The sequence below is a fragment of the Spermophilus citellus genome (assembly GCF_964194105.1).
Source record: "Spermophilus citellus genome assembly, chromosome: 2".
Taxonomy (NCBI): domain Eukaryota; kingdom Metazoa; phylum Chordata; class Mammalia; order Rodentia; family Sciuridae; genus Spermophilus; species Spermophilus citellus.
Window position 1 is genome coordinate 38,192,106 of NC_138183.1, and position 71,744 is coordinate 38,263,849.

The 71,744-nt window shown below is 42.1% G+C and overlaps 2 protein-coding genes across 4 annotated transcripts; both read right to left on the reverse strand.

Moving 5' to 3' along the window:
• Positions 1-4,849: 4,849 nt before the first annotated feature.
• Positions 4,850-13,554, reverse strand: DNAJB5 (DnaJ heat shock protein family (Hsp40) member B5). 2 transcript variants are annotated; one of them, XM_081260667.1, is made up of 4 exons: positions 13,406-13,554; positions 9,848-10,092; positions 6,430-7,031; positions 4,850-6,244 (listed from the first exon to the last, which is right to left on the reverse strand). In XM_081260667.1, exons 2-4 carry the CDS (start codon positions 10,056-10,058, stop codon positions 6,011-6,013), a joined length of 1,047 nt encoding a protein of 348 aa, XP_081116793.1. In that variant the 5' UTR covers positions 10,059-10,092; positions 13,406-13,554; the 3' UTR covers positions 4,850-6,010. The 2 variants fall into 2 exon arrangements, with proteins under 2 accessions (XP_081116793.1, XP_081116794.1); XM_081260668.1 differs by lacking the exon at positions 13,406-13,554 and adding an exon at positions 12,625-12,740.
• An 8,407-nt stretch (positions 13,555-21,961) lies between these two features.
• PHF24 (PHD finger protein 24) lies at positions 21,962-46,835 on the reverse strand. Of its 2 annotated transcripts, XM_081262497.1 has the most exons (9): positions 46,777-46,835; positions 45,701-46,105; positions 31,688-32,069; positions 30,927-31,112; positions 27,340-27,418; positions 26,618-26,823; positions 26,109-26,269; positions 25,717-25,815; positions 21,962-25,386 (listed from the first exon to the last, which is right to left on the reverse strand). In XM_081262497.1, exons 3-9 carry the CDS (start codon positions 32,063-32,065, stop codon positions 25,290-25,292), a joined length of 1,206 nt encoding a protein of 401 aa, XP_081118623.1. In that variant the 5' UTR covers positions 32,066-32,069; positions 45,701-46,105; positions 46,777-46,835; the 3' UTR covers positions 21,962-25,289. The 2 variants fall into 2 exon arrangements, with proteins under 2 accessions (XP_081118623.1, XP_081118624.1); XM_081262498.1 differs by lacking the exon at positions 46,777-46,835 and having other exon boundaries at positions 25,717-25,812; positions 45,701-45,949.
• Positions 46,836-71,744: the final 24,909 nt, after the last annotated feature.

The window sequence follows — 71,744 nt, forward strand, 5'->3', positions numbered from 1 at the left end:
TTGAGCTTTTAGGGTGTGTAAATTAATAAAGGTTTTTCACCAACTTGGAAAGTTTTCAGTTGTTATTTTTTCAATATATTTTTGCTCCTTTCTTTTTCTCCTCTCTTTCTGAAATTTTCATTATTTATACATTATTATGCTTGATAGTGCTACAGATATTATAGACTGTTTTTCTTCTTTCTTTTTCCCTTCTGTTCCTCAAATTGAATAATCTCAATTGACCTATCTTCACATTCAGTGGTTTTTGTTCTGCTTTTCCAATTCATTCCTGTGCTTCTGCCAAATTTTGCATTTCAGATACTGTACTTTTCAACCCCAAAGTTTCTATTTGATGATTAAAAAAAATTTTTTTTTGCAGTGTGGATTGCTCTTTATTGATATCTCTATTTAGTGAGACATCATTTTCACGTTTTTCTCTAGTTTTTTAGACATGATTTTCTTCAGTTCTTTGAACAGATTTTAAATAGCTGATTTATAATCTATCTAGTAAGCCCAATTTCTGGGCTTCCTCAGAATCACTTGATTATTTCCCCATTCCACCCTATGTATATCCATAGGACATATTTTTGTTTGTTTGTTTCTCATAGTTTTGTGTTGAACACTGGACCTTCTAAATAATATAGTGTGACTTCTATGGAAACCAGATTCTCTCCTCTTTTCAGGGTTTATTGTTGTTATTGTTTGTTTGTATAATAATTTTCTGAACTAATCCTATAAATTCTGTATCATTTGTTGTCTGGGGCCAGTGACCAGCCAATGATTGCAGAGAGATTTCGTTAAATGGTTGGAGTGGATGTGTCTCCCAGTTCTTGTTGAGGGAGTATGAATACACAACACACTTCTGGCACTATTTAGAGTTACTTGCTGACATGCAGGACACCACAGGCTCTCAGCCACTGTGGAGCATTGAAGAAAAACCAGGGCAGCTACACAGTCCTCAGCTGCTCCCAAGTCCCAAACCTGGGGGAGCATTATAGAAGTAATAAAGCCATATATTGTAGGGTCTCCTCTTTATGTATAGTAAATACTTGGTGATTATGTACTGGTTTCTGATTACTGTTCTACACTAGAGTGTCCATTTGTTTAATTCAGTGTAATCTCTTAATGCCCATCCTCACCCCTCTCCAGTTTAAATACAGGCTAATGTTTCCCCACTGCTTCCCCAGCCCCTACTTAGGTCCACCTTCAATCCTCATTCACCTTCTTATTTTATCCACTCCAGGTTAATGCTTCTGCAGTATCTTTTCCTAAGACCCAGAATGAGATACAGTCTCTCATCCCAGCTTAAACTGAATAACTGCTTCTGCAAAAGTAGAATGAGAAATTCTGGGTTTTGCTCTCTTTGATCTAAATATCTTAGTCTTCTGGCTCCTAAGTGTTTTTGTTTGTTTGGTTGATTGGTTGGTTTTAGTTTTTGGTTTTTGGTATAGAGTTGGGAATCAAATCCTTGGTCTCATACGTGCTAGGCAAGCACTCGACCACTTAGCTACTGAGCTAGATCCCAGATCTCAATTTACAAGTATAATCTGGCCTCACAGATCCATGTGCAATTTTCCATTCTTCCTAGATAATTTCCTACAAGCAATAATATTTGGAATCAACCAGAGTCTCACCTTTGAAAGAGCCTTATATAACACTGGTGCTTTTTGATCTGCAGGACCCAAGGGTCTCTGGCACTGATGCAGTCTCAGGACACTTAATAGATAATGCTCAGCTAAGAAAAAAGCATAGATCCTATGAATACACTCTAGGTATTTATAGGTTAAAGCAGTGAGGATCAAAGAAAGATTTGATTGGACACCCAAGAAGCTTCTATGTGAAGGGCCTAACAAAGTTTCAGTTAGGGAATGATCTAGGGAAGAATCTGAGGCATAGATTGAAAAACGGTCCTAAAGGCATGGAGGAGTTGGTAGTGTGCAAAGTTACCCAGGTTTTAGGGACTGATTTAAGAAGAGAGAGAAAAAAAAAAAACCAAAAACCAAAACAAAAAACAAAAACCAAAAAAACAAAACTTGTATGTCATTCAAGTAATGGATCATGAAGATGACATTAATGTGTTCAGGAGAGAACTAGACGGAAGAAACAGGAAAATATCCTGAAGTTTTACTTGGGCAAGAAGATGGACAAATCTATCAGAGTAGGTCCTTATAGAGATGTATTGTTCATGGCTTACTGACAACCATATACTGTCCTCTCCTGGTAAGTCCTATAACTGCTTGGAAACTAGACTTTAAGTACCCCCAGTGAATCAGGAACACCGCCTGCATAACTATTGGAAGTTTATCTTCCTTGACTCAAGAATTACACACATATTAAAAGCCCAGGTGTTATGGTTTTTAGTGTGGAAGAGGTAGAACTTACCTTTCAAGGTCTCTGAATCCATAAAACGGTTAAAGTGATATAAGTCCACTCATGGCCCCTTTCCCAGTCTACCTTTCTTTTTAGCCCCCCCCCCCCCCCGCCCCATGTTTTAAGCATAGATAAATCAAGGTTGTTTAGCTCCTTGAAAGAAAGTCTTAGGCAGGGAGATTAACACCATAAAAAACTCAGTCCCTGGGCTGGGATTGTGGCTCAGTGGTAGAGTGTTTGCTTAGCTCGTGTGTGGCACTGCATATAAATAAATTAATAAAATAAAGGTTCATCAACATCTAAAATAATATTTTTTAGAAAAACTCATTCCATGCCCTGGATAGTCCTTTCCCTGTCCCCTCAGCTGTGAGCAAAAAGTCTAGAGGGCTCTGAGATACTGGTCATGGGTTTACAGAGAACCCTCAGTCCAAGGAAGAGAGAAGACAAACTTTTTGGTTCATGATACTGTTATCATGGATAAACTTTGTTGGGGATAAGAGAGATAGTCAGTCCATAGTCGTTCCAAGTCAAAAAATAGCAGGAAAGGACCCAAGAGATGAGAGTGGAGTTGCATCCCATCAGATTGCAGCCATGGAGGAGCAGTGCCCAGAGGTGGAGGTCAGAGAGGAGAGGATCTGAAGGGGCTCACCACAGACAGGAACATCTTTTCAGTTTCCTCTTTAGGAGAAGGTTACAGAGACTTATGAATTCCTTCAAGGGCCAAAAGTGCAAGGGAGAAATGAAGTCCAAGGAGATTCATAATCCATGCTTGGAAGATGTCTGGGAGCCAGTAAGCTGAATTTGTCTAGTAAACTGAGAGGTCAAAATCTCCAGAGACCAAGAAATGCCCTTCCTTAAGAGTGCCAGTGGTCTAAAATCCAGGATGGCCAAGTCTTAAAGAGAATATTATTGTCATCCAAAATGAGCAAATGATTTTTATAGTTCTTTCATTACAAAATTACACAAAAATATAAAATATTCAGGGGCTTGTCAAAGTGAGAAAACTTAATAAAGTGGTTTAAAGAGTAAGCATATTCCCCTGTCCCATCTTTATTGTCTTAACTTCTATAAAGCTCTGTGTGTATGTGTGTGTGTATGGGGGTTACACAAATATTAAAGAACCAGAAAATCCCACACAGCCTCTAAGAAAGGTAAAGTTCAATTTGCAGGTGAAGCTACAGAGCTGGCCTCAGGGCATTTCAATGAAGTGTCCCTTACTTCAGATAACCTGATTTCTAGGATCTCCTAATCCCATCCTCAGTGTGTGTTCCATGAAGACATGAAAATTTCCCAGGTCCTGTGTTTTTATATGAGGGCCAGAGGGAGAAGTCTAGCTTAGCAGATCCGGATCCACAAACTTCAGCCAGAACTAGAATTTAGCCTTGAGTAAAGAGAAGGTCTACTCTGGAGCCCAGAGCAGGAGGGCGTGGAGTAGTGGATACAGGGTTGGGGGTCTCCCTGCCCAGGCCAGGGGATTAGGAGACACTCTTGTGAGCAAGGTCCCTTGGTTTTCACATTATAAGGAACAGCCCCTGGCAAAAATAACTGGGGTAATAGGATGAGGATCCGTTTCCAATGACTCTGTCCTGGGATGAAAGGTGAGGCAGCAAGGTCATGGTAAAGCCCAGTCCGTGTCCACTACTGTGCAGGGCCAGGCTCAGCTGGAGACAGCACTGTCTTTATGGCACTGAGAACACTTGAGCTCAGGAGCACGTAACTGTCCTGGGCCTGATTCTGGAGACGAAGCCATCACACTTGGAGGAAGGATAATCCTAGGAGGAAGTCCAGGCCCAGACATCTCCTGTGGATGGGCCTCCTGTAGCCCAAGGGCTCCTTCCCACCCAGACCCAAGGGAAAGGACAGGGACACCATCATAAAGGTCACTCAGGCCTTGAGAGCCAGAGTTGTCTCAGCAGGGACTAGCAGGTCAGATACTAGGACAGATATCTCTAGAAAACTGTGAGATGCAAGGATCGGCAAATAAGTTCAGTACCTCCCATGGGGCCCATGTCCCCAACCCAGACTCTGCCAGCTCCAGCCAAGGATTCCAGGAATCTCTAGCTACCCTTTCTGTTGCCTGACCTTGGTCTCTGGGGATGTCTCTCTTTTGGTCAGCCACAAAGTCCTCCTCCATCCCCTTCTAGGAAGAAAATTCCTCTAATTCACAGAAATTTTGGACAAGAGGAGAAAATCTATTCCATGTCATGTTGATATATCTTCCAAAGAGGATGGTCTCTGGTTCTTATGACCAGGGATTTTTTTTTTCTTCTCAAATGGTCTGATTCTTCTAATATCTGAGTGATATCTTCTATCTTTCTTGTGTTTGGGTACATGTTTTAGAAATCCAAAGAGTCTGAGTTTAGAGAAAAGAAGGAGTCATCCTCAACTTATATCAAGGGCCTGCTTGGGCTTCTCAAAGGTGGCCTGGGCCTTGGAGGGAGGTTCACAGTGGCACTACACACCTGTCCCCATCTCAGGTTAGTTGCTCCTGCTCAGAGGCCATATTTTTAAAATACTTTATTTTTTCCATAATACTGTCATTACAAAAAAATACAAAAAAAACTACTATAAAAACATTCAGGGGCTTGTCAAAGTGAGAAAACCTAAATATCCCACCCCAGGACTGGCTAAAGCAGTCTGCTCCCAGCTCCTTCACTATTTGATTTTTATACAACGGTGGGAGTGGGGTGGGGTCACATAGGCATAAAAGGGCTGGAAATTCCCCACACAGCCTCTAAGAAGGATAAGAAATAAGTATCTTCACATATCATAAAAGTGGGATTTGGAAGTTTGGGGTGGCTAGACCCTGAGTTCAGAGGTGTGGGGAGAAACCTGTGACCCTGAATCTCCTGGTGAGAAATAGCTGCCACCCAAAGCCCTTACCCTTCTTGATGAAGGCTGGGAGATGGGCCCTGCCCCACCTCTTAGCTTCATACCTTAGGCCCCTCTTCCTTCCCTCTGACCTTGAACACTCCTCAAAGCAGCAGTGAGGACAGAACTTCCAGCTCTGTACTGTGTAGACTGAGCAGCTGTCAGGAGGCTGCTGAGGGCCGGTTTACCTCCCTGTCCCAAATGAAAAGTGTCTTGTGCTCAATGGCCCTGTTCATGGATTGCAGACTGTTCCTTCCTATCTCTTCTCCTATCTCCTGGAGAGGCACAGACAGCTCCAGGGCTTTGTGTGCATGAATATGTGTGTGATAATCTTGGACACTATGGACCTGGGAGTGGGGGAATGAAAGCAGTATCCTTTCTATCCTCTTCCTCCCCCAGCAGGAGGAAACCAAAGGGAAGGGAGAGGAAAGGGATTAGCAAGGCCAAGAGGGGAAAAAGGACATGCTATTTACAGGCGTGGACAAGGAATCTACATCTTCAAGTAGCACTCAAGTCACTCTCCAGCCACTGAAGTGGGAACTGGATTCAAAGCTAGTGACATGAAAATTGACCCCTGGCCTGGGCTATCTCTCCCCACCTCCCTCCCACTCCCCCAAAGCAGCCCAGCTCTGAAAGGGGTCAGGAATAGGAACATTGTCCTGGAAATCAGTGTTTTTTTTGCATTTTAGAAAAACTCGCCAGTGTCCAGTGGACATCAAGCTGGGTGCACATCGGGTGGGGTGAGTGTGGGGTATTGCTGTGGTAGACTCTGCACTAGCTTGGGCAGAGCCTAGGAACAGGGTAGGTGCTGCTTCAGGATCTGTCGTGTCTGTGGTGTTAATCTGTCTGGGAAGCGAACTTTGAATTCCACAATGAGGTCTCCCCGCTGAGTGGGCACCTTGGGGAAGGGAAGGCCTTCCCCACGGAGTCTCTTCACGGTGCCTGGCTTGATGACATCATTGCAGGGTAAAGGGATCACCCGGCCATCAATGGTGGGAATGTTCACGGTGCAGCCACAAAGTGCCTGGGCAAAACAAAGCAGAGAAAGAGGAAAAGGTGGGGCAAAGTTAGTGAGAAGAAAGGAGAAAGACTGAAATGGGGAAGAAAGTGCCACATTCCAGGGAGGTAGGGAGTTTCCTGACACCCACACAACACACACACACACATACACACACACACACACACACACACAATCTGAGCAGGCCTCACCTCCTTAAGGCTTATCAGGGCACTGTAGAGCACATTGGTGCCATCTCGGCGGAAGTGTGCATGGGGCTTATCTTTGAGCACGAAGACAATGTCAGCAGGGATGTTGTCAGGTGTGGCATCACCCTCTTTGGGGAAGGTGATTTTGGTGCCTTCCTTCCAGCCACGCTTGATGACGATGTGCAGGATTTTGTCCTCAGTGCGCACAGTTCGCCCATCAGGGTTGAGGCGCCGTCTAGTGATCTTCATGCGTTTCGTGGAGCCGTGGTAGATCTCTTCCAGGGACACCCGCAGCTCATGCACCACAGGTGGGTCCTGAACCTTGCGTCGGGGGTATAGTGGTTCTGGGGCTCGCCTTGGACCCCTACTAAGCCCATTGAAGCCAAAACGGCCAAAGGCACCAAATGGGTCCTCATCTTCATCCACATCCATGTCATCTGGGTCAAAGCCACTAAAGGGCCGAGTGGAGCGGCTGCTGGCAAAGAAGATATCGAAGGGGTTGGAGCCACCAAAGAAGGAGGCAAAGGTGGCATGGGGGTCCCCATGAAAGGTGTAGTGAAAGGAGCCACTGGAGCCACCTGACGTACCACTGCCGGTCTTCAGGCCTAGAGGGGAGGAGAAGTTAGGGGCATTTTGGCCCATCCTGGCCCCATACCAGTCTCTTCCCTCTGCCCTCTAACTCCCAGTTCCTGGGCCTAGGGAAAGAAGCAAACTCTAACTTCAGAGAGAGCCAGGCTAAAGTAATAAAACCTTCTGGCAGGATTAATTACTACTCTTAATTAATTACATATTAAATAGTAATGTATATCTTGAAGTTTGAGGAGGCTGGGTTACCATTAGATGAAAAAGTCAGAAGAAGGGGACTTAGAGGATGTGACTTTCAGTTCTGTCATCTTTTCCATGTACTCATGGCCCAGAAATGTCTCACAAAGCCTTGAGTGGCTGGCCTGGTGTTACATTACAAGTCATACCTGACTTCCAAAGTTCTGCTTTTATCTCCAAAGACATACAGGGCAAGAGGCAATCAGGCAGGATTTGACCACACAAGGGGTTAGTAAGTGATCTGCCCTAGATGAGATGGGGACACAATCTAGGAGGAAACCCACTTTTACTCTGCTTCTAGTAATGCTTCCTCTTTTCTTGACTCATGCCAAATGGGAAATTAGAAAGGCTCAAAAACCCAGGAATTATTTTTCTAGAAGTTTTCAAATATTTCATTCTCATACTCTGCTTACAGTGTTGCATAGCTACAGGGAGTGTCATTCATACATTGTTCAGACATAGACTACAATGGGAATGGAGCTCCCTCAAATTATGCAACATCAAGCCCTAGGACCCACACCTAATGTAGACAAACCACCATGCATGAATGGCTGGCACCTTGCAGGCTGTGACCCCAGGTGCTCTCTCTGGAGTCAGGTCCTGTTTAGGGTTCAGATTCCTGGATGGCACCTTCATGGGTGTGGTGGTGATGGTTATGGAAGTCCTGAGGACTATGGGGAGGGGATTAACATTGAGAGCTGATCCAGAATAGGTAGACGCTGAGGTGGGGCCTAGGCTAGAGGAAAGTTTCCTTCTCTTTGAGGTCTTTTATCTAGAATTTCAATTGGACATAGAAACCTGAGCCTAAATTAGCCTCATTTCCTGGGACCACAAGGGTAGATTTGGGTTTCATTAGAGGGGCCAAGTGTCAGGCAGTTCAGGTACTTATAGCAGCCACTCCTTCACTTCTCTGTCAAGACTTAGGGTCTGTTCTTTCCTCCTATTAAGTGATTATCAAGCAAGTTCAAGAAGCTTGGCAGAGCTCAGTGAGAGAGGGATGTTGAACTGATGATAACAGAAGGGGGTAATTCTCCCTGTGGGGATTCCTCCTTGACCGCCACCACTCCCTTTTCAAGCTAGGAACAACTTGTCCCAACCCAGAGCTGCACACAGACTCTATGTGCACAATTGTTCTGGCTGGCTACTGCGGAGGGGGCAGGGTGGACAGAAATATAACCAACATTTCCAAGGTGGCCTCTCCCTCCCCAGGCTGAGTGCAGCCTTAGGGACCCCTGGAATGAAAATCTGCACCAGAACCTGGTGTCTGGGCTGATTCTGAGCATTGCCCTACACTTAGGCTTGGGCATGCAAGTGGTGGTAAGGTGAAGTTCAGGGTAGCTCTCCCCACTCCAGCCTGCTTCCTAAACAAAGGTGAGGCTGAGTGGAGGAATGCATGCAATTCCGAGACAGGTCACATGGTGGCATGGTGTCTGCACAGCTTCCCTCTTTCCCACCCCTACCATTCCCATTCTTCTACCCTAGAAAAAAACATTTTTTTTTTTCTTAGTTGGGAGAATGCTAGGGACTCCAGGAGGTGGCTGGCAAATTTGGGAGTTGGTAAATCTAGGAGGCAATCAGAAGAGATAAAGGGAACTAGAAGCCTGGAGAAGAAGAAGGAGTGGGAGGACTGGGACACACAGGAGGATAAGGGTAGAGAGAAATGGAACACAAAGCAAGGAGGATAGAAAAAGAAAAAAAGAACATTCCTTTGAGTCCCCGCTTTGTATCAGTACAGTACATACCATTAACCCATTTCATTTTGAGGATAGGGTGGGGAGGGTGAAGAGGAGGAGAATGTGAAAGAAAGGTGGGGAAGAAGGATAGTTCCTCCCTGGAAGGAGAGTCCTCAGCTGTGACAATGTCTCTTAATATAGCCTGACAGGTGCCTGCGGCTGGCGGGTGGCAGGCAGCCCTGAGGGGCAGGCCCAGAATTAGCAGCTACATCATGCCCGTGGGATGTGCTGGGAGGGGCCACCCTCTCAGAGCCTTTATTTGGGCCTTTCCTGCCACCCGCCCTGTGTTTGGCCACCAGCTGCCCCTGGGAGGGAGTAAGATGCCAGTAGCAGTTCCCCTTCCACCCTTGGATCCCTGCCACTTCCTCTGGGAGGCAACTCCATTTCTGTTCTCCTGGCCTAAAGTGGGCTGGGATGGGGGGAGGGAAGGGGACAACCATTTCTACTCTGGGCTCTCAGGGTTAATCCTAAGGGCCAGACTTTTATGCTGATGAATGTAAATGCTCTGTCCTCAGAGAGCCACAGGCACCCTTTCCCTCACCATACCCCTCAGCCAATGAAGCAGCAGGGACTTCAGGCAGGACTAATAAGGCTGGGAAGGAAAGAGGGAGCAGGGAGGCCTCTGGCTTCTGCTTCAGACCTCTCTAAGGCCTAAACTAGAGTAGGGTGGAGAGAGGCAGGAAGAACAACAAACAGTAAGCTGAGGTTAGGTGGTCTCCTGTCTCCCGGGGGTGTCAGTGCTAGGAACATTTGCCACCCTCACCCCTGCTCAGTTCTCTACTATGAGAGCCAGTTCACTCAGGACTGTTCACTTCATCCAGACAAACACAGGGGTCCGGGACTGGGCTGCAGTGCAGCCCTCTTACCTTCCTCCCCATACTGGTCATACAGGCTCCGTTTCTTAGGGTCACTCAGCACATCATAGGCTTCTGCAATCTCCTTAAACTTCTCCTCAGCATTGGGTTCTTTGTTCTTGTCTGGGTGGTACTTCAAGGCCATCTTCCTATAGGCTTTCTTGATCTCATCCTCGTTGGCCCCAGATGAGATCCCAAGAATCTTGTAATAATCTTTTCCCATTACAGCCACTGGACCGGCACTGGTCTCCTTATTTCTGAAAGAAACCCAGGGCCAATCCTTGGTGCCCTTATTCTCTACTGCTCAGAGCCCTGCTCCCAGTGATCCTGCAATCCCTAAATGACTTCCTGTTTGACCTTCAGTAGGTCATGCCTGTTCTGTGGGCCTCGGTCTCCCCATCTGTAAAATGAAAGGTTTAGACTAGATGATCTCTTCCAGCTCTGACATCCTAGATTTCGTGAGTCCTTCCTCAGCTTCTGGGTTTTCCCAGCAGGAAGCTGAAGGTTATGGTCCACTTGTTGGGGCTAGGCTGAGGCCCAGGCCCTTGGGCCAGACTGAGGACCCCCGAGGTCCTTCTGAGTGAGGAGGCACCGTGGACTGACAGACCACACACAGAAGCTGGCGAAGGTCAGTGCACTGGGTGAGGTCACCTGAGCATCGTGGTCTCCTACGCCACACCTCAGGCACAGTGCCCAGGCTGAGGGCAGCTGGGGCAGTGGCACAGGCCTGGGTCTTTAGCCAGCTGTCCTGGACAGCCAGGCTGAGTCAGGGTATGGGTGTCTAGAGTCTTCTCTGCTATTGGAGACCCCAGGTCTCCCTACCCGTCCCCCAGACTATGCTAAGCTTCACGTGTGACTCAGATCACAGGGTGACTCACAGTCTTAGGAAACTGCTGTTTCCAACACCCTCGTTAGCAGGGGGTGGCAATGTCCTTCCCCCAGTGAGGGCAGCAGTTGCCTTTACTCATTTCCCAGTGTCTACACACAAAGCTGTGTGTAAAGACTTGTCTGTGCGCCCGAACACCAGTGTTTGTGAATAGAATTGTCTGAGGATAGGGCCTTTTAAAACCTTAACTGCTAGGAGACAGTTGGGCACTAACCAGCAGTCCTTAGTTAACCTTCCCTGTAAGACCCTTCTTCCCACTTGCCTTGTAGTTTAGAATCTGGCCCAGAATTGGACCCACACTCCTCTGATAACCCCTTTTATGTGGGTGCAGGGGCATCTGTTACATGAAGAAGAAACATAGGGCTCTTATTCTTCTACTTGAATCCCTCCTCCCCCATACATGCATCTGTGGAGGATATGAAGGGAAGGGGGCTTTCCTATATCTAGAGCTATCTGGGGGAAGGACCAGAAGCCATTCTCTTGCCCTTCTGAGACTTGGCCAACTAATGCCAAAGCTAGGAGAACCAGAGTCTTTCTAGCAATGTCCTGGGCTGGCAGCCATAGCTGAGATCTGCTTCTCTGCCTCTGACTGCTTCAACGCAGTGAGGTATACAGGGTGTCCTGGCAGCAGTGAGGACTGTGACTTGGTAAGGGGGAGGCCTCCAAGGCCCCAGGTAGGCAGGGACAATGGCCCTAGCTCTTGCCCCCACAAGGCTTACTGAAGGTGGCTGGATTGACTCACGGTGCTGGGAGTCACCTCACTCTGATGAAGAGAAGGCACCATAAAGACACTCCCCCATTTCCCCACACCAGCATGTCACGTCTGTGGGGGAGACTGGCATTGGGGGAGGCAGAGAAGAAAGAGCATCTGGGGGAGGGTGGCCATTTTCAGAAGCAGCAGTAAAAGCCGTCTGAGAGGGAGCTGGGGGGTGGTCTGCCATTTCTGCCTCAGCCCACACCTTCTTTCCCCTGGGACTGGGAAGGAACCCCAGAACATCAACAGGGTGCCCCAGAAAACTATAGCAGCTTCTAGGCAGAAGGCAAGTCAGAACAGCTTACCAGTCCACCCACTCTTTTTTTGCTGTCCCTGCATTACCTTTTCACCCGGCCAGTGTCCTCTTTGGCACCCACCTGCTAGCTATTCTAGACTCATAATTTTCTTGTCTCCACAGACACAGGGCAAACTCACTCAGAACCTGCCTATTTTTCCTTCTTCTCCTTTCTACCCTCCCTCACTCCCCCTACCCACAAGCCGCGTGGTACAATGACAAAGGAGCCCCATGGTATGGCATTGCCTTTGATGGAGAAGAATGAGGAGGATTTAATGTAGAGGCAGGAATGAAAAATGGGGAGAAATGGCAAGAGGGCCTACTGAGGTAATAGGGGAGGAAAACTGTTGATATAAATGAGGTATTGATGGAGGGAAAATAATAGGGGACAAATGGAAAATGGGTTTTGATGGGTGGAGAGCAAGAACTGTAGGAAGTTGAAGTGTTGGAGGAGATGTTTGTGAAAAAAGGATTTGAGAGATGAGATGAATGATAGGGGGTGCAATTCATTCAAATGGACAGGTGAGATAGAAGGGGGTTCTATCATGTAGTTGAGAATGAGATGAGGAAGCAAAGAGGTGATGCTCAGGAATGGCTGATGTGGAGAATTTGACTTGGCATGGGTATGAGCGCCCTTCTCAGGAGGGACTTACCGAAACTTTACAAACCCATTCAGCGTCCACGCTCGAAGTTTTAAGGGCTCCAGCTGAATTTTAAACATCAAGCTGGCTAAGAAGTCTTCTCCCCAGAAGTGTGGGAAGCTCCGGAAAGCTCCTCGAGCCTGTAGTGGGGGTGCTGCTGGGGGTGGGCAGGAGAGCACTGTGCGCTTAAACATGCCCAGCCAAGCCCCTCACCTCTGATTGCTCCACCGGAGCCTGCTTGGAATACTGCAGCTCTGGAAGCCACCTCCTCAGATTCGTGGAGGCCCTTGCCCAGCAAGGCCTGTCCGGTGCTTCAGGAGCTGGACCTGATCCCCAGGTGCTGAGAGTGAAGGCCGAGGGTCCAGTGGCCACCTGCTGTCAGGTGCAGCAGTGTCTGGCTGATTGTGAGTGGCTGTATGGCAGTGTGACAGTGAGGCTGGCAGTGGCAGCGTGTGCTTGTGAGTGGCAGTGTATGTACCTGTGACAGGTGTGATAGTGAGGGCCTGAGAGACAGCGAGGTCCTCTCGCCTATTTGGGGAGGACCCAAACCCAATACCCAAGAACCTACTCAATGAAGTCACTGACGGGGAGTCTCCTCCCCCGCAGATGGGCGGGGAGGGGCGGGGCAGAACAGAGCCTAGCCAGGACAAAAGGCGCTGCGGGGAGAGGAGGGGAGGGGGTTCCGATGGGCGGAGGAGGGGGTCGGTGATGTCACCCGCGCTGGCTGGCTAGCCTGCTCAGAAACGCCTCCGCCAGATAGAACCCAATCCGACCCGACACGACCCGACCCTCTCCCGGCTCAGAATCTGGCTGGCGGGAGAACCAAGCCTGGGGTGCGGACGCTGAGTACCTTACAGACCCCGATTTCCCAGTCTCCGCACCCCAACAGCAGAAGAGCCGATGGGCCCTTGGTGTCCCAACCCCCGATACCAAGACCCCCGATTCCGTGACACCCCACTCCCGGGACCCCTGAGTCCTGGCTCAGTGCCCTCACCGGTGGGGAGCTGCGGGTGCCGCCGCGGTCCGTCACACAGCCGCTGCCCCCTCCCCCGGCTCCGGTTCCGCCGCCTCCACTAGGGACAGGAGTCGCCTGCCCGCCGGCCGCAGACAGCGGGACCGGGAGCCCGCCCCCACGGCTCCGCCTCCGTGCCATCCATTGCACCTTCTGCCCGTCACTCAGCTAAGCCTCTGCTATGATTGGGCAGCTTTCAACGAGCGGCTCAGTGTTAGCCACACCTTCTCCGCCCCTGTCACCCGGCCACACGCGCACACATTCCGGGCAGTGATTGGTGTGGGTCTGATTGGTGCCCTCTGGGATCAATCAACCACACCTCTTCGTCATCTCGTCGTGCCATTGGTGAAAAGGATAGAGGGTGACAACTCCACGCGCCCTTTGATTTTATTGGTTCGTCCGTAGGACTCAGACCCCTGCCAGGGGGCAACTATATTAGTCCAATCTCCGGTTTGAGAAGGTGGGACGTACTGGCCATCGCTCGAATCCTGGGAGAACCTTCTGGAACTCGTGCAACGTCAAAGGCAGCCTTAAAGGAAAACTGCGCCCACCAGTTGGCCGTGGCACTAGGCATTCTTTCCTTTCTTCGTTTAGGAGAGTAGGAGGGAGAGAGAGAAAGAGAGAGAATAAAGCACTCCGGGAGGTGTAGTCCCTGGACCAGGGCTAAAGAGTCACCGGAGTTACCTGTCTTCCTTAGAACTGTGAACTGACCTCGTCCTGACCTGATTTAAGTTTACTTTACTTGGACCTGGGGTTGACCTTACATGGCCTAACTGAATCTCATGTTTGTAGAGTTTAAGTGCCCATCCACTCTCTCCTTTATCAGTAAATTGGCCTTTTGCACCAGGAGTGACACCTCCATGATTCTCTTCCCAAGCAAACTGCCTTTCCATCCTCTCAATAATCCTCTCACCCTAGTTCCCTCCTGAGTAGCTGCTTCTCAGCAACTCCCACAGCTTCCATTTCAGGCTACTTATAATCAACCTTTCCTTTTACTTCCTCTTTGAGAGTTCCTGAGTATTAACCCTTTTTACTTGCTCCTTTCTTATCCCTTATCATCTCCTGACTGTCCTCCCCCCACCCTTTCTGTCTTGGCCTCTTCCCCCCCCCTTTTATTTTCTCTCTCCTTCTTTCTTTTTTCTCTCTTCTCTCCTCTCTTCTCTTCTCTTCTCTTCTCTTCTCTTCTCTCTCTCTCTCTCCCCCCCCTTCTCTCTTCTCTCTTTCTTGTCCTATTCTTTTTTTTTTTTTTTTAAAGAGAGAGTGAGAGAGGGGAGAGAGTGAGAGAGAATTTCTAATATTTTATTATTTTTTAGTTCTCGGCAGACACAACATCTTTGTTTGTATGTGGTGCTGAGGATCGAACCCGGGTCGCACGCATGCCAGGCGAGCGCGCCACCGCTTGAGCCACATCCCCAGCCCCTCTTGTCCTATTCTTAATCCTACCTCTTTATCTCTGGTCTCCCTTATCAGAGCTTCCCCTTCAACCTTTCATGTCAGTACCCTATGATCCCCTTTCCTAACACCCTCAGACTCTCCTATCTCACCCCCCCTTAAATAATTAAATCTCAGCTCTAGTGTCCCCGATGCTCAGAGCAGGCGGGGCTGCGGAGGCGGTCGCCAGCGGAAGCCGCCGCTCCAGCAGACACGGAGCCTGGCGCCCACGTTACTGTCTCCCAGGCCCATCTGTGCTCGAGGGAGCGGGGGTGGGGAGGGGGTAATCTGGGGGTGAAGAGGGGGAGGGGATCCTTTTGGGGGTGTCAATGACAAGGAAGGACCTGGGAAGAAGCTCTTACCACTTTCCTGAGTTTTCCTGAGAGAGTTTAGATACCATGAAATCATGCAAACTGGTTAGAGCTGGAAAAGCAGGCTTGGAATACCTAGGCCCCAGAATAGAGAATGAGAAGGGTCTAGGGTCCTGGGGTCAGGTCTCTAGTGTTCTTCATCTAGGCCTTCTTTTTATGGGGCTCCCCAATGTAAAGGGTGTGAGTTTAAAGTAAGAAAGGAAATAAGGGTGAGAAGAGTATGGAGAGGAAGTGGGGTTAAGGGATGAGGAGGGGGTGGTGAGATGGGATGATCAGTATGAGATGAGGGAGACATTGTTGAGGTAAGGAGGATGGGGGTGGGGAAGGGAGATATGGTGGGAGGCTAGGAGGGGAAAGGAATGAGGATGGAGAGGGAGGTGGGTTGGAGGATGAGGGGAGGGGATAGAGGGGAGGGGATGGCATGAGCCACATAATAATGGGACAGGGACATGGGGTAAGATGGAATGAGGAAGGGGAAGGACAGTGGGCAGTGATGAGAAAGGAAGTGTGATATGGGTATGGGAAGGATGGCATGAGGGAACCCAGGACTGATGCTGGCTCTTCAGATCTGAGGGCTTTCATTCCCCTTCCTCATGACTCCTGGGTGCCCAGGCTGTGGGTGGCTGTGCTTCTTCCTATTCCAGTTTTGTCTCTTTTGCCTCCCCCAGCCTTGCCTATGCCAACACGGAGGCAGAGTTTAGTCAGCAGCTCTTACCTGGCCCCAGCTAATGTTAAAATGTAGGCTTGGACCTTAAGGGCTGCAGGGGTTGTGCCCTTATGTGTTGATGGCTTGAACTTTATTATCTGCCTGGATTGCTATTACTGCCCTCTGTCCCATTGTACTGGGCATCAGTACATAGTGGCATAGTCTGTAAGAATGTGGACCCTAGAGTCAGACAATGACTGTGTGAGGCCACTTCCACATCTGTGCCTCATTTTGTCCTTTCTAAATGGAGACTGGCAACAGCAGTACTTCACAGTGTTGTTGTAAGGGTTAATTAAGGTAATACACGTAATGTACTCAGTTCTGAACTTAACATGTAGTTAGTGCTTAACCAAGTCAACTATTATTCTGTGTTCACAGATATCTGGGTGTGTGAGTGTATCTATAATGTGTGAATCTGGGAGTTATTTGTACTATTGTATTGGTAATTCAGTTTGTGAGTGAGAGTATATCTGTATGATTATTTTTGTATGGTAGTATATCTAGCTCTGTATTCTTTGCTATGGGTATGTGATTTTGTGTCAGGGTACATATGTGATTAAGTGGCTGTGGAGGCATGTGTCTCTATGACAAAGAGTGGGTGAAGCATGTGGTTACCGAGACGCTGATACCATGTCTGCCAGTATATGCATGTATCTGTGATCCAAACACCCCCGCTCACTCTTCCTCCCTATAGAGACGTCATAATCCTAGGTGTCCCTCATTTCCTCACCTTGAGGGAACCGGAACATGTAGGCAGGGGTGGGGGTGGGTGCCAGTGAGGAGGTGTTTAGAGAGGAGCCTATGTTCCCTCCCAGACTGTATTTGGGAGGCGGAACCCCCTATTTTGCATACATTTCAAAGCCTCCAGAGGAAGTGCTCCCTCCCTTTGGTCTGTTCTCAGTTCCCTGTCTTGTCACCATGGCAGCAGTTGCCAGGGGCTGCCATGGTTGCTAAGATCTGGATGTGGGAGGCTGCCAAGCACTGTTGCCAGTAGAAACAGAGAATCCTGGTGGGGTGGGGGGGAAGACTATCCCCACAGTTGCCAGCTCTGTTCAGTGACAGGACTGGCCTTTGGTCCTGCTCTTTCCCCAAATTGTACCTATGATTTCTATGTGATAGTAAACTGGTTGCGGGGGGTGGGGGTGGGTTACAGGAAGCTGGAACTGGAATTCCACTATTTGAAAAGAAAGGGCCTGTTACCATCTTTAAAATTAGCAAGTCCTTAGAAATTAGTGACTGCCTCATTCTGTCCCCCTGTCCCTCATTCCTCTCCCCTGGAAAGTGTTCTTGCTTGAATTCTCTGTTGACTGGGTGCTTATCATCTGATGTTTCCTCCTGGGCATAAGAATGCTGCACTGACTCATTACCTTGGATGTAGACTTACTCCTTGTAGTGAGACTCTTAGTACCTCTCCCAATTCATACTTCATACTGACATCTGAGCCAAAGTTTTGGTCCCACATTGGTTACAGCCTGAGACATTAACTCTGATGATAGTCCAGGATGATACAGTACCCCAAATCCAGTGTAAGTCTAAACCCTTTTCTTAGACATGCTGAAATCTAATTTTGATTCCAGATAACTTGAACTCATTCTTAGGGTCATTCTGATCCTGCACACTGTCTGAGCACTGACCAGGGATCTGACTTCCTAGTACTTTCAGGTTCTGAAACTATACTGATCAGTACCATAGCATTTTTTTTATTTTATTTTATTTATTTACTTTTATTGGTTGTTCAAAACATTACAAAGCTCATGACATATCATCTTCCATACATTTGATTCAAGTGGGTTATGAACTCCCATTTTTTACCCCAAATACAAGTTGCAGAATCACATCGGTTACACATCCACATTTTTACATAATACCATATTAATGACTGTTGTATTCTGCTACCTTTCCTATCCCCTACTATCCCCCCCTCCAGTACCATAGCATTTAAAGGGGCTATTTTTGGCTTTGAGATGAGATGGCAGTGCTAGGAATGACCAGCAGAGGGCGTTCAGCATCAGGTTCTAGAGGCAAGCTTCCAAGACTCCACCTGTGAACTAAAGAACAACAAAAATAAATAAAAATTTTAAAAAAGAAGTTTTCAAGTTTTTGATGCCATGTGACAATGTCTATGGGTTCTTAAAGTTATGTATATACTTCTTCCATCTCAGTTGGCTCAATCTGGGCATGTGCCAAAAGTTATCTTAATGGTTCACAGGCATGTCAGGTCTCAGAAAGACTTAATACCTGGTAAGCTATCTCCCTCCTAAATAAGCATCTTCTGTTATGTGCTTTCACAGCTTCACTGCCTCTTCACAGACTCTTTAGGTGCTAAGAGTCTGACTATAAGGAGTCAGTCTGCATCCAAGGTAATGAGTCAATGCAACATTCCTGGTATCCAATTATCTTTTGTCCCACTGAGGATAAATCTGCCTTTCCATAGTGTCCACCTTTTGTCTTAGTTCTTGGGACTATATCATCAACTTTATTGGCCTATCTGCCAGACATCTATCTGTCAGACATTTGCATGCCTCATGTCTGCCCCTTTCCAGGGCTTGTGTCTTCATGGGTTCCTCTTCTACCTTGTTCAGCTCTAACCACTAGGTCCATGTTCCTCTTCATATGTTTTAGTTTGTATTACCTGGCTCTGATCAGCTTTTTAAAATTTTTTGTAGTTGTATATGGACAGCATACCTTTATTTTATTTGTTTATTTTTATGTGGTGCTGAGGATCGAACCCAGTGCCTCACATATGCTAGGCAAGTGTTCTGCCATGGAGCTACAGCCCTAACCCCTCTGATTAGCTTTTTTCAGGAGTATTGATATAGTGTATAAGTGAGCCAGCCTGCCTCCCTTCTCTGACTATGAACTTCTTTCTATGTAGCTTTATATTATATTGATTCATTTTTTGGTAGCCACCTCATATGGTTGCCACCTCATTTGGTTCACTCGTATCAAGACCACAAGCTCTATTTTCCCCTGAGCTGCTAAATTACTTCCTGCCCATTTGTACCTGTTTTGATTTTGAAAAACTAAAGATACTTGAAATAAATATAACACATTTGACAACAAATTTTGTATTTTAGGCTAATCTTTGAGCTTTGAAGTCTCTGCACTTGATGTTTACTTAAAGATGGGACAAAGAAGGATTGAAGGTCCTCAGCTGGCTTGGCTGTGACTTCAGCACTTTGGACAGAGGCCACTGGCAGTACCCCCCAGCTATGCCTGGGACTGTGGGAGGGTGGAAGATGACATACTTAGTTTCAGAGGAAGCATAAATCATTGCTGCTCACTCAATGCCTTAGAATGTTTAAAGCTCTCTCCTTTTACCAATTTCACTCTGTTCTCAACTCAACTACCAACCAATTTAGGAAGCAGACAGGACAGGGATTATTTTCTGGATTTTTACAGCAAGGCCAAACTCCAAGCACCCTTGGAAAGCATGATGGGGTGTAGAGGGCACACTAGTTACTCCATGTTTATTAAATTTAGCAGCCACTGTTTCCCTTTGGGGGATGAATTTCCTTAGGGATGGAAGAGTGCACCTGAGCCAGAGCAGGACAAGGTGGGTAGAGGTTTGTGTGGAGCAAGTGGCAGTTGATAGGAGGAACAGTCTTGGAGGGTCTAAATCTCTAGCCAGGATTGCTGGACTGAGGATGGAGAAACCTTTTTCTGGCCCACAGATACTCAATGTTTATGCCTCCATTTCTGTCCTGATATTCAGCTTCATTGAATTCATTCAAGAAGAGGTTTGTGTGATGGTATTAACTTACCTTTGAGTCTGATGGACAATTTTCTCCATGGGTGCAGGAAGGGAGCCCAATGAGTGAGTGGGATGAGTTGTGCAGGTGGAGAGAAATCTATAACGTAACTACAGCCTGGTTACCTGTTTAGGTCTATTCCCAGACACAGAAGGGGTATGTCCTAGCCCCCTCTACAGTCATTCCTTTTAGGTGTACTTTGATAGGCAGTACAATAAAGTGGCTAAGAAGATGGGCACTGAGGACTGACTACTTGGTTCCTCCACTTCCTAGCTGTGTGATTATGCAAACTTGAGAAATGCAAACTGTTCATATTTCTCATCTGTAACACAAACCTCACAGGGTCTGTTGTTGTTTTATGGTGCTGGGGATGGAACCCAGGGATTTGAGCTTGCTAGGAAAGTATTGTACCACTTTACTCCCCACACAGGGTAGTTTTGAAGATGAAGGTGAAGAACTTAGGACTCTCCAGTGCATAATACATATTAAAAAATGTTAGCAATTACTTGTTCTTGGGACTTCTGTGGCTTTGGAGGTAGTGTCAGCATCTTATCCACAGCGTAGAGAAGCTGAGGGACTGGCTTTTCTAACCAGGTAAAGGAATGAATGGGGATTTCATAGTCCTCCAAATGCCTCTATAAACCTTAGTTTTCCTAATTCTATCATATTACACTAAAACAGTTTGTAAAAGTGGGAAGGAATCTATCAGGCTAGGGAGGTCCCAGAATTTCAGGAGAAAACAGCCAACTAGCTTCCAAATTTTGTAGTTCAGCAGGAACTGGAAGAGTGTCTAAAATGAACCCTTGGTAAGGAGGGGGACAATATATAGCCGACAGGCTGGAAGCCCTTATTACTTCTTACTAAGGCTCTCCCCTTCAGTACTCCCTGCTGCATTTCCCTTCTGTGTCCGTATGTGTGGTGCTCCTGCACACACCCTCATTATTCGATTCTTGGGAAAGCCAGGGCCAGGAAATCTCTAGAAAGAGAGCCACAGTTATCTTATCCCCAGACCCAGGAATTGGTCAATGATGGGAAACCACAGAGAAATAGCCTGCCCATTTCGAGGTTCCCCAAACAACAGGAATCAGGAAACTGGAATAACATCACATTTTCTTTATTATAGTTTCCACTGTGCCCAGCTTCTAGGTGCTCCTTCTTGGAGTGCTGTGAAGGCTGAGCCATGGAAGGAACATGCAGCTATAGATGGGAAGACAGGGCTTGGGATGGTCTCCCTTAGCTTACTGTCAAGTTACCTTCTGCAGAAAAGTAAATGGGAAAGGCATGAGGGACCAGAGGGCACTGGACCCTTCACTGTTACTCAGGGGCTCTCAGAGATCCCTCTCACAGCCTATGTTTGACTGGGAGACAGATCAAGGACATCCCTAATAGCTGGAGCTAAGCTTGAAGGCCTTTGTTCATCATGGATATGGGAAGGCCCACCCAGTGCTATACAAACTGAAATGTGGTTGGGCTTCTTAATCATTGGTCCAGATGAGACCTGGCCCCCTCTCCATGCTGTGGATCATTGGGGAGTGTAGCCCAGAGGGAAACAGTTTTTCCTTAGTGCTGATTGGGACTAGTGGAAATTCCATAAACTGATTATTTTCTTTTCAAGATTGGCAAAAATAGTGGCAGCAGGAAAACAACATCAGGGAAAATGCCCAGCTCCACTCTACCCTAGGGTTGAACTGTTGGGAACACAATGCACTGATAGGGCCCACTCAGGAAATCTCCATTGTCTGGGCTGCAGCCTGGGACTGAGAGAGATATCCTGGGAAAATTCAAGCTAACTGGCAGGAGAAAGTAGCAATTTTATTCCACTGTAAATAGAATACAAAGGGACTTCGGTTACAAATACTGCCAGGATGATCTGAAATTCTGGCAGAGATTGTCCTGCCTTTTAGTGGCAAATTCAGAAGAACAATCATGTGATGCATAATGACATTTCAACCAACAATGGACTGCATGTGGTCCCGTAAGACTATATTGCCTAGTAATGCCATAGACATTTTGGTTTGTGTAAATATATGCTATGATATTTGCATTGTGAACAGATGGCCTAATGGTACAGTTCTCAGAATGGATTCCCACTGTTAAGCAACACATGCCTGTGTACATCTGCCTTTACTCTGCTGCTTTGAAGGAGACATACCTGCAGGAATATTATGGCCTGCTGTCAGTTCTCAGACTTGCCTAGAGGTTACTCTTGGCTATGGGGTGGTCATGGCCTGACCTGGGCCCTGCTAGATAGATTCTTCTGAGCCTCTCTTTTGGTGTTAGGGCTTCCTGGCACCACTCTTTCCAAAGGTGTGATGCCTGCAATAGTTGAAGTTGTGCTTTGGGCTAAGAGGCCTGGGTACAACCCTGGAGCTCACTTCCCAGAGAAGGTACCCTCTTCCCAGGCAGTTTGATTCTGTGCTTTCCATATTGATGAGAGGAATTGAGGAGCCCTAAGATTCAGCCATTTAAGCAAAGCTGGGGTGACATCCCATAGGGAGCACCAGGGCCAGAAAGGTGGGTGTCTGTTCTGCTAGCCCATTGCTTGGGCTGAGGGTAGAAAGAGGCAATGTATTCGTGGCTTCTGCTGCAGTTGTCCTCAAAGAAAGAGCACTTGAGAGTTGGATCAATATCTAGGAGTGAGGAAACTGCTCCATCCCTGGGATACCATAGGGGTCACTGCTCAAATGTTCCACTGGGGAAGGCAAAACAGCAGACCTGGACAGTCACTTCCTCAGTGATCCTCAGTATCATCCAAATGCCCTTTTATTTGAATAAAAGTATAGAGGACAGCTGTGTGAAAAACAGGCTTAGGTTAAGTGGTCTTCAGGGGAGCATATGTGTAACTCATGCCTCCCATGGCTGGTGTCTGGGTGGGTGGTGCTTGGGGAAAGCACTGGTCTCAATTTTCAGCAGCCAAGAAGAAAAGGCTGAAACATTCTCTCATTCCCTAATTAGAGCCAGACACTATTTTTTATACTTGGCAGAATTTCAGACAATCACAGTGATGGAAATCTTGAAGAGGGAATGGGCCTTACAGTGGGTCTCTAGGGATTAGGACACTCCAAAGGGAAATTCTGGACAGGGGGATTGGGATGGAGCTTCTGCAACTCTGGACTGAAGAACAATGGACCCTTCCTTTGGTACAAAGCTAGATGTTTATACAGAAGAGACCAGCCTCCCTTGTGTGATTTTTCTGCTTCCCAGAACTGTTGTGGATTTGAAACTCTATTCTTTGCTGGGGGCGGTATTCCCTAGGCCCTCTGTAGCAGGCTCTTCACCAAGAAGCTTGCTGACTTCAGACAGGGAGAGGGGTGATTTTAAATCAGCTTTTTCCCATTTTGCAAGAACTCTGGGGCATGCTATGCAGGCCCTGAGACAGAGCAGCCTGGTCTGGCCCACAGTCTCTCACCACTCACTCATGGAGAGGTAGAAGCAGCAGCTCCAGAGCAATGAGCATCAATCACCTTCATCTCTGAAGGATCAAGAAGCAAGAAGTTGGACTTTTAGTCTCTGTGTCAGATAAGGAGTCAGGAGAAAAAAAAAAAACTGTCCAGCTCTCAAAGCCCAGAGCTTGTCTCTACTCAAAATGTCTTATCTGTGAGATCCAGCAGCCCAGGACCACTGGTATAGAGGATGACTTGCCAGGAAAGTAAGAGCCCTTGTGTTTAACGTGCTTTAATCTTCTCAGTGAAAATTACCAAGTCTGGCAGCTTTGGATACAGTTCTTGGGTCCAGGAGTCATGTGTTTGCTTTCCTTTTTAAAAAATAAGACTGAATAATGGCCCCTCTGACTGATCAGTCCAGGGAGTATGGCTGATGAGTATTTACAGGGCTGTGAGTTTCAAAATGTTCAGGGCCATATATATACATTATTCTCCTGTTCATTTCAGTCCTAAAGAATCCATCCCCAGCAGTTTTTCACCCTGCTTCTAGCTCAAGCCATTCCTACAGAAGGAAACTACACAGGGCTCTTACCAAGCCCCTGGTGGCAGCTTCCTGCTTTCCTCTGAGTACCTCAACACAAAGTGGTATTCCTTCTTCTGTAAGCACCCAATTTAGTACAAGTGCCATGGAGCTTCTGCATGACTAAACTCAATTCCCTCTAGAATAACTCTTGGTGGTCAGATCTGGCTATATCTAAGTAATTCAGTTGGCAACAGAAATCTAGAACCTAGACCCCAGGCTAAGGCTGACCCACACCACACACTGACTTGAGACTTGGGAAGAAGGGCTGAGGCTTGCAGGCCAAACTTGGTGCCCTTTTGGTAGGTTTTGCTTGTCTCTCAGAGTCCTCCCATGCCCAGGCCCCAGTATGGAGAGAATGACTGTAGAGAGCAGTGGGGAGAAGCAGCAACTGAGGCCACATCTCAGTGATGGGGAAAAGGAGAAACTTCTTCCTTCTGTGAAGTTCTACTGGGACGTTCTCTGCTTGAGAGAGCTGAGATGCAAATCTTCATAGGCCCTAGTTTTCCCCTAACCTCATTGTCAGGATGGCTGAAAGAAGACCCTGCTCAGGACTACTGTAGCATTGCTCTCTCTTTGGCTGGGAAAGAGGCTGGCTCTGTTCTCCACACAAAGGCACACTTTTCTAGGGCTATGGTTGAGCTGGAACAATGGAAAAGAATGAGCCCTCTCCTTTCCTCTTCCCTGAAGACCTTGTCTTCATTGGTCTCTGTGGTAGCTGACTTGGGTGAGGCATTTAACACAGAGGGTTGTGATTCCTGTCAGCATATTTGTTCCATTCAGGTTCCTTGGGTTTTAGGCCATGTGCTAACAATCTGAAAAATGGGGGCCAGGAAGGCTCACATTGGGTTTTTACCATTCTGATAAAGACTTTTTTGGATTTGGATGACCTGGCTGTGAGATTCCTAGAATTCTGGGTCTCCGGGAGAGGCTGTCTCCCTCTTTTACAGCCAGGATCTCACAAGCAGTTACCTTATCTGTCTCAAAGAGTTAGAATCTAAATAAATAATGGGTTAAACTGAAGTGGTAGTTTTGAACCATTTTTTCCATCTTCACCATACTCAGGGACATAACAGATACCTACTAGTAACATCGGCTCACCACAGAAGGGGTTTTCAATGTGGGCAGAGAGGGCCTCTCAGTATCCTCAGGAGGGAATGTGAATCTGATATGCTCCCTTGTTAATAATCACTTGGCCAGAGTTTTGCCTATTGGAAATCAGAACTGGACAATAGAAGAGATGAGTAGACACCTTTCATCCACACCAGGGGTTTCACAAAAGGACTCTGATCCTTTTTCAAATAAAAAGAACCAGCTTGACTGATATCCATGTGTGTGACTATATGTGCATGTGCACACTTGTATGCATATGGTGGCAAGTTCAGTCTATGATGTGAGGACAGGGGACGGTCCAGGAGTGGATGCTGCCACAATTCTCAAGGATTTTCCCTGTGGCAATGTACTAACTGCCTCTGTTGTGAGAGGAATGGTGATTTCAGTGCCATAAAGCTTAATGAAAAATTAAGATGCTGGCAGTGCCCAATCCCCATGAGTCTCAGAGCCAGAATTTGGTAGAAGGAAGAGGAAAAGGGAAGAAGGGAGAAGATGCCAGTGCTCCTGAACCGAAACTTCTCTGTGCCATGCTATCCTGGGGGTTTCAGGTGAATGGCTGCACTATTAGGGCGAGCAGCCAAGATGTAGACAGCATTCTCTCGCAGGAAGGTGGGCCAGTCCACAGATCTGCAGTAGACATAAATAAAGAATAGGCTCATGAGGCTTGATGCAGAACCCAAAGGCTCACAAGACCTGATCGCAATAGGAGCATGGCTTAAGCTAGACAAAATTCAGGAAGCTAAGTCTCATGCCTCCCCTGTCTGACTGCGCTACCAAATCAGCAGATGGGCTGGCTGGGTCTAGAGAACTGGGGTCAAATGTGTACTCCTGGGGTCTGATGCCTGTGGAGGAGGCATTTGCTATTCTTCAGTAACCGTGGGTGATGCTCTCTCTTACTTATATATGTGTATTAGGGAGGGGAGGGTAGAGAAAGCTAGGTAAGGAGGTTCTACTCACCTGGACTCGTGCTCTGCAGGTAGTAGGGGCTTATCCTGACTTTTGCCACTGCTGCTGGCGGGGCTGCTGTCTGCTAGGGGACCCACGTGGCTGATACTGCTAGGCATAAGCACATGTGGTTAGGAGTAGAATAGTGAAAGGCCTGACTGCTCCCAAACTCTGGTGAACCCATGGCTCTGGATATGCCTCATCATGCTTTTCTGACATATGGCAACACAGTTCACCCTGTGAACTGGCCAACAGGAATAACAATCCTCTGCCTAATGCATAGGAGGATCCTCTCCCGGCTTTTGGTAGGACCAGCAGGAAGGTACCTTTCACACCAAGGGCCACTGGCATTGGAAAAAAGAGAAGGAAGACTAAATGGGGGCAGAGACTGGAAAGGAGCAGACCTCACACCACAAGAAGGAACCTCTATGAGGCGTTTGCAGAACCAAGAGTGCTGGGCCCAGCGGCACTCTGCCTCACTGATGGTGTTCCCGCTGCCCCGTGCCAGGAAGGTGGCTCGGGCTCGTTCCCGCTCCTTGACTGTCAGAAGCCTCAACAGTGAATTCTGGGGAAGAAGAGACACATTAAGATCTTGGAGATGAAAATATCTTATAAACTGTCAAGCCACAGAGAATCCTACTCCCATTACCTAACCTTTACAATCTCCCTTGGAAGTTTCTAGAGCCTTTCTGGTAGAAGAAACATTTTTAGGGGAGCTCAGTGTAAACTAATCTTTCTGGGGCAGTTTCTCCAGCCTGGGCACTTATCATCTGTCACTGGATGGAACCTGAATACATTCCTGATATTGGTTCCTGCTCAGACAGTATCCAGTATTCCCCCAACCTGCTCAGAATGCTTTCCAGACCTCTGTCACCCAATATCCCATGGAAATTCATCCCAGCTGCCCCCTCACCTGGGGACGCAATTGCTGCAGGAGTAGTAGGGATTCATGGGACAAGAAGTCAGGCCACTCTATGTGGCCTCGATGTTCAGGGTCCATGGCTGCAAACTGGCGGGCTGCCTGCTCCTCTTGCTCGTCACTCAGTGCCCTGTCACTGTCCCCCCGCTTTGCTGCTTGGTGGCGGTAGCGAAGAAAGTCCTCCAGCGTCAGGGAGCAATCTGTGGGAGGCAGCTTTTTTTTTTTTTTTTTTCCTGTATTTGGGATTGAATCCAGGGCCTCACACATACTAGGCAAATGCTCTACCACATCCTCAGCTTTTTTAAAATTTTGAGACAGGGTCTCACTAAGTTGTTCTGGCTGGCCTCAAACCTGCAATACTTTCTTCAGCTTCCTGAAGAGCTGGGATTACAGGTATGTACCACCATTCCTGGCCATAGGAGGCACCTCTTGCTGGTCATACCCACCCTTACTCAGCCTTGGGCATCTCCACTTATTTCTAGGATGCCCTTAGTGCTCCCCAGCCACAGGTCTTGTTAAGTCGTTGCTTCTCATAGCCAGGTTAGTTCAGGTTATGCTGGGATGGGTGCCTCTGCTGGCCAACAACTCAGGAGCAAGAACCCATTTACCTCCTATCTCCTGAATCCCAGAACACTCTATTCATGCATGGCTCATCCTAGAAAGGATGAAGAAGAAATTTGGCCCTTCTTCCTCCTGGTAGCACTGGCCAGCCTTACCAGGGATGACTTTACACTGCTGAAAGGTCTCTGTTAGGCTGTACATTTCTTCCTCAGTAAGCAGCAAGTTGAGATTGTCCTGAAAAAAAGAAAAGCTGAATCAGTAGCCATATAGGCCAGTAAGAAAGAAATGCTAAGGATCAAGAGGAACAGAAATAGTATTTCAACTGGAAGGCAATCTAAGATTACCTAATTCCTGCTTCCCATTATAAATCAAAGAGATTGAGGTCCCAGGAAGGGGAAAGAACTTTCTCAGAGTTGGCTAACTCTGGGGCAGAATTTTCTTCAGAATCCAGATGTCCTGACTTTTACTGAGTCCCCTTTACTAAAATATTAGCTTTCAAATTATTTACTGAGATAACCTCAGGGTTTCTTGAAAGTACCTTAGAAAGGTGCTGCAGGGGATAAGGAGGCTAGTGAGTGGGCACAGTTATAAATCCCTGTGCTCCTCAAAGAGAGCAGCTCCAACTTTATACATTTTATTTATCTAACTTCTGTGTTAGGTTGTGCCCAAAGAATATTTTAGCAAAAAAATTAATTCTGGCTCTGATCCTAGTGGATTATATTGCTTTAAATGAATCTGGGATGGTTTTAAAAGAGATGCCATTATGACAAAAGATTCCTAAAACTAAATGAATTTTTTTGTAGTGACACATACATAAGTTTTAATTCCAAACAAGCATTTATGTTTTGTTTGTTATTATTATTATTTGGTAACAGGGATTAAACTCAGGGGTACTCAACCACTGAACCACATCCTCAGCTCTTTTTGTTTTTTATGCAGAGACAGGGCCTCACTGAGTTGCTTAGTGCCTTGCTTTTCCTGAGGCTGGCTTTGAACTCATGATCTTCCTGCCTCCACCTCCTGAGCCTCTGGGATTACAGGTGTGCACCACTGTACCTGACTTTTTTTTTCTTTCATTTTTTTTTTTGGGAGGGGGGATACCGGGGATTGAACTCAGGGGCACTCGACCACTGAGCCATATCCCCAGCCCTATTTTGTATTTTATTTAGAGATAGGGTCTCACTGGGTTGCTTAGCACTTCGCTTTTGCTAAGGCTGGCTCTGAATTCATAATCCTCCTGTCTCAGCCTCTCTAGCCACTGGAATTACAGGCATGTGCCACTGTGCCCAGCTCTTGTTTGTTATTATTACTATCCAGTCCTTAAAATTATCTAAGATTTTAACAGAAGATCAATTTCCCCCTAAAATGCCAGCAAAGAACAGAAGCAGTTATTTCATTAATATTCATTCGTGGATTTCATAAAGAAACCAGTTTTTCAATAAACACTTATTGAGCACCTCATATATGCTAGGCACCACCACAGTATGTATGCAACACTGTGAGATAGTCAGAGAGTATATGTGTGAGGGGGTGGGGTACAAGGAAAAGAGGTAGTTTGACTATAAAGCATCTGAAACGCCCTTGATTGAGCCTCCCAAGTTAGGTCTTTGTTCTAAAAGGAAAAGGAAATAGGGGAGGCACCAAAGGAGAGTGCCATGTTCAAATCTCTGATTGCTGTGAGAAAATGAATTAGATGGGCGAAGTCTGGAGGCATGCAAAGCAGTTAGGTGGCTATTGCAATAGTATAGGTAAGAAATGATTGAGTGGTTAAACTCATACATGAGAAAAGAGAAGGGGGAGGCATGTGAGAGATATTAGAGGTAGAGTCAACAGAGCTTGGTGTCTTACTAGATATATGATGGAAAAAATGAGCGAGGACTAAATTGGGGGATGAGATAAGGAATGGAGGAAGGGCAAGTTTGGGTAGAAAGATGAGTTCATTTGAGGGCATGTTGAGCATGAAGTACTTGTGAGACATCAAGATGGATAAGTTCAAGCAACAGGAAATTTAAGTCTGGACACACAGATATGGGAGTTGTTAGTGTTTCAATAGGATGAAGTCACCCAAAGAGAAAGAAAGAGTATAGTGAGAAAAGGAGAGTGTTAGCAATAGGACTGTGAGACACACTAGCATTTAAGACTGAGACAAAAAACTAAAGATATTGAGAAAGAATTGTCTGAGAAAAAGGCTGCAGGAGAATCAGTAGAGAAGATGGTACTGGAAACTAGGCAAAGAGAGCCATACAATGTAGGAGGTCATCTTAACAATGGTAATACAATTGTGGGGGGATTTTATTGAGTTTCTATCTTTTCTAGTTTCCATAGCTAATAATAATTCCCACAAACCATACTCAAACCCTAAGAAAGTGAAGGAAATAAGCACTAAATACTTCAAAAAGATCAAATAAGATGCCTGAGAAAAGGTTATGAGACTTGACAATGAAGAGATCACTGGTAATCTTAGGAAGAGGCAATTCAGCAGGATGATGGATGAAGAAGTCAAGATTGAGGGTGACTCAGGAGCCACAAGGAGATGATGAAGTTCTTTTAAGAAGCCTGGCTTAGAGATAAGAAAAGAAGGGATGAACTTGGAAGAGGCCTTTGTAGAAAGCCTGGTGGAGAGTGGTGATAATGTTGGTAGGACTGTGACAGAAAATTAGGAAGGGAGCAGGGCATTCCTGGTAGGAGGCAGGAGACACCTTCAACTCAGTCCCATGCCAGCAGCACACTGCAAAGCAGAGTTTCTGGGCAAAAAGAATGGGATCTCAAGGGGTGGAAAATGGTACTAGGGAAGGTTATTCGTAGAGCTGGGTCTGCTGTGGCATACTCTAATGGGGAAGGTGTTTAAGTAGCTGGACATAACTGTTTCATAATCCATTTTATAGACAAGCCATAGAGAAAGAGAGAGTGGCAGATCTCTGTTTTCTTCTAGGCAGCAGGAAGAAGAGGGTAATCATCCAATGCTTCTTACTCTGAAATAAGAGAATAATGAAGATATATGCAGCGCAATGTATAAGAGTTGAACTCCATTCAGGTGTGGTAAGAAATGGACATGAATATGGCTTTTAATGGAAACCTCAGATTCTGTCCATTGAAAGTTGGAAGACATTTGTTATAATTTGCAAAGTTCTGAATCAATAGAGCTTTGTTATTTAATTCACATAACCACCACTTCAGAGATGAAGAACAAATGCTTCTAAGAGCCAGGTAGTTGGTCAAGTAAGGATCATAGGACTAAGGAGTTTTACTGTGATGGAATCTATTCCTTTTGGAAGCAAGTTGCTTAGGATCTCAGGTTGATGTTCAGGTGAGTACAATAAATGACAACTACAAACTATTAGAGGAAGCATTGCTTTAGGCAATATTACTTTGAGTAATTAGTCTCGTTCTATCAGTCCACCCCCAGCTCCATGGTTCTCAAAAAGGGGTGATTTTGCTTCCTCCAGGACACATTTTTGGTTGTCACAATGAGGGGCATGTGCTACTGGCATCTAGTGAAATAGAAGCCAGAGATGCTGTTAAACATCCTGTAGTGCATGAGCTCCCACAACAAAGAACACCCTAACCCCAAATGTTGAAAATACTGAAAACCCATCCTAGCTCTAGGACTCCTGCTTGTATGTACTATTAGAAAACCCTTCAGGTCACTGCCTAGAAACACGCATTATAAGATTGGGTTTTCAAAGAAAGTGCCAAGTCCTCTTCTATACAACAGCTCACTGTCCTTGCAGTTCAGGCTCACACAGTAGTGGCAGCTCCAGCCTGTTTCTGTGTGGGCCATCTCAGTCACTTCTGCTGCACTGTCTCCTTGGATGTAGCCCATACGGCGCAGGCAGCCATCATGGAAAACCCTGGTGCAGACCCGGCACGGGAAGAGGCTCTCAGCTGTCCAGACCTCACAGATATCACACATCTCATTGTTGACAATCTGGGAAAAGATGGTAGGAATGAATAGGAATGTGAAAGTTCAGGCAGCAAGATCCTATGGCCATTAAGCATAGAGCTACCTGTATGGGGGCTGAGTCTCTGAAGCAGTCTAGAGGATCAATTCCAACTGAAGCCCCTGTAAGGTGACAGAGCTGTCTTCCTGATAGACAAGAACCAGGAGACTCTTCTAGATGCTCAGACCTTTGTGACTATGTTTTTGAACAGGAATGCTATTAGCCTCTTTGGAGAGAACAATCCATTATGAGTGATTGTCCAAGGCACTGCAGGACATTTAGTATCCTGATTTTGGCACCAAACACCAGTAGGAACTCCCAGTCATTGTGATATACCCTAACTCCCTCCTCCCAAATTTCTAAATGCTTCCTATAGGGATTAGTACTAAACTAATAATTTTATTCTTATGGAAAAAATTTAAAAAGATTGTTCTGAACTCAGCTCCATCTTTCTGTTTTTGAGTCTTATCTTAACCACACTCATAACTCATATCTCTTTGTCCTGCTCCTTGGTCATCAGAAAGACTAAGACTGAATAACTCTGCTCTAACTAAACACTCACAGGCTCTCTGGGCTCCAAGCAGATATCTGGAGGCTTGTCATCATCCAGCTTCCGAGTGGGGCGGATGAAGGCAGGGGGTGTGAATCGACTGGTCCTGTCAAACTCCTCAGGCTCCACTCCACGTCCGTCTCGTAGCCGTTCCCAGGCTGCACGGTTGACACTGCTCTCTTCCTGGACCACTGGGGTGCCTGCCTCTGCTTCTTTATCTTCCAGCACCTCCTGTACAGAGCCCTCTACAGTGCCACGACGAGACCCTGGTAGCTCACCCGTGCGTCGGAGGGAAGGCCTGTCCCGCAGCCCATCCTTGAAGGCAGACACAGCCAGGCTCACTTTCTGTACCTGTTCTACTGTCTGTCGCTTGGACATCAACACCCCCATGGTTCTGTGGACAAAAAGCAGAGGGAACAGACTCAGTCAATGGCTGAACATGTTAGGCCAATCTGTTTCAACTATTATTGAAGCACTGACTGTTATTAAATGGTGTTCCCTTTATAGACTCAGCAGCATTGAAGAATGGAGAGAGTATGTGTTAAGGAGTCAGAGGAGCCAGGTGTGGTGGCACATGCCTGGAATCTCAGCAACTCAGGAGGTTTAGACAGGAGGATTGAAAGTTCGAGGCTAGTCTCAGAAAATTAGGAAGGCCCTAAACAACTTAGACACCCTGTCTCAAATAAAATATAAAAAGGGCTGGGGTCTGGAGTTGTAGCTCAGTGGTAGAATGCTTGCCTAGCACGTATGAGGCACTGGGTTCAATTCTCGGCACCACATATAAATAAGTGAATAAAATAAAGTCTATCAACAACTAAACAATATTTTTTAAAAAAGGGCTGGGTATGTGACTCAGTGACTGAATACCCCTGGGTTCAATTCCTGGTACCAAGAAAAAAAATGATTAAAAAAAAGGGAGTCAGAGGATGTTTTACTTCTTACTGCCCCTTTTTTGCGGCTGTCATAAGGATAATGTAATAAAATAGGTTAACAGTGCTTAGTAAAGTGGAAAGCACTCTAATATATGAAATAATATCTCCATCTTCCTTCATATGCTAAAGCAAATTTGTCCAGGAGACCCAGTCCTCTATACTTTGAGATGACTGGAGACTTCAGAACTCAGGTTTCTCCCCTATTCCACAAGAAGACTCAAGGCTCAAAGCATACTTGCATAACATATTTCAGGCATTAAGACTGAAGAAAACTGCCTCCAATAAGTGTGGTACACAATCCATCCAGGGATAGTCCTCATGAAATGCCCACTATGTATTAACCAGTGAATGAACTCCTATTGTTAGAAGACTCCTGAATCAGGTAGTCAGGAAACTCTGCCATCCCTATGCATGTGGTAAAGATCAAAAATGCTCCTCTGCCCTTCTAATTTGTAGCTGTCTTTTTGTCGATCTCTTTGTTTATCTCATAATTTGGTCTATTATAGGCTCTACAATATTTTCCACTCTTCTAAGACTTCATTAATGTCATTCCTACATTTTCAGCTTTTTTTCTGAACTGTTTTTTTTTCTCTCCATACCAGGAATTGAACCCAGGGGTGCCTAACCCCTGAGCCACATCCCTAGACCTTTTAATTTTTTATTTAGTGACAGTCTCACTAAGTTGCTTAGGGCCTCGCTAAATTGTTGAGCTGGCTTTGAACTTGCAAACCTCCTGCCTCAGCTTCTTGAGTTGCTGGGATTACAGGTGTGCACCACTGTGCCCAGCTTTTTTCTGAACTGTGCAAGAAAGGTCCAAATCCTTTAAAAAAGAAATGTTATTTCTGACCTTCTCTGTAGGACGGTGTATAGCATTGGAAAGTAAGGACATGATATGGCACATTGAAAAGCTGGTCTGCCACCTCCTAGTCTAAGGAACCTTAGTGGAATTCAGCTGGAGAATACTTGTTCTAAGTGGAGCAGAGTCCATTTTAGCTTTGCCCTCAATCCATTATAATGGAGGCTTATTAAGTAGTATTAGGACAAGGCACGAACTGCTCATCATAGGAAACAGAAAAAGGAGAACAGCATTTTACCACTTGATCTATTTAATACCAAAATTCAAAGAAGTCAAATAACACTGGGAATATCTAAAAGAGGGTAAGCTCATAGTACTAGGGGTCACAGTGGACCTTAAGGGATGAGTAAGAAGTTCACTTGCTTGTTTGGGGAAAAAGATAACAATAGGTAGGAGAGGAGGAAGCAATTAGAAGGCTATTGTCCAGACAAGAGGTAGAGGGCTTAAACTGAAATTATGACAGTAGGATACCAAGTATATTTATTACCATGGAAACAGAATTAAGGAAAGTTAGGAATAAATCACTGATTAGATAACTGACTAGATGAAGGATAAAGGAAGAGAATGTAGCTTAAATTGAGTAGTGAGAAGAGTGGTAGTATCAGTTACAGAAAGTAGGAAATAGTAAGTTGGATTCTGTGCAGGTTGAAATAAGGCTATCCCTGGGACATACAGGTGCCATCTTATTCCTGATTAAATTTTTTCAATGGCTTTCTACAGCTTTTAGGAAAGGTCCCCTAAATCTACCCCTTTACCATGGCCCGTGAGGCTCTGTGCAGTTTGACCTCTCTTCTTTTAGTAATTTATTTTTATTTATTTTTTTAGCTGTAGATGGACACAATGCCTTTATTTTATTTATTTATTTTTATGAGGTGCTGAGGATAAAATCTAGTGCCTCACATATGCTAGGTAAGCTCTCTACCACTGAGTCACAACCCCAGCCCCTCCCTTCTTTTTTTCTCTATGTTCCAATCATACTACCCTTTATTTGCCATGCTCCCTCTGTTTTGGAGAACCTTTGAATACCCTGTCCCATTAGTGCCTATTTATCTGTCCAGCTCAGCTCAAGTATAACTTCCCTGGGAAAGTCACTGCTGACTCCAGTCCAGCAGTGCTCACAGTGCCATACTCTTTGGCTGTAGGGCACTTCATCATTACATATTTAACAGGATGATTATCTGATCAATGTCAGCTTCCTCTATTATACTGCATTATCTTGCAGAGTATCTAGCTCTACTGCCTAGCAAGGTGTCTGAATAGAATAGATGCTTGATAAAATAGTTCCCAATTAATTCATTGTGGAGAAGTCTTGATTTTAAAAATAAAACCTTAATATATATTATATCTGATGACAGCCACATATTTTTCCCCGAAACACTGCTTATATGCATCAGTGATGCAGATTTCTACCCTGCCATCTATTGTTACCAAGGAAACCCATGAATTTATAAACTGACTGATAAAAAAGGAAAGACCTATCTCCCCCGTTTGTAAATGTGTAAAATTGAAAAATATAGCTGAAGAATATTTACTTTGAATAAGACATTCTCTTACAGAGTAGTCAGAGTAGTGGTAAAGATTTATTGAGCAAATTTAGGAAATCATGCTTCAGTGAACAATTAATAAATTGTGATTAAGAAATCCTTTTTTTCGGGGCTGGGACTGTAGCTCAGTGGTAGAGCTCTTGCCTAGCATGTGTGAAGTACTGGTTTGATCCTTAGCATCCACATAAAGAAACTAAACAAATAAAGGCATGCTGTATATCTACAACTATAAAAAAATGATAAAAGAAGAAATCCTTTTTCTTTCAATTGAAAACAACATTGGACATTAAAGAAATGCTTAATTTATGGTACAAGGGAAGTCTTAAACAACATGACAAACAGAGGTAGAAGTATAATTATTGATGTGGAAAGATTTTAAAAATATGTATTCGTAATGAATAAAGCAAGTTATAAAAATGCTATGATCTATCTATCGTTTTTTTTTTTTTGATACTGAGGATTGAACCCAAGGTGCTTAACCACGGAGCCACATCCCCAGCTCTTTTTATATTTTGTTTAGAGATGGGGTCTTGCTAAGTTGCTGAGGCTGGCTTTGAACTAAAGATCCTCCTGCCTCAGCCTCCTGAGCCACTGGGATTACAGGCATGTGTCGCCACACCCAGTTTATGGTCTAAGTTTTTAAAGACTCCATGTACATTTTTAATCTTTTTGTTATTCTGTATTTTCTAATTTTCCTACATTGCACATTAGTCATACACACACACACACACACACACACACACACACACACACGTGTGTGTGTGTGTGTGTATGTATGTATGTATAAAATACTAGGATTGGCATAAGTCTTATAATTGTTTGGATATACTGTAATGTGACCCAGAACATGCTGCTTTATTGCTTAGGGCTTTGGGTCTCTGCCTGATAAAGACAGTGTTTGAAGCATATATTCTTAAGCATTTAGAATGCTCATGTTTTTTCCATATTTACAAGGCCAACTGACCTAATGAGGGTATACAGCCAGGTGGGGTGGGAGTGGAAAGGAGAGTATATATTAAGGTTTTTGCTGAGGCTTTGAACTGGGGGTTCTTGAAGAGGCTATGCCTACAGTCCTCAGACACTGCCCACTTGCCTCATGGGCAATGGCTGTGCTCTATGGCTAGGCAGGAAGGCAAGTCCCAACTTGCAGTGAAGGCATCTGAAGGGGAGAATGCAAAACTGATACTCAACCTTTCATTTCATATTTTCATTATGAGCAATTACATTTTCCAGAACCACTAGGTTTTCTTCAGAAACCTTAAGTGGTATGTTTTTCAAATCTCTGACCATGACTCAGAGAAAGAAATATATTTTATGTGGTGATCTATATATGCACATGTTTATAGAACTAAAACTGAACCCAAAGTTTTGTAGAACAATCATACTTTTACTATATGTGATGCTCCCTGATATTGTCTGTCCTATTTAATTTATTCTCCTGATAATGACTTTCTGTAACACAGACTACAAAACAGCAGAGCTTGACAGTATCCTCTTGGTTTGGGGGGATGTACAGAATATACTAGCTCTCCAACAGACAGGGGCAGCCTCCTCTCAGAAGTTATATAAGAAGTTTTAGGGAATAGTCATAGACCTATGTTTATTAGAAAGAAGGAATGGGTTGGGTTTGGGTGGCTGATTTCATGTACTACTAATAGATTTGAATTTGCAAATTGAAAAACCTAGATTTAGGATCATTTAAAAATTTTTATTAAAGAATTACACATTTTTTTAAATTTAAAAATGGCCACCTATAAAGACAAGAGTATTAAGAAAGCTCTGCCCTGGACACGACTCGTGCAAAATTAACAGTTTACTCAAGTTTGTCTTAAGAGTCTTTGTGGTTGGAGGGTCTAGAGGAGAGGAATAGCTACTAATATAGCTTTGACTAAAGAAAACTTGCTCTCTATGATAAGACATGAGAAAGACTTGATTGGCCATTGCTGGCTTCAAAGAAAGAGGAAGGGGCCATGAGAGAAGAAATGCAGATGGATTCTAGAAGCTGGAAAAGGCAAGTAAACAGACTCACCCCTAGAGCCTTTGGAAAGAAATGCAGCTTTGATGATACCTTGATTTTATCCCAGTGGGACTGTGCTGGACTATTGACCTCCCAGAACTGTAAGATAACATTTGTGTTAAAAGAAAGGAAGGAAATAAAGAAGGGAGGGAAAGAAAAGGGAGGGAGAGAAAAACCTACTATATACAAGAGGTTGGTCCTTTGACCTGTGGGCCTATGTAAAATAATATTTATTGGGGCATTTTAAAATCTCACTAGGGAAATTACTGAATAAACTGTGATACATTCAAACTATAAAAAAGTGAAAATTGATTTTAATTTTTAAATACAAAGACTAGAGCAATGATTCTCAAATGGTGAATTGTCTATATTCTGGGGCAGGTTGCAGGGATCTATATCAGAAACCACAGGAGGAATATGGAAGTGGGTTGAAACAGCAGATCAATTATAATATGTATTTGTATTTGCAAAACAGATATTAAAAGTCATCACTTTTTTGTGTAAAAGACTACAGAAAAGCAGAACTTCATAGCATCCTCTAAGTTTTGGGGATATGCAGACGGTACTAGCTCTTTAAATAATTGGGAGCAGCCTCCTCTCAGAAGTTATATCAGAAGTTTTAGGGAATAGCTATACAACTTATATTTATCAGAAAAAAGGCACGGTTGGACTCGGGAGGCTGAGGCACAAAAATTTCAAATTCAAGGCCAGCCTAGCAACTTAGCAAGACCCTGTCTCAAAAAAGAAAAGAAAAGAAAAAAAGAAGGCATGGGTTGAGAAAAAAGTTTAGAAAATACTTATCTGGGGATCTGGAATAAATAGACTAAATTAACTTTTTCATGACTAATTCATTAGAGGAAAAGCAATTGCATGCATTTGGTTCTTTTTTTTTTTAAAGATGATATAATGAGAGTTATCAAACAAAGGCCAGCCAATTAAGAGGGTTACTTTCTAAGTGAACAGACTCATTAATAGTGTATCAGCAAACTAACCACAGACACTTCCCAATACACTGTAGTGCTGTTTTAACCCACTGTCATTGTAAGGATACCATTATTGTCTTTAAGGATACCAAGACTGCTACCAAGCTAACCTAATTGATGATAATGCCAGTGCAATGGTTTGGGGAGTTTATACTTAATAAAATTCCCATGAAGATTGAACCTGACATCTACCAGCAAAACAACTAAACAAATATAAAAACAAAACAAAACAAAACAAACCACTCTTTAGCTTGACTGCAGACTTTTTGATCACTACTATTTCTTTTACTTGAAATGGCTCAATTTTCTAGACTACATTATGCCTGTAGGGGTAGAACATGTAGAGCAGACCATGAAAAGGAAATCATAAAAATCCAAACAAGACTCCAAGTAAGTTTTTTTGTTTTCTCATCATTTTGAACTAATGGTAAACCGTGAGGATGCAACAGAATTAAGACTTTAGAGTGAGCTAAATCCCTTACTGTTTAATGGAGAGGATTGAAACTATATATAAAAGACCCCTTGATTAAAAGTGAGTGTGCTGAAATCGCCAAAATGTGCACCTGGGGTGTTTGATAAATTAACACAATCAGCTCTAATTTCTAGACAAACAAGTGGTACTGATTAGTGATGAGTAAAAACAAATGCCTGGTGAGAAAATCCTGGACTCTCCTGTGCTGAAGAAATCCTAGGAAGAAGAGCAAGTGAAAAGGAAATCAAGTTGCCAGGATCCTATAAATTGTTCATAATGACTACTTTTTTGGCTGGTGGATGGAACTGAGATTTTCAGCTTCTTTAACAAGGATAAAAAGATGTTGTCCTAAGAATGATGTGACTATCTAAAATTTATGGTATAGGGATGTTTTTGGGAAAAATCTTGAGGAATAGGAGCAGGTGCTAGAAAATAACAGTGGGACAAGAAGGTAGAACAGGGCCATCTGACTACACGAACTAGAATAAATGAAAACAGCAACCACCAGAGTCTTTCTTTCAGTAAGAAAAGGCTGTCTAGATGTGTTTGTCAGGCAGTAAGGCATATGTGGGCAGCCTGGGATGTGTGTGTGTGTGTGCAAGACACACCCATTTTCTGCAGAGTACCTACTTATAATGCAATGGTATTATTTATAAGGGTAAAGTTGTGGGAGTAAGGAGGAGGGATTGCTCCACAGCAGGAGCTGGTGGAGAAATCAGAAAGGCAAAGGCAGCTAGGGAACCTCTTTTCCCAGGAACTCTCTATAAAGCTTCTTAGCTGTGGAGATCTGAGGAGCAACCCTCCTAATAGGCAAGAGTTGCCTCATTCAGCATGCTAAATGTAAAGTATATTTACTTGTTTTAATCTGATTCTTGATATGGGAATGGCAACTGTTCAAAAGGCTCAAATGCAATTAAAAGGGATTTCTTGAGCTTATGAGGACTTCTCTAGGTAGGAACAAGACAAAGAATCTCTGGGGAGGTGGGAGGTGTGGAAACAGCCAAAGAGAATGATTAATCAAGAGGGAGAAAAGTTTGAATGGTTCCCTCTGCCTTCCACAGAGCATCTATTCTATAACTATTTTTGAATGAATGTTTCAGAGATGACTGGGCAACATAAGAAGTTTATTTGAGATCATGGTGTCAGTACCTTTCTCTTCATCAAAGTTGGCCAGATAACTGGTCAGACCAAATCTCTGGAACTCAATTCTAGAAACTGTGAAGTCAGTTCATCTCTTTACATTCACTCTGCTTTCCCAGAGGCGGAGCCTGAATGATGAGTCAGGACTTGAAGGGATGAGAACAGGTACCATACAGCAACTACAGGTGGTTTCTTTTACTACAAAGGAGAGCTATGAAATTTTTGGATTTAGCCAATTTCCACAACCACAGGATAAGACAAGAAAGACTCATATTACCAAAGTCAACAGTTCCATGAATTTATGCTATGTCCTGTGGACAGTACCTGACCCATAGGAGAGTACCTGCCTTAAAGGCACAAGCAGGAAGCTTGAAAATCCATCTCCTCTGTCCCAATTTTTGAGAGAGAGAGAGAGAGAGAGAGAGAGAGAGAGAGAGAGAGAGAGAGAGAGAGAATTTTTTAATATTTATTTTTTAGTTTTTGGTGGACACAACATCTTTATTTTATTTTTATGTGGTGCTGAGGATCGAACCCAGCGCCCCGCGCATGCCAGGCCAGTGCACTACCGCTTGAGCCACATCCCCAGCCCTGTCCCAATTTTGAGCAGGAGAAATTTAGCATGAGTGGTATCTGCATGTTCAGGTGAAAAACTTCAGAGTGGTCAACAACTGGCTCCTTGAAGTATGCGAGTGTCTGAGGGACTAAGAGCCTAGGGGAAACCATGTACTTAACATAGAATAGCCACAAAGGTATGGAAAACCAGCAGAACCGGGGTTTATAAAAAATGCAGAATGCTTAGCACAGAACCTGAGTTTACTGTGCACATCAGCATCAAGCCCAAGACTTTAAACAAAAACCATCAAAAAAAAAAAAGTCCCTTACCCTTTGCTGATCTTTTGAGAAAATCCAAGCCCCAGATGGTCCAGTTGTTCTCCACTGACTGGCTGTTCCTTTAGGAATCCAGTGCCTCCTACGGTGCTCTTCGTGCCTGTTCTACTCAGTCATTCTGGCATCTGGTAGTAGGCTATATACACTATTTTTAGATTTCATATCTGTAGACCCTGAAGGGGTTGAAATATTATCTCCTCATTTCCTTCCATTTACCTCTGCTTATGCAGGAAGACAGAGTCACCCTAAACTGCACAGTTTTTTCTGGGGTTTCCAAGGAGCAGATGGGCTAAAGATTGCATAAAACTGTCTTCCTGGCCTCAGCTCAAGACTAGGAGGCATGAGGGAGGTCCTGCTGCTACTTAATATTTACTGAAAGCTCACAGAGCTCTAATATACATGAGAACAAAATTATGGAATGATCTTCAGCCTCTGGGGGACTGGGCTGAGTGAGTCTTCATTAAAAGCTACAGTGCTGACTTCCCACAGAAGCAAAGCAACAGTTAAGGAACATCACACCATCAGTGATTGGCTGGTGTGAGCAAGCAGAGCTTTTCAGCAAGATGGAGAGGCACTCCCTGTTTCTGCTGTAGGTCCCCAAAGCACAGATTCAGTTCCATATAATGCAGTTGTTATACTTTGATTATCACCATTAACTTGTTTGTTGAATCTACAAATGCTTGCTGAATGCAGCCTACTATGTGTCAGGCACAGATCAAGTGCTAATAACTGTTGGTAGAATGAACAAATGGAACCTCACTCAGTCTGTGAGAATGAAGTATGTGCATGTGTAGGGGGCATAAGTATAGGATTAAAAAAAAAGGTGTTGCTTGAGCTAAATTTTGAATGTGAGTGGGAGTTACCCTAGTGGATAAGGGGGGAAAGAAAGCATTCCAGGAAGAGGTAAAAACACATGCCAAGGCATGGAGCTATATGGGGACTCCATCATGACTTAGATGATACTGAAGCCAGCCTGGGTGCTGGATAGAAATAGACAAGGAAACCTGTTTTCCCATATGAGTTAGCATCAGCTTAAAGAACTGGATTGAGGTAGTATTCTTAAAATATTTGTTTAGAAGGGAATATTCATTTGAATTTCAGGCAGAAAAGAATTGGATTTCCTAAGACTAGGAAAAGGTATACCCTGAAAAGTCCCAGGGCTAACCAATGAATACACTGCTTAGCCTTAGGACCCAAGAGGAAACTCTTCAGAACCTACAAGCTGGTAGGTGGTAACTGCAGTGAATCACTGGAGTTTTCTCTATGGGAGATTCATAAACTTCAAAAACAACCAACCTCCCCCTCCCCCCAAAAAAGCCAGTTACTTAATGCTCTTAATGCTGTTTTAGTGAGAAAACCCCCCAAAGAGGAAACATTTCTTAAAGCCAAACAGAGATGACATATACTCATATATACACACTTCACAAACTATAGCATGCTATCGAAATACAGAGTTGTTCCATATCTTCCACATTTGCTATAAGGCAAGAGGATGACCAGTTCACTCAAAGTTATGGACAAGAGTAATTTTGGCAGGGGTCTAGAATGTGGTTGCTTACGGTGGCATACAGTAGCAGTTGAGTTGATGCCTGGGAAAAGGCATACTCAACATTCATTATAGTAAATACTCTGTAAAGCTGTATTTCTCCCTTACTGTCCCTGTTATTTATAGTAAATGATTAGAGAAATGCAGACTGATTCGGTGGGAACTTCTCAAGGGCAAGAACTCTCATATTTATACAGTATAGTGCTGGCAAGTAAGTAGCACTTAGTATGTATGTGGGTCTCTGAGGGGATTGTTGGAACTGGAGTGGAGGAGAATGGAGAGAGATACTATAATGGAAATAGCAATCATGTTTCCATCTGAACACTGATAATCTAGGTTTCTTGGTCCAAAGCTGATAAGCAATTCCTGTCAGAACTTGGTCATTAAGATTGAGGGGTGGGGCCTGGGGTGTGGCTCAGTGGTAGAGTGTTTGCCTGGCACGTGTGAGGCACTGGGTTTGATCTTCAGCACCACATAAAAATAAATAAGATAAAGGTATTGTGTCCATCTACAACTACAAAATATTAAAAAACCCCAAAACCAAGATTGAGGGCAGAGTAGACAATGATATATTCCCATCAGAAATGAACAAGTCAGCCAGGTGTGATAGTGCAGGTCTGTAATTCCAGCAACTCAGGAAGGTGAGGCATGAGGGTCGAAAATTCAGGCCCTGCCTCTGCAACTTAGCAAGACCCTGTTACAAAATAAAATAAAAAGGGCTGGAGATGTAGCTCAGTGATAGCCCCTAAATTCAATCTCCAAAACTGCAACAAATACCCGTTTCCCCAAAAAACCCCAAAGAAATTCATAAATCAATTTGGGAAATGAAGATAGCAGAAACCAAACAACATTGCTGGAGAGAAGCATGTGGGACTGAAAGATAATAGATTTTATAGCTAAAGAGATAGGAAACTATTTGCATAAATATGATCCATTTAGGAACGGGAAAAAATGCAAAGATCGAGGGAAATAGACCTTACTATTTGGTTTTACTATTCGTGTTCAAGGAAAAGGAAGCACTGTTAAAAATATGGCAACTATTGGAAAAAGAAAAAACATAAAAATGTGATCAGAAAATATGTGGAAGACCAAAGACTGAGAAATCCAGTAAAATCCAGACACATTTTGTACATACTCCAATGAAACTGGGTGAGCCATTCTCTCTCTTTGTGTTTTTCTTTGGAGAGAGCATTTTTTGAGAAGATTAAGGCCACCTGGTAATTCCTTCACATACATTCTAAGATGATTTAATTTGCAGACTCATACTGTGATTAAAGGGGAGTTAGGAACTATTCTTAGATATTTTGAAATCTTAATGTTTATCCAATGCTAGACATCAGGAGATGGTATTCAAGGTCCAAGATTTGGGGAGCACTTAGATCAACCAAGCAATTTTTCTCCAGGGTCATGAGGGGCACAATACCAAGAGCCCTCAATAAAAAGCAATTTAGGAATAACACTGCAAGGAAAAAACTCTGAATTAGAGCAAAGATATTGTTTACAGACTTGATGCTTCTGATTTTCTTTACAAATAGTATATACCTTTGTTTATTTTGGTCTGTTAAGATGATGAGAGGCGTTTGAAATGAGAGGATTATGAACAACTTTATAATGGGGACATGAGAACCAATATAAACCTCTGTCAGAGTTTACTCCATTGAGCTGTGCAATAAGTACCACACCCATCCTTCAGGCAGCCATAAAATTAAAAAAACAACAACTTTCATTAGGTGAAGTAGGTTGTTCTGTCTCTTACTAACTGGGTATCTCAATATGTAATCCCAAGAGACTGAGGAAGCCAGTTTTATTAAAGGAGGATGTCTCTAGGTTTGGATCCGTGTAAGAGAAGAAGGGTAACAGGAAAAAATTTCCAGAATGGTTCTATGGTAAATTTCATTGCTTGGCCCAGAGTCTATCCTGGGGCCCAAAATTAAATCCTTGGAATTCGCCTGGAAGGAAAATGTTGAGGGGAGCAAGACAAGGGAGTATCAATGTTAGATAGAGACACTTTGCTCCCTAGACAACAGATTCCCAATAAGCCTTCCTTAGCTCTCAATTTCCTGCCCTCCTCCTCTTCCTCATGCAGAGGCACAGTTGTACAAAAGTATCCTGAGTGGTATTTAAGGATGAATGTCCACTGGTATGCAGACTGAGAAGGCCTAAACAATAGTAGGCAACACTCTTTCTTAAACGTAATCATGTCTTTCCTTCCTCTTCCTGAAGAGTTCTTTGGCAGAGAAGATGGCCTCAGGACACTCCATCCTCTGAATTGTTTCTCTAGTTTCCCTGAATAAGTTCTGTCAAAGATCATACCAGAGGCCTTTCCTAGACCCAACCATGTCCAGAGCCACCTCCAGTATCATTATAGTGGGGCTGCCAATGAAGGAAGCCCCACACTGAAATCTGGGGATTCAGTGGAAATCCATTCCTGTGGCAGTCTCATCTCCAGTTAAACTGTCGTCACACTTGTTTAATCATCATATTTATTGAGCATATAGTATTGCAAAGACCTATGCTTGGCACCTTAATGTAACTTATTAACAAACATTCATTCTTTCTTCTGCTTTTCCCTGGTATTTTTTTTTTCAAACAAAATTTGAAGAACAGATCTCATGATTCCAAGCTTTGTGATCTTGGCAAATTGCTAAACCTCTATCAGTCTTGAGTATCTAAGGTTTCAGAGGGGATAATTTCATGATGCTGTTGGAAGGATTATATGAGATGTTTAAATATACCAGCATAGTGCCTGCCACACTGGTACTCAAAAATCCTTTGCATCCTTTATTTCTTCCTTCAAAGAACTTTCCTTTTAGGATGTGCCAAACTCAGTTATTTCACCCAATTATATTGCTTCTGGATGATCGGGCTCAAAGGCTCAGATCTATCTTTGCTTCAGAGGCTTGGCTGGTCCTCCTCTCCCTTGACCCCTGTGCTCTTATAGTAGCTTCTGCCTCCACTAAAGTCCAGCTTGGAGCCAATTGGGTTTATCACCGAAAAATTCTAATAGAGGAAGGTAGGAGCAGGAAATGAACAACCACCAACAGCCCCAGAGTCCCCACCTCTGAACCATGTTGGGGGTGGGGGATAAGTGAGATGGAGCCCCCTTCAGGAGGTCAAGGCCAAAGTCCTTGGAGTAATGGGAAGTCACTCAAAGATCCCATGGCAGGATCCCCCTCTCCTCAGTCAGAGGTTCCTTCTCTGGGCAGCTCTAGGGCACAGTCTAAGGTCCTTCTTCAGAGGCTTTTCTCTGGGATCTACCATGACCGCACAGGCTCCTGGGGGCTCCCTTATGTTCCTACAAGATCTTCCATGGAGTTAACTCCAGAGACCACCCTGGTGCTCACACCCCAAATTACTCAGGTCTCCCTAGGGACAGTGCCCTCTGCCCTGGGGCTGGTGGCCTCCACACTAGGGCACCCCACGGCAGTAAGTGCACAGTGCTCTGGGCGTCTCCTTCCACACAAGGAGTCTCCCACGGGGGGGGGGGGGAGGCAGCGGTCACTCGGGGTTAATCCTTTTACAGAGGGACCCCCTTGGGGGCGCTCCCACACTAGCACCTCGAGAGTCCAAGAGGACAGACAGTCCGGGCCCGCAGACCCGCCCCTTCGAGTGACAGCCCGGCCCCCGCCACCCCCGCCCCCGCTTACCGGGACCATCCGGGTGCGGTACTCGGGTCCGGGGCTGGCTGACTCTACACCGCTGGTCCTGGGCTGCCCACCGCAGCTCGGGCGCTGAAGTGCCGGGCCAAGCGCCGGGAGCGGGCGGCGCGGGCGGCGCGGCAAGCTGAGGCGGCGACGCGCGCGCCCTGAGCACACCCACCGGCCCCGCGCGGCTGCGGCGCGTGCGCCCGTGCGAGGCCCTCGCCGGCCGGTGGGCGCGCGCCCCGCCCCGCCCTCCTGCGCCTGAGCGCGGCCTCGCGGCTCATCCCACGCGGTGGCGGCGGTGGAGTGCGACTGCGGTTCTCAAGCGCTGTGGGCCCGGGTGCCAGCCGGCGCCCCCTCGAGCGGCCGGCACTGCGGCACCCGGACTGCGCCAGCCCCGCCGCCCGCCGCCTGCCGCCCGCCGCAAGGTCAGCGCCAACCCGCAGGAGGCGGCTTGGGAGGGGCAATGTGGGGGGCTGCGACCGCTCACCACTCCAGCTCGCACCAAGGGGTCTGAGTGGATATTGCCACCAATACGTGCCTGGGGTGGGGAGAATGAATCATTTCGCTGTACCAACAAGCCGCTCACCCAGGTTCTCTAGGATCACAACCCTGACATTAGGGCACTTACTTCGTGGTACCCGTTGACCTGCGAGTGTCTAAATGAGCCTTCACAAAGTCCCTGCTGGCCCAGCCCGCCTGTGCTCTGTTTGCTGAGATTATTGTCTTCCAGCTTCAGCAGCAAAGCTGTGCTGTCATGTAACCCACTTTTTGCTGCAGCATCCTTATCACTCAGACTAACCAAACAGCCAGCTTGTCAGGAGGCCAACAGTTCTGAGGAGTATAGTGTGCATTACAACAAATCCCATGCTTTGAAAAGGCCTTCAGAAAGATCAAGTCATAAAACATCTAGCAATTAATTATAAGGAAATAACTGAAGATATGCACATATGCCCAGAACACTTTTATTTAAATTAATTGCATCTACATTTTTAACATGCCTTCATTTTCTTGTGCATTCAATTTATATAGCTCAAATGTAAATTTATATTATTTGTTGAACATCTAGTATTTTTCCCCACCTTGTTCCAGGTACTGTGGAAGATACATAAAGAAGCTAATTTTGTCTGGAATGTGGGATTTTTCAATAGGGGTTTAAGGTAAGTATAACACTGTTAAAATTGCTATGCTATTACTTTAAAACACAAAGTGCCAGGTATTATTTAAAATATATTGCCATTGATTTTCACATCATCTCTTTGAGGGACTGTATTGTTAATTTCTTTTTGTATTATTATTTTTATTTTTTTCTACTTAGTTTACATGACAGCAGAATGCATTTCAATTCACTGTACACAAATGGAGCACAACATTTAAATTCTCTGGTTGAATGTGGTGTAGAGACACACCATTTGTGCAGTCATATATGTACCTAGGGTAATGCTGTCCATCTCTTTCCACCATCTTTGTATTGTTAATTTCTACCTTTCTCTGCTAATGGAACTAAGCAACAGAAAAGTTAAACAACTTGCCTGAGGTCACATAGCTACTGTGTGATGGCAGTGAGATTGAAAACCTGGTATTCTGACTTGAGAGTCCAAGCTCCTAACCATTGAGAATGAATGCATGGAGTTCTAAAATTAGTACTTATTTTTGAGGAGCCACTATCTTTTTTTTCTTGTTAAACTAACACTAAAGATCAGACTTTCTATACATCTGTGGGTCCCCTAAACTTAAGAATTTTATTGAGCCAACAATTCCACAGATAGGACTCTCCAAATTGTTTTTAGTGTTTTATTTTTAGGCTGTTTGCCTGCCTACATAGAAAAGGAAACTATAGTAATATTACCATAGAAGTTTCTGTTGGTTAATCCCTTCATTAAAAACCAAGGTGTATTGTGCATCTATAATATGCCAGGCATTATGCTGAGAATTAGAAGATGTGTAAATAAGAGTAAGACACAATACTTTCCCTTAAGGAGCTAATATCAATCTTAGGGATCTACTCTAATAGTCTTATTTAATCTTTTTTTTTTTTTTTTAAAGAGAGAGTGAGAGAGGGAGAGAGAGAGAGGAGAGAGAGAGAATTTTAATATTTATTTATTTTTTTATTTTATCGGCGGACACAACATCTTTGTTTGTATGTGGTGCTCAGGATCGAACCCGGGCCGCACGCACGCCAGGCGAGCGCGCTACCGCTTGAGCCACATCCCCAGCCCCAGTCTTATTTAATCTTAATCACTGCCAACTGCCATCTCAAAATACTGTAGTCCGATTAAATTTCCATCCTCTTAGTCAACAATACAGATTAAATTTCAATAAGTGAAGCCTCAGGGACACTCAAGCCAAATCCAAACTGTAGCATCTTCTCAGAGCTTGTATCTTTAGTGCAACAATCCCTTTACCACTCATTCTGTCAACACAAGTACAAGTGGGGGTGTTCTTTGTTATTAGGACTGACATTTGAAAATCTTGATATGAGACTGCTATGGTAAAAATCAGGGAATCATAGCTTTCATTAAAGAGTTCATGGTTTTCCATTTGGAAATCTTTCTTTAACTTAAGAAATAATGGTACTAGGACTTATATCAATTTATCCTCTCTTCCTTTCCTAAAGCCTCAGAATCCTCCTTATGTAGATGGTCAAATACTCCAACTGTGCCTTTGATTCTGTTTCCTTTTTCTCCTTGCTCTGCTTGATCTGTCCTTGTTTTGAATCTTAACCATTCTCCTTTTCTTATTGGCTTTTTAAAACTTTAGCCTATAAATCTCTCTTATCCTAAGAATATTTTTTCTATCGACTTCTTGTCCTTCTCCAACGACTGTGTGCTATAGTTTGTGTCCTTCTAAATTCATGTATTGAAATATTAACTCCCCAATGCAGCAGTGTTGGGAGGTGGGACCCAATAAGTGGTAATTAGGTCAGAAGGGCTCTGTCCTCAAGAGTATATCAATGTGATTATCATGGGAGTGAGTTATAAAATCAAGTTCCAGTCCCCTTTTGCCTTTCTACCACAGGTTGATGTAACAACAAAGACCTCACTAAATGTTAATGCCATACTCTTGGACTTCCCAGCTTATAGAATCTTGAGCCAAATAAATTTCTGTTTATTAGAAATCACCTCATCTGGGTTATTCTGTTATAGGAGCCCCAAATGGACAAAGATATTACCTAATATTTTTCATTTTTAAAGCATACACACACACACACACACACACACACACACACCTTATTGCTTAAAACATTTTGAGGTTTACAAAAAAGTTACAAAAATAGTACAGAGAATTCCCATAAAGTCCATACTATATCATTAACATCTTATATTAATTTCTATGACTCATTTGTTAATTACTTAATATTCATACCTATTATTAACTAAAGTCCACACTTTCTTCACATTTTCTTGTATTTTCCTATTTTTTTTTCTGTTCAAGATCCTACTCAGGTTACAGTGTTACATTAAGTCACCATGTCCCTAGGCTCTCTTGGCTGAGACATTTTCTCAGACTTGTTTATAATGGCCTTGATAATTTTGAGCACTACTAGTCTGGTATTTTATAAAATCCTCCTTTATTGGGATTTATTTGATATTTTCCTCATGATTAGCTGGGGTTATAGATTATCAGGAAAAAGACCAAAGAGGCAAAGTATTGTCATTACATCATGTCATGGGACCTATGGCTTATCACTGTTGAGGTTGACTTTGATCATCTGGCTAAGATAGTGTTTGTTAGGTTTTTCCACTGCGGTATTCTTCCCTCTCTCCTCACCCCTCCTTGTCTTTCTGTAGTCTTTGGAAGGAAGTCACTATGCACAGTATACTTAAAGAGTAGAAAAGTTAGATTCTACTTCCTTGAGGATGGAGTATCTGAGTAAATCATTTAGAATTCTACATGGGACATTTGCCTTTTCCACTTATTATATTCACTTTAAAAACTTATGTGCAATCATATGGTAATAAAAAAAATTAAAAAAATAATTTAAAAAAACCACAAAACTTATGTGCAATAAAAAGCACTCTTTTTGATGTATATAGTTCTATGATTTTTTTCCAACAAAATGTTTACTTAAGAAAACTTCAAAATAGCACACACAACATATTAACATCTGCGTAAAACTTGCGCACACATAATATTGATGCATAGAAATACAGTTTTAGTTGGGTTCCAATATTTCTATGAATTTTGACAAACATGTTCAGTCATGTCATCACCACCAAAATCAAGATGTAGAACTATTCTTATTACCCTCAAAATTCTTTCATCCATTTCTTTTTGCCCAACTACTCCCCCATTCATGACCCTTCCTTGGCAACCAATAAAAATTTTTCTATACCTATTGTTTTTCCTTTTTTGGAATGTTATATAAGTAGAATCATACAGTATATAGCATTTTGGTTCTGGCATATTTTGTTATCATACATTTTAATTAATCTTATGTATATCATAAGTTCATTTCATATTAATGGAGGGTAGCATCCCATTGTATGGATGAACCAGTTTATCCATTCACCAGCTGAGGGACATTAGGGCTGTGTCTAGTGTCTATTTTGTGGTGATTATAAATAAATTTACTAAAAACATTTATGTACAGGTAATATGTATAATAATTTTTATTTCACCTGGGTGAATATGATTTCTAGTGGTATGGTAAACGTATGTGTGACTTTACAAGGAACTTGCAGAGTGTTTCCAAAGTGGATATATCATTTTTCATCCCAATCAGCAATGTCTGAATGTTACAGTTGTTCTACAATCTCTCCAGGACTTAGTATGAGCAACTTTTCATTTTATTTTGTTTTTATCCATTGTAACAAGTAGAAATGGGTATTTCATTGATTTTCACTAAATTTTTATATTGATTAATAATGTTGCACTTTCCCCTCTGTGCTTATTTGCCATCTGTTTAATCTTTTTGGTAAAATGCCTATTAAATTCTTTATGCCTGTTTTAAAAAATTTGGATGTTTGTTTTGTCATTGAATTTTGAGAGTTCTTTATATATTCCAGATCAAATTCTTTTTCAGTTATGTAATTTACAAAAATTTTCTGCCAATCTCTGGCTTGTTCTTTAATTCTATTGACAGTATATTTTGTAGAACAGTGTTTTAATTTCATTAATTCCAATTTATTAATTTTTTATTTTATGGGTTGTGCTCTTTATGCTGCCTAAGATCCAAGATTTTTCCTTATGTTTTATAAGAAGACTTTTATAGTTTTATTGTTTACATTTAGGTCTATCTATGATATGTTTTAAATTAATTTCTGCATAATGCATGAGATATGATTGATTTTCATTATTTTGTATATGGATGTCCAATTGTTCTAGCACTTTTTGTTGAAATGACTTTTCTTCATTGACTTTTGCCTCTGTACCTTTGTTAGAATTCAGTTGGCCATTATCATAGGCATTTACATATGTCCAAACCCATTAAACTGTACATATTAAATGTATTCAATTATTTTTATATCAGTAAAAATTATTTATTCTTTTTATACCTCAATAAAACTGATAAAGAATTAATTGGTTACATTTGTGCAGGTCTGATTCTGGATTTCGATATTTTGGGTTTTGTCCATGGTTCTTTGCTTATAACTTCCTCCCCCAAATGGGAAACTTTAATCTTCTGCTTTTAGTTAGCTATAAAGAAACTCTCTGATGTACCTTGTCTGATATAAAGTTATTAACCCCAACTCATTTTAGAGGGGTTCTACCTCTCATTCTGGAGGAGGGAATGCTTCACAGAGAGACCAAGAAGAATCTGGACAGATAGGCCTTGCTGGTTTCCTTACCAAGTTTATTAGCTATCATGCCTAAGCAACAAGTTTCCATAAAAAACCAAATGACAGGGTTTGAAGAGTTTCTATATAGATGAACATGTGAAGGCTTACAGGAAGGTGAACCAGGACTTGTACATGTGCCAGGAGGATGGTGTACCCCAACTCCACAGGATAGAAACTCCTGTACTCAGGACTCTTCCAGGATTTGACCTATGTATCTTTCCATCCAGCTACTTTTTTGTATCCTTTAAAACATCCTTTATAATAAACTGGAAAATATAAGGATTGTATTTTCCTGAATTTTGTGATTCACTCTGGCAAACTAACTGAACCTGAAGAGACGGTCATGGAAATCCCAATTTGTAGCTGATTGGTCATAAGTTCTGGAGGCCTTAGACTTGCAACTGGGTCTGAAGTGTGGGGGCAGTCTTAGGGACTAAACCCTCAACCTATGGGATCTGATGCTACCTCAGTTTTTATAATTTTCAATTTTTAATTGTTCATTGATAAAATTTAAATGTGTGTGTGTGTGTATGTGTGTACGCACACATATGTGTGAGTGAACTAGAAATCGAATCCAGGACTTTGTGTGTGCTAGGCACATATTCTACTACTGAGGTACAACCCTAGCCCATACAATGCATTTTTATATTGCCCTTCTATCCTGTGACCTTCCTAAACTCAAATGTTATAGGAGGATTTATTTTTGTAGATACTTTAGGATTTTTTCATGTAGACAGTTGTTGTTTTGTTTGTGAAAAATTTTATTTATTAGTTTCTGTGTTTGTCAGCTTTCCATTGCTACAATGTATACCTGAGACAAACTTAAAAGCAGGAAAAGGTTTATTTTGACTCATAGTTTCAGAAGTTTCAGTCAATGGTTGTTAGCTCTGTTGTATTCAGGTCTGTGGTGAGGCAAATCACTATGGCAGGGAGCATGTGGTGGAGCAAAGCTGCTCACATCAAGGCAGCCAGGAAGCAAAAAGGGAGAGGAAAGGCCTGGGTCCTAATATCCTCTTCAAGTGCATGCCCCCATGATCTTCCTTTTTTCCACTAGGCACTGCCTCTTAAAGTCTTCCAATAGCAGCAAGCCTACAACATATGAACCTTTAGAAATACTTAAGATCCAAATCATAACAGTTTCTGATCTTTATTTTCTTAATTTTTTATAATTTATTTCTATGATTTCTAGTGTGATGTTGAAGAAGAGTGGTGAAAAGCAGACATCTAATTTTTGGGGAAAAGCATTCAGTTTTTTAATGTTAAGTATAATGATTGCAGGAAGTTTTTTTTTTTAAGATGCTTTTTATCAGATTAAGATGGCTTCTAGCCTGTAGCCAGCAATAACCCAGGATCTTTAGTTTTATAGTCACAGGAAAATGAATTCTGTAAACAATTTGAGTGACAAATTGAAAGTAGTTCTCCCTCAGCTATATTAGTTTCCTAATGCTACTATAACAAATTACCAAAATTTAGTGGTTTAAAATAACACACATTTACTATCTCATAAATCTAGGGATCACAAATTCAAAATGAGTCTTATAAGGATAAAGCCTTTGTTCTGGGGAAGAATCTACTTTTTGCCTTTTCTAGCTTCTAAATGTGAACTGTATTCTTTGGATCATGGTCCCTTCCTGTATTCTCAAAGCCAGCAAAGACTACTGGAATCTTCCTCATATCACATCTCTGGCTTCTTTCATTGGCACATTTTCTTCTCTTAACTCTCCTGCCTGTTTCTTGCATAAAAATTCTTTTGATTACATTGGGCTCACTGAGATAATCCAGAATAATCCCCATTTAGGATCTTTAATTTACTAATAATCTGCAAAGCCCCTACTGTAGTTTGGATCTGAAATGTACCCTAAAGGACATTTGATAAAGTCTTGGTCCTCAGCTTGGTACTATTTAGGGGGAGGTGTAGAATCTTTAAGAGGTGGGGATAGTGGGAGGTCTTCAGGTCATTTGTGACATAACCTTGGAGGGAATAGTGAAACTCTGGGCCCTCCCTCCTCCCACTTTTACTTCCTGGCCATAAGATGAATGGTTTTAATCACAATGCATTCCTGCCATGATGTTCCACCACAGGACAAAGCAACAAATTCTGTGAAAGTGTGTAGATTCTCCTGTGAGTGGGTAGTTTCTTACAGAAGAGGGTTGATGCTCATGTAAGTGGGCATGGGATTTTTTTAAATAGATCCTCATGCAAGTACATGGATCCTCATGGGAGTGGGTACTTGTATTTGGTAGTTAAAATATGGCTTTTAAATAACACAGAATGTGCAACTATTTATGTTTTTCTATTAATAAGAATCATCCAGTGCTAGTCTTTGGGCTGGGCTATGATAATACCTACTTATGCTAGAGTTTCTACACTAAGGGCAATTTAATCTTATGAGGAAGTCAGATGTCATAGTAATAAAATATATATGAGTATAGTGTTCCAAAATTTGATAAATTTCTCAAAAAATGTAAAAAAAACACCAAAATATAACTGAAATGAGACCACAGAAAATAGCAAATTTCTGCTTGAGGCAATCCAGCAAAGAGTTATAGATGAGATTCCATTTAACCTAGATACTACAAGATGAGCAGTAGTTTGGAAAGGGAAATGAACGGGGGAGTGGAATTGCCATCAAAAAGATATGTAAACAAATGCATAATTTTTTCAAGGAAGCATGGTATATTGGGAGAACAGTTAGAAATCTGGTATTTCCTCATGGAGGGCTGGCAAAAAGGCTGGAAGAATGCTTTGTTATCTGATGTGCAAATCTGACTATGTCATGTCTTTTTCTGGATCCACATTACTCATGGATAATGAAAGGATGAAAAAATTTCAGTGCTTGATTTATTAATTTCTTGCTTGGTGTAAGGTGATGGTCCAAGTTGTTAACATTTTGTAATTAATCTTTCCAACAACATTTGGGAACTGTACAGATTAGGAAAGTGAGGAATGAGATATAACTTGTGTGTATGGGGCAACTTAAACATTATTAAGCAGATAAGTGCATTTAATAAAAAGATATAGAAAGAACCTATGCTGGGAATAAAAACAATTAAAACAAGAAAAGGAAAAAGCCAGAAATAATAGCATTTCTGGTAAAATTTGATACATTTTAAGGTTATTGAACTCTATTTCTTATGAACAAAAAATCATAATAATTGAAAGTAATTGTGTAAACAATTATTTTATTACTCATAGGTCAAATTGGGAAGATTTCCAAATAACACTGGGAGTATTTCTATTCAAACATCTAATTAGTTGAATGTTCTCTGTGTTTAGCCCCAAATACCACATAATGTAAGTATATTTCAGTTTATGGGACACTTGGCCAGACTTTCCAAATCATAATGGGATACACAGGGTTTATTACTTGTAATTTCATCATTATTAAATTGAACATAATTATTATCAACCAATAATATACAGACTATATTGTTAAAGGGCCAAACCTAGATTTTAGGAAGACATAAAGACCCCTATTATTGGCCTACTTTTATTTCAAAATTATATTTAAATTACTTTATGTTGATATACAATACACTTTTACAAAATCAGCAGAAAATGCTGATTGAATTCAAGGCACAAGCAGTGACAAATTCTTAAAAATAAACTTTAAAGATATATATATATATATATATATATATATATATATATATATAGAGAGAGAGAGAGAGAGAGAGAGAGAGAGAGAGAGAGAAAGAGAGAGAGAGGGAGAGGGAGAGAGAGCGCAAATAAATTATAATAATTGAAAGTAAATGTACTTATATCCTAAGAAAATTAATGAATATATATATAAAATGACATCAAATTGAAGTGTAAATATGAAAAATATGACTTCTAAAAGTAATGCAATATATTAGAATGTTATGGCTAACAATTTAACATCTGTGATGGGAAATTATAATTCTGGCATAATGAAAACAATATGAAGTCTGAAATTGTGAAGAGTTGCGTTAGAATTCTTGTGTCTCAGCCACTTTCTGTGATGCCACTGCATTATCTGTAACATTCTGGGCTTCTATTTTCTAGATGATAAAGTTGGCAAAACAGTGCTTAGCTTGAATAGCTTTTCCAGCAAATTATTAAAATATACAAGGATTCCAGCAAAATGGCTTTTTCATATTATGAGTGACCACGTATACTTTCTGTCCTTACTTAATATAAATATGATATGAGCTGAGTAAATAATCAAAAGAAGTAACAGGTATATTGAGTTCTGTTTTTACTAATGTTCAGATACAAGTTATGAAAGGAAACATGGCATACTGGGCAGTGTACAGAACAATTTAAGTAGAATACTAGGATTTTTGAAAATTAGGCTCAAAATAAGTGAGCATATAAATTGGGAATTTTTCACTTTTTTGAAAAAGAGAGAACTTGATAGAAACCTATCTGTTTTCCTCAAATTCTGGGAAGATACCATGCAGAAGACCCATAAGTCTGTAGAGCACCAGAGGAAAGGACCAATATTTCCTTAAGACTTCTGGGATAGGTTCTGTGACTGTTAAAAAAATACCAATCATGCAATGGACTGTCCACAAAATGAGTAACTGTACCTTAGAGTATTCAGCTATCAGCTAGAAAATTATCTTTCAGAATGGCACCAAGAAGAAAATTAAGGCCTTTTCCATTTATAAAATCTGATTTTTCATCAAAAGCTCATTTGTTATGATTAAAACAAATTGTGAATTCAGAAAGTGGTATTGAATTTTTATTTTGTACATATACATGTGGTTAACAAAGATTTTATTAAAAAATTCATGAGCTTCATGTCTTGATTTTTTTACGTATGATTACATAATTTTTGCCTAGTGTCACTAAGGTTTTTTTTTTCACTTTGAACTACAATCTTGAAAGATTCTGATGTGGTATTTTGGGATCTTTCAGATTTGATTGTAATGATGTTGGCAGAAAACTTTTATGATGTTGAGATATGTTCCTGTTATCCCTAGTTTTTCTAGTGTTTTGAACATGTATAGGTGCTGTATTTTATTGAATGCTTTTTCTGCATCAATTGAGATGATCATATGATTCTTATCTTTCAGTCTATTGATGTGATGAATTACGTTTACTGATTTCTGTATGTTGAAACAACCTTGCATCCCTGGGATGAACCCCGCTTGATCGTGGTGCACTATCTTTTGTGGTACTGGGGATTGAACCCAGGGCCTTGTGCATGCAAGGCAAGCACTCTACCAACTGAGCTATGTCCCCAGCATCGTGGTGCACTATCTTTCTGATATGTTTTGGTATTTGATTTGCCAGAATTTTATTGAGAATTTTTCATCTATGTTCATTAGCGATATTGGTCTGGAGTTTTATTTCTTTGATGTGTCTTTGTCTCGTTTTGGAATCAGGGTGATTTTGGCCTCATAGAATGAGTTTGGAAGTGCTCCCTCTTTTTCTGTTTCACGAAGTAATTTGTAGAGTATAGGTATTAGTTCTTCTTTATAGGCTTTGTAGAACTCAGCTGTGTATCCATCTGGTCCTGGGCTTTTCTTGGTTGGTAGGCTTCTGATGGCGTCTTCTATTTCTTTGCTTGAAATTGATCTGTTGAAATTGTGTATATCATCCTGATTCAATTTGGGTAACTCATATGCCTCTAGAAATTTGTCAATGCCTTTGATATTCTCTATTTTATTAGAATACAAGTTTTCAAGATAATTTCTAATTATCTTCTGTATTTCTGTAGTGTCTGTTGTGATATTTCCTTTTTCATCACATATGTTAGTGATTTGAGTTTTCTCCTTCTCTTTGTTAGCGTGGCTAAAAGTTTGTCAATTTTATTTATTTATTTGAAGAACCAACTTTTTGTTTTGTCCATTTTTTCAATTGTCTCTTTGGTTTCAATTTCATTGATTTCAGTTCTGATTTTAATTATTTCCTGTCTTCTACTGTTTTTGGTGTTGATTTTCTAGGGCTTTGAGATGTAGTGTTAGGACATTTATTTGTTGGCTTTTTCTTCTTTTAAGGCATTAACTCCATGCAATGTACTTTCCTCTTTCCTTCATAGTATCCCAGAGATTTCAGTATGTTGTATCAGTGTTCTTATTTACCTCTAAGAATTTTTTAATCTCCTCCTTGATGTCTTTTGCAACCCACTTGTTAATTTAGTAGCATATTATTTAGTATCCAGGTGTTGGAGTAGTTTTTATTTTTATTTTATCATTGATTTCTAATTTCATTCCATTGTGATCTGATAGAATGCAGGGTAGTATCTCTACTTTTTTTATTTGTTAAGAGTTGCTTTGTGGCATAATATATGGTCTATATTTTAGAGAAGGATCCATGTGCTGTTAAGAAGAAAGTGTAATTGCTTGTTGAGGGATGAAATATTCTATTAAGTCTAAGTTATTGATTGCATTACTGAGTTCTATAGTTTCTTTGTTCAGCTTTTGTTTGGAAGATCTATCCAGTGGTGAAAGAGGTATGTTAAAGTCACCCAGAATTATTGTGTTGTGATCAATTTTGACTCTTGGACTGGAGAAGAGTTTGTTTGATATTATAGATGCTTCATTGTTTGGGGCATACATATTTATAATTGTTATTTCTTTTTGGTATATGTTTCCCTTGAGCAGTATAAAATGTTCTTCTTTGTCCCTTTTGATTAACTTTAGCTTAAAGTCTACTTTACTTGATACAAGGATGGAAACCTCTGCTTGCTTCCTCAGTCCATGTGAGTGGTATGATTTTTCCAACACTTCACCTTCAGTCTTTTCCTATGAGATTGGTCTCTTGCAGGCCTCTATATTATTTGTGGATCTTTTTTAAATCCAATCAGCTAGCCTATGTCTTTTGATTGGTGAGTTTAGGCCATTAACATTCAGGGTTATTATTGAGACATGATTTGTATTCCCAGCCGTTTTTGTTATTTAACTTGACTTGGTTTTTCCTTTGATTATCTTTTCCTTTAGTATAATTCCTCACTGCTGATTTTCATTGTTGTTTCTCATTTCTTCTTCATAGAATGTTTTGCCAAGGATGTTCTAGCTGTAAATTCTTTTAACTTTTGTTCATTGTGAAAGGTTTTTATTTCATCATTAAATCTAAAGCTTAATTTTGCTGGATACAAATTCTTGGTTGGCATCCATTTTATTTCAGGATTGTTTTGGTTGGAGATCAGTGTATTTTCTGCCTCCCTTCTCATCCAATAGTTGGGATTATCTGTTCTTAGTTGGTATCTCCACCCTCAGGATGGTGGGGATTACCAGAGTGTGAGGGTTGGTCTTGGGTGCAGGGCACCTGGAAGCGGGGTATGGCACCCACAATGCTGTTGGGAGACTGCACTTCAAGGATCTCCTTTTGGATTCTGCTCCTGTGACATGGGCAGCAGGTCTTATTTCTTCATCTCGCCTGTAGACCTCACAGTTCCTGCCCTCTAAATTGGTCTCTAAAGTGTATCTTCCTCACCTCCTTTTCTGTTTCCTTATCAGAAACCATTCTCTCAGGGGGTCTTGTGTGTTGCCCTCTGGTGGCTGTGCACCTGTTGTCAGAGGGCTATTTTGGGCAGTCACTCTGCCAAGTTAATGGCTGCTGCTCAGGATTGGGGGGAATTAGAAAAAATTGGGTAACTGGCTACCCAGAGTTCCAACCTGGTAGTTGTCCCTATTAAAGATGGTGATGGAAATGACCCAAGATGGAGGCAGCTGCTTTCAGCGATGGGGTGTCGGGTCAGGTGGGGGGAGCTGGGTGATGGCTTGTGTGATGCATTCTGAGATGAGCTCTGTGGTGTGAGTGTTGTGGCTGTCAGCTTTCTCCAGAGCCTGTGATGTCCCCAGGTGCAGGCAAGCTACCATGAGTAGGGGAATATGGCAGTAGCTGCTGAATCCCAAGATGGAGGTGACCACAGGAGCCCCACGTTAGTAGATGGGGGGCCACACAGAAGTGGCAGCCAGAGTTCCTGTGCATGAGTAGTATAGTGGCTGAGTTCATTTGCTTAGTTTCTAGCTAATGAAATTTGGCTAATTTCTAGAATATATTGACTAGTTTTAACATATTAAAAAAGCAATTTTCTCTGAGTATGTCTACTATGTTTAGAGAGGAGTTTATAAGGGAGCTATTTTGTCTGCAGTTATTTTTGTGCCAGAAACATGTGACTTATTAATGAGATTGACTTGAAATTCCAGTAAAACCCAAGAAATCAGATGTTCACAGTTGGAGAAAGGAAGGAAAAATCATGTTATAGATAAGAAAAAAATTTGCCTATGTTAAGACTTTTTAATATTCTCTTTGAGAACTAGGATTATGCATTACTCTTCTTTGTAGTCCTAATAATAGTTTACACATAATAGAAATGGCAAGGAAATAGAAATATTTTATTACCCTAATTTTTTTTTTGATCCTACAGTTTTGGGAATCTTAGGAAATATTTGGACCAATAGAATACATACTTCTAGAAGAATCTGACAAGGTGATTTTGGAAGAATATAGATTTAGGTAGCCTGAAAGGCTTATGTAGACTGAGGGAGCTGGAAAGAATTTTTGTAAGCCTGGACTCTGTCTGCTCTTTGTACATTTGACAATGCAAATCATAAGCAGTTCTGAATCCTTTGATGAGAGGGAACACTTTTGTACATGTTCTTAATCTGCTTTAAGTGGTCCTGTGCCATATGGGAATAGACTGGGAACTAATTAAAGTGTTCTGGAAGCTCCTAGAGTGTCAGGGAGTAGTTCTCTGAGAAGATTCTACTTATAATAAAAGCTAAGTGTTAGAATTAATGATCCACTAGCTCAAGAACAAGCTCCGAGGAATTGTTGCTCCTAGGAGAATACAGGTAGATCAACTTCTGGGCAAGATTCTTGTTCTATAGAGGCTTTGTCGGCAAGTAGTAAACAAAGATGATAGGCCTGGGAGGAAGGACTCTCTGAGCTACACTGGAGTCTATTTAAGAGTGGTGGTATAGAAATAAAAAGTTTATGATCTGGTGGGAGACACATTTTTTTTCCTCTTTTATTGGTTGTTCAAAACATTACAAAGCTCTTGACATATCATATTTCATACATTAGATTCCAGTGGCTTATGAACTCCTATTTTTACCCCAAATACAGATTGCAGAATCACATCGGTTACACATCCACATTTTTACATAATGCCATATTAGTGACTGTTGTATTCTGCTACCTTTCCTATCCTCAACTATCCCCCCTCCCCTCCCCTCCCATCTTCTCTCTCTACCCCATCTACTGTAATTCATTTCTGGGAGACACATTTTAATAGGAGTAGATTTAACATGAAGTGACTTGTACAAGCCCTTCTAAAGTCCTGGGAAGGGCTTAGCAATATTATATTTTCCCTTAAAGAAGCTCTCTCCCTAATGCACACAACCAAGCATAAGCTTCAGTGTTTATAAAACCTATATCTTGCTCTGCATTCAAGTATAATCAACAATTACAATATGCCATTATGAAGTATCATAAAGATATTCTTATAGCTCCGTAGAAGCACCAAAGAACAGCCTCCTGCTCAAGGTGGCATTTGAGTAAAGAATGCTTCAGCAGGGCAGGGATTTTTGTCTTTTTTGCTCATCATGTATTTCCTATTCCCAGAACATTGCCTGGCACATACAAAGTGGTCAATAAACATTTTGTTGAATACATAAAATGATTAATAGTTGACATGAAGAGTGTATAACAAGGGGCTAGCAGCATGATGAGGTAGGTGTCTGTGGGGAGAGGTGGGTGGTGTGAGTGGAGAAGGGATAGTCAGAAGCCAAAGCATGGAGTTTTCTGTTATACCATGCTCTGGTTTTGGACTAATCTATAGGTTCTAGTTAACCACAGAAGTCTTTAATCCTGAGAGTTATATAATCTAATTTGATTTTAGAAAGATCATTCTGCAATCTGTATGGGGAATAGAGCATAGGGGATTGCGATTTGAGTTAGGAATGAATGCAATAGCAAGTCAAGAAATTATTTAGAATCTGAATTAAGACAAAGATAAAGAGAACATATTCAATAAACAATTTAGGAAATAACATGGCACACCACAGAAATAGCATGTATTGAACTGTGAATGTTTCTGAATTTTGAATCTAGCTGGAAACTTAGGTATTCATTTTTCACTCCTTGACAAATATATATTGAATACTTTCCATGTTTCAGGGTTTGAGTTAGACATTAAGAATGTAACATTGAATAATTTAAATAAGTTCCCTGTTTGGAGTTTGTGAAAGAGACAGACAAGTAACCTGGCAATTAAAATGTTATACTGTAACATTGTTTAAGTGCTATGAGAGGAAATATTGAACACATAAGAACACATGGGAGAGGTACCTTACACAGACTTGTGCAGTTGGTAGAAAGCTGAAACAAAGATGCTGTGGGGGAGGGAAAGGAAAGACTCTGAAATGGTTGGTCAGGGCCTGGGTGAGATGACTATGGACCATGGATCCATAATGGAGATATGGACTGAGATCTATGAACTGGTGAGAAGATGATGTTAGGTTTGAGAGGCCTATGGGATTTCCAGATGGAGATAAAGGGTATATGGACAGGGAGTTCATAAGAGAGATTCAGGCCTGGCGATACAGATTTGGGAGCATCAGTGTTATTTTTGAGGCTATAGACATAGTTGAGATCATTCAGGAGGAGTGGATAGGAAGAAGGTGGAAGGAAACCAGGGACAAATTATTTTAAGAGGCAAGAAAAGAAGAAAAATCTGAAAAAGATACTTTTTCTACTGAAATATGATTATTATCTTGTTTAGTGAGGATCTTATTAGGTCTCTTGTTTTTCCTTTATTTTTCTGTGACTGGACAGGAAGAAGAAAGAATCAGGAGAGCATGAAACCATATCATAATAGAACAAGGAGCTAGAGGAAGGCAGGAGACCAGAGCAAGAGATAACCAAGTCAGGAATTGTTGCTAAATTCCAGAATAATGAGTCTTAAAAAATATTCATTAGATTAGGCAATATGGGTGCTGCTGGCAGCTGGCAAGAGCAATTTCAGTGGAAGGGTTCGTGGCAGAAACCAGTCTGTATTGGTTCTGGGAGGTAATAGTGGAATGCTAAGATGAATCCTGCCTGTGTCCAGCAGCATGATAAATGTCCACATTAGAGGAAATGGGTGGGCACATCACACTCAACCAAAGTTTTCCACATGCCTAATGGGTTCTTGTATGAAAAATGTCTCTCATCAAGATTATAAATGACAACAAAGACTTACACTAAGTATGTTAGAGAAAGGAATGAAAATGATGAGAGTTTGTCATAATCTGCTTACTGAGGACCTTTTTGTGTCCCTTGTTTTCCTTTATTTTATGTAAGTTAGATACTGCAGACAAAATTATTACAAAAGGCAGGAAAAGGCGAACTTCCTATTTTCCAGTGTTCTGGGTAGGAATTATAATTAAAAAAGGAAAAATCTCCTAGAAGATAAGTTTTATAAACTATAGACTTTTGTGTTCCTTGTGCCTTTATTCAAGATTTACTATTTAATATCATATTGGTTTGTACTGCGTGTGTAAAATAGTCAACATTTGACTTAAAACGGAATTCCATATGCTAGCTCTCAATGGTATAGAATTTAACCGGAATTTTTATTATCTGAAAAACATATATTCATATTAATTCAATGGTTATCAAGAACTCCAGGGAGAAGAGGAATTATGAATTTTAGTAAGATGACATCTGCAGATTTTAAAAGCATTTTAGACTCACTTAGTAGACACAAATTGGTCACAAGGGAAGCTGTATAATATGGTGGTAAAGAGCATGGGTTCTGGAGGGAAAATCTGTACTTAGAAAACTACATTTAGTAGATATGTGTCATTGGGGATGATTTCTCAATATTTCTGAGTCTTGATCGTCTCCTCAATTGTGAAACAGTGATTGAACAAAATAATTCATATAAAGCTCTTATCACAATGCTTGACATAAAGTATCTGCTAGTGAATGTCTGCTATTATTTTTTTATTTTTATTTTTTTAAAGAGAGAGAGAGAGAGAGAGAGAGAGAGAGAGAGAGAGAGAGAGAGAGAATTTTTAATATTTATTTTTTAGTTCTCGGCGGACACAACATCTTTGTTGGTATGTGGTGCTGAGGATCGAACCCGGGCCGCACGCATGCCAGGCGAGCGCGCTACCGCTTGAGCCACATCCCCAGCCCAATGTCTGCTGTTATATTGTCCAATACTAAAAAATTATCCAGTGCTATAATCCAAATTTCATAAATATTGCTATGTTATATAACACTCTCTTTAAGACTGTAGCCACATGGAATCAGAGAGATGGTACATAGTTTTCTGTACTGTTTATCTGTTAGTTTGAAAATATAGGCTTTTTTATTCTACCATTGGCTACTTTTAATATTTTCTCCATTATCTCAAATTTATTTCATATCAATTAACTCACACATCTGAGCTCTCTTTCACTTACAAATGATAGAAATCCAATTCAAACAAATCTGAGCAAAGGAAAACAAATTAAAGCAAAAGTTTATGTAATTGGAATGGCAAAGGTAGAGTTGAGTATATATTAAAAAAAATCATCCCTTAAGTCTGATTTTTCTTTTTCTTTTTCCCCTTTCACTCATAGTGCAGTTTGGCTTCTTGCATACAAGAAGATGATGGTGGGAACATGGTTGGTGGGAACATAGGGATAGTTTCAGGATTATGTCACCTCAGTTAAGCAGTGTCGGAGGAAATATCTGTCTCTTATATTTCAGATAAAATCTAAAGAGAGGTGATCTAAAGTGGAATGACTTGGGTCATGTGCTCATTTACTGGGACAGCAATTGGTCCCAGAAGGATGGAGCTCTACAACTGGGTAGACCTTAGTTGGTCTCATGCCTATCCTACTTCCAGGAAGTGGCTACTGTAATTTGTAACCCCATGAGAACCACATGGAGCAGAGTGAGGGAAATTCTCCAAAGGAGAAGGTTGCTGTTCATAGAAGAGGAGGGGAAATCAATTGATGGGAAGATTAAAACAAACAAACAAAATAATACCTGTCCTCTATGTACTCTTGACTTAACCCAGGTCATAGGACCTAGGAGTTATTGATTTCTTTTTGTTTTAATTCTCTCTCTTATCCACTATAGCAAATTAATTACTAATTTCTGATGATTTTTTTCTTCTGAATATTTTTCATCTTCTTCCTTTCCATTGCAAATGCTATTACCATAGTCCAGATCTTCATGACCTCATGCTTGCTTGTGTCAATAAATTTCAAATTGTCCTCCCTGCCTTTTCTCTGTGAGACCAGTCCCAACGAATTCTGAAACTAAATGCAACTTCTTAAACCACCCACTTCATCGCCATTATCATAAAAGTGATGATGTCAACATGTATTTGTTACCTAATTTTTTTTGGCAGTGTTGGGGATTGAACCAGGTAATGCTCTACTACCGAGCTATATACCCTCAGTCCTTGGTTTTTATACACTTAAAAAAATTTTTATAGTTGTAGATGTATAGAATGCCTTTATTTTACTTGTTTATTTTTATGTGGTTCTAAGGATTGAACCCAGTGTCTCACACATGCTAGACAAGTGCTCTGCCACTGAGCCCCAGCCCCAGCCCTAGTTTTTATACACTTTTAAAGGTACTTCCCTATATTGTCATAGAATTACCCATGTAGGAGTATAATTTTTGATCTATAATATTTTGGATTTTATTAGATTGATCTAAAATTGTTTCTATAAGTCTATAAAATAGCAAATTCACATCTTTGGATGAGTATGGAAAATGGGTATGAGTCTTACTAGAAGAATTGTATCAATCTCCTTGAAAAAGACCTGTCTTCTAAGCCAGGAATAGAAATTCTCAGTGAAGCATGGAAGAAATCTTTTTGTATTGGATTTGACCATGAGGGTATCAAAATGTTTAGGGAAGTAACTTCTAAATGGTAGGAGAATGAGATAATATCTTTTCAGGCCAGGAACCACCTACCACAGTAATAATTTCAACAATTAACAAAATACATGTGGTAAGTGCTTATTTGTGCTAGATATAATTAAAATATTTTATGTATATTATTTTATTTAATCCTCAAGATAAATCCTGCAAGTTGTTGTTGTGGCTACAAAAATGAACATCTCATATTTCCTACTGTAGAGTATGGTTGATTGACCACTCTAGCTTCTGCATTCTGAATTCAGTGCATTTTCACTAAGGTCACACTTCCTGTGAACCATTTTCAGCCAGGAGTGATGGTAGCAGGGACACTAGGGTGGATTTATTCTTTCAAGATGTAGAACTCCTTTGACAACTACTTTGACTTGAGGATTTCCCATGCCTTACTGAAATTTTCTTAGAATTGCATGTAGTCTAAGAGTCTTACTAACCAACCTTCCTTCATTCCTTCTCTCCTACACAGGGGTCAGACCTGCATCATGTCCTTGATAGTTGTCCCAGAGTTCTCTGCCCTTCCACATTTTTCCTCATAGGAATTCATTCTGCTCCTATCACAAATCTCTTGTGCATCTAATTTTATCTTGATATCCACTTCTTAGAATGTTCACATGATCTATAATGACAGGTGTTAATGACAGTTTCTGGGTTTGGTTCACACATTGCCTATTGGGCAAAGATTACTCCCTCTTGGGTAGTATATGGAGCATATAGAATCCCAGGTGCACAGTAGTGGTGCAGTTGCTGAAGATTTCACTGGAGGTGTTCTGGGAAAACTTCATGGTTGAAAAGATTTCCCATGCTGGTATGATGGGTTCTGGAGGTTCATGCTGGTGCAGTGGGTTCAGTCATTTGGGACATATAGTGGGGGGAGGGGATGCATACAAAGACTGCTAAACTGAATTGATGCTCTGCAGGGGCATAATGAGAACCAGAGGGAAATTAATAAACAGTTGAAGTATGAGAGCCTTTATATATTGCAGTGAAGAAAGGACCCAGATGAGCAACAAAAAGATGATCCGACAGTTAGAATGGTAGAGCTTCAGAGACTTAAATAATTAGTCAAGACCTGTCTATTACATTAAGGTCAGAGTCTTGCTTAGAAAAATCTTGGACCCTGATATACAGGATAGAGACATCTGGATGAATGCTTCTGGTGATATTGGCTCTGAAGACCCTTAAATCCCAAGAATTTGAAGAAGTGGACTGCTCTTCTTCTATAAGACCTAGAACTTGTGTTTTGATAGAAGTTGCTGAGTTTCTTCTTCCATGAGGCAGCAGGTGGATCTCTCAGGAGCCCTATCTGCTTTCCTGGCTGCTAGACCAACCTGCGATGGGAAGTGTTGGACATGATAAGAGAGAAAAGATGTCATATACTTTAGGAACTAAAATAGTTAGCCAGCAGAAGAAGCAAGATGGTGTACTTGGGACTGTATTTTCAGCATAAGCAAGACCTTACTGACTAGTAGAAAATTTGGGGGACATAGAATTTAATACCCTGGAAAGAATTGTAGAGGGTACAGTAGTTTTTAGAGGCTTGAAGAAAGTTGTGGCCAATGTTAAGTGAAGCAGAAATGCTAGAGCTATTCTTGCAGATAGAATGAAGAGGCTGAGGAAATTGGGCAAACAGGAAGGACTTTATTATGTAAGGCCACAAAGCATACCAATTGAGTATGTTCCATGGGACAGCCCAGAAGACAGACCCAGGTATTGGGAAAACACTGGTGAGAAGGGCACTGGCCTCATAGTGGTGTCTCTCCTCTGCAGTTCAGGCTGATATAGGAGAGTCACAGAGTTGGGATTATTAATAGCCATGATAATGATGAGCTTCAGTTTAAGAAGCCACAATAATTGTAATGACTTTCAAAGTCTGGGCTTAACGTGCAGGGAGTTGTGACAATGTAAACGGGCATGATATTTCTAGAAGAAAAATATTGTGAAATGGTGGCAAATACATACTGTAATGATTTCCCAGTTCTTTCCCCAAAGGGACATGTGGCCATTTGCTTGAGTGACTATTCACTAGGGAAGGGGTAATACCTAGATATTTTGAAAACTATTGGGCACATAGTCTAAGTTGATACTGACATCTGGTCTAATAGAATGGGGACTTATGGGGAACCAAGTCCTGGCTCAGAGTGGGCTCAATGGGTTTGTGGATGCACCCAGTCATTTTTACTCTCAGTTTTTTTTATTTATTTTTAAAAATTTCCAGTAGTATTTATTTATTTATTTTGGTACCAGGGATTAGATTCAAGGACACTTAACACTGAACCACATCCCTAGCCCCCTTTCTTAATTTTTTATTTTGAGATAGGGTCTTGCAAAGTTGCTTAGGGCCTTGCTAAATTGCTGATGCTGGTTTTGAACTTGCATTCCTCCTGCCTCAGCCTCCCAAGCTGCTGGGATTACAGGTGTGCACCACAATGCCTGGCTTTTAATTTACCCTGATATACTCAGATGTTAGAATAACTGGGACACAGGTTCTTAGCCTGTGGAGTTAAAAAAAAGTGAGGAAGCCCAAGTAGAAATATTTAAAACTGTTCCATTACCTTCTGTCCTTTTCCAAAAGAGATTTAATCAGAAGCAATATCCCAGCCTTGGATGGATCCTGGAGAATAAATGAAGACTACTATAGGCTTAAACAAGGAATAGCCTCAGTTGTAGCTACTGTACCAGTAATGGCCTAACTACCAGAGAAGTATATGGTATATGTCTAGTAAGCATTCCTTTCAGATCTAACCAGGAAAGAGGCCTGTATTCATATGGGATGGCCAACAATATTCATTTGCAATTTGCCCTCAAAGCTATGTTAACTTTCTTGCTCTCTGTTATGATATATTTTGATGAGATCTCACATTGACTCATTTCATGGATGGCATGCTATATGGGAGATTACCTTACAAAGATTGAGGAGCCTGTCACTTCAGTGAATTTTTTAGGAGTTCAAGGGTTAGAATGGTTGACATAACTCTCCAAAAGCAGGGAAAAAAAGAAGAAGAAGGAGGAGGAGGAGGAGGAGAGGAGGATGAGGAGGAGGACGAGGAGGAGGAGGAGGAGGAAAAACAAAAAGTAAAGAAAATAAAATTACACATATTATATTCCCTACCACAAAGACAGAAGCACAGTACCAGGAGACATCTTTGGGATCTGAAAACAACATATTCTACACATAGGAACATTGCTCTGATCCATATACTAGGTGACATGAAAGGTTGCCAGCTTTGAGTGGGATCTGGAAAAGAAAAGTGCTGTGTATTAGGTTCAGGCTGTGGCGCAAGAGTCCTGCCAATAGGATTTGAAAGACCTCGTGTTTGAGGAATGTCGATGATAGGAAAAGATGCAGTATTGAGCTTTTATCAAACTCCAATGTGGGAATCATAGTGCAAGCTCCTGGAATACTGGCTATCGCTGCTTCTGAATACAGCACCATATTTGTCCTGAGCCACACTTCCCAGGGTCTGCTTCCAGCCAGTGATGTATGGCACACAGAGGGATGTTATGGCAACCTATTCTTCAACATGTCAACAATAGACCAACGCTAAGCCATTCATTTGGCACTATTCCTGCCTTAATTGTTCTGTTTTCCATTTCTTTTTTTGAGGACTCTTGTTTACCCTAGAGTTTGACATGAAATTGGAATTGCCTCACCTTACTGCTGAAACTATATCCCTTACCAGTAGTGCCGCAGTCTGGCTGGGCACAATTCAGGAGCCACTTGTCAAAAGAAACTAACTTTATTTTTAGAACTACACACGCCAAACAAAACAGCTCCTCAGGAAAAAAACCCTCAGAGCCCAACTGCCACCACCAGCTTCCCACAAGCCTCTCTCCCCACCACCAGCCTCTCCACCTCCCATAATTCTTCTGCTCTTGAGGCCGATTGGCTGGGTCGCGTGGGCGGAGCCAAAGAAGTCCCCCAATGAGCAGCTCCGTGATCTGAAAGGGCAGGGGAACAGCCCAATGAGCATCACCGCAGAGGAGCCAATTAGCTAGATATTGCTGGGGCTGCTGTGAGCCAATCATCTGCTGGCAGTCTGAAGGGCGGGGAAACAGCCCAATGAACATCACCGCAGAGGAGCCAATCAGCTAGATGTTGCTGGGGCTGCTGTGAGCCAATCATCAGCCGGCAGCTGGAAGTTTGCTGACAGCTGGAAGTTTGCTGGGGCCCCTTTGTCTGTGGCTCTCAACATCTCCCCCTTTCTGTTTAAACAACAAGCATGTGGCTTAGGGACCGTGCCTGCCTTAGGTTGTCCAATACTACATATGGTCCTTACCCGTCATCGGATGAGCTGACCTCATGGCGTCAGCCTCCTGTCTTAGGTTGGTACCATTGCAATTGGATCTTACCCATCACTGACTACTGGTCCAGTATACAGCCACACCTGTGGAGAGGTCTTTGTACCAGCGGGGGGGGGGTGTGAGGTTCTTTGCCTCACCTCTGTTGGCCCCCAAATTTTAGCTGAACGATCATGACAAGCAGAAGGGAGGAAGATACACCAAGCCAATTGACGGGCTTTTGGAAAATTTGTACCACCAATGACATCATCAGCAAAAATACCCCAACACTACCACAAGTCGCTGCACCAATAGATAGTTCACAATGCATACAAGTGAGTTCACAATGCATACAAGTGACACATAGTCTAGGCAAGTTCTGCAAGCAGTTCAGTGATGGCTATTGCAGAAGCTGTAGATTGGTTTTATCTTTGTCTTCACCAGCACTGGGATGAAGATAGGAATTCTGGCAATAATGGCTAAAGAAAAAATTGTGTAACATTACAGAAGGCACTAAAAGAAAACAATTTTCTTAACAATTTACATTATCTTGAAGAGAATTATTAAATATAATGAAAAGGAAAGGTGAAAGTAAACAAACAGATCTGTTAACCTCCTTTTTTGTTCACATATTAAAACAATCCTCAACAGTTGCTTACCCAATTTAAATTAAAGCATTTAAATCACGTGAATAAAAAAAAATTTGGATCCATTTTTTCATGAGCGCTCATCATATATGATATATGGACATACGTACATTCAAACATATAACACAAAACACAAGTGTGCACACATAATATAATACATACAACACATAACATAATAGTAAAGGCCTTCTAACTTTTTACAGGTGAAATCTCCATTGCAATGTTTAAAAACTCTATAGTCAAAAAAAAAAAATAGAACTGATCAGCAGAATATTAACCTAGGTCTGTATGAGCTCAGAAAACAAAATAGAACTTCATGATATGGGAAAGGGCAATAATAAAATAGATATTGAAAAAAGCATCCTGGTTCTGGTGTAGATGTAAGAATAGCCAAATTGGAGTTTTGGATATCAGCTGTTATGGATTTGAGCCAAATCATCTTCTTTTTGGTCTGTAGAAATCGCTTTAGTTAATCTCTCTGGAATCCAAATCGGCTGCTCTTCTCCCTGTGGAAACACACAAACAGGCCCCCAACTCCAGACAATCACTGGGTCAGGACTTTAGTTAATCTCTCCGGAATCCAAATTGGCTGCTGTTCTTCCTGTGGAAACACACAAACAGACCCCCGACTCCAGACAATTACTGGGTCAGGACCTTTCCATTGTCCTGTTACAATATCCTTCCAAAGTACCCTGGGCTTATGCACATTTTTTGGACACATATGCCTTTCTGCAGCACTAAGTCCTGATGAATCCAAATTTTAAAAGTTTACAGTAAAAAGGGTTATTTTAAGTTTATCTTTGGGGAATATATACCCCTTCCCAATTCCCTCTTTTTGCTTTAATAAGTACATTTTAATAGTTTGATGAGCTCTTTCAACTATGCCTTGTCCCTGTGGATTGTATGGGATTCCTGTTATAAGAGTAATGCCAAATGATGAGCAAAATTGTTTAAAAGAGGTAGAAGTATAACCAGGGGCATTATCTGTTTTTTAACTGTTTTGGAACGCCCACAGTGGCAAAATTTTGTAAGCAATGAGCTATAACATCTTTAGTTTTTTCTCTGGCATGAAGGGAGCACATCAAAAATCCAGAAGAAGTATCCACTGTAACATACAAATATTTTAATTTTCCAAATTCTGGCAAGTGTGTGACGTCCATCTGCCAAATATGGTTAGATATCAGTCCTCTAGGATTGACTCCAAGATTAACTTGTGGTAAAAAGGTCACACAATTTTGACATTGTTTTATTATTTGTCTAGCTTGTTCCTTAGTTATTTTAAAACACTTTTGTAAAGTATTAGCATTGACATGGAACCTTTTATGAAAATTTATAGCTTCTTCTAGTGTAGAGAAAATATGTATGTCATGTATAGTTTTATCTGCTAAATCATTGCCCAAACTAAGGGCTCCAGGCAATCCTGTATGTGCCCTGACATGTCCTATAAAGAATGGATCTTTTCTGTCCAAGATTAGACTTTGTATAGTGGAAAACAA

Coding starts and splice junctions, on each gene's coding strand:
- DNAJB5 (XM_081260667.1), bottom strand. CDS start 10,058: ATGGGAAAAGATTATTACAAGATTCTTGGGATCTCATCTGGGGCCAAC. Junction 7,032..9,847: donor TGACCAGTATGGGGAGGAAG/GTAAGAGGGCTG, acceptor CCTCCCCTCTAG/GCCTGAAGACCGGCAGTGGT. Junction 6,245..6,429: donor CCCTGATAAGCCTTAAGGAG/GTGAGGCCTGCT, acceptor TGTTTTGCCCAG/GCACTTTGTGGCTGCACCGT.
- PHF24 (XM_081262497.1), bottom strand. CDS start 32,065: ATGGGGGTGTTGATGTCCAAGCGACAGACAGTAGAACAGGTACAGAAA. Junction 31,113..31,687: donor GCTTGGAGCCCAGAGAGCCT/GTGAGTGTTTAG, acceptor ATCTTTTCCCAG/ATTGTCAACAATGAGATGTG. Junction 25,816..26,108: donor GTTCCTTCTTGTGGTGTGAG/GTCTGCTCCTTT, acceptor GCTTATGCCTAG/CAGTATCAGCCACGTGGGTC.